The 70,927-nt window shown below is 43.3% G+C and overlaps 5 protein-coding genes and 2 non-coding genes across 9 annotated transcripts; 2 read left to right on the top strand and 5 right to left on the bottom strand.

The window, feature by feature from the left end:
- Positions 1 to 624: 624 nt before the first annotated feature.
- Positions 625 to 9,636, top strand: LOC106561061 (chromosome ssa10 C11orf16 homolog). Its single transcript, XM_014124670.3, has 8 exons — positions 625 to 800; positions 1,107 to 1,320; positions 3,604 to 3,978; positions 6,885 to 7,006; positions 7,407 to 7,566; positions 7,815 to 8,067; positions 8,271 to 8,864; positions 9,026 to 9,636. The coding sequence occupies exons 2-8, from the start codon at positions 1,108 to 1,110 to the stop codon at positions 9,241 to 9,243; spliced, it is 1,935 nt and encodes a 644-aa protein (XP_013980145.1). The 5' UTR covers positions 625 to 800; position 1,107; the 3' UTR covers positions 9,244 to 9,636.
- Positions 9,637 to 10,254: 618 nt separating this feature from the next.
- On the bottom strand, positions 10,255 to 11,825 carry bca3 (Proline-rich protein BCA3). 3 transcript variants are annotated; one of them, XM_082956563.1, is made up of 5 exons: positions 11,741 to 11,825; positions 11,270 to 11,490; positions 11,062 to 11,148; positions 10,864 to 10,974; positions 10,255 to 10,688 (listed from the first exon to the last, which is right to left on the bottom strand). In XM_082956563.1, exons 2-5 carry the CDS (start codon positions 11,435 to 11,437, stop codon positions 10,545 to 10,547), a joined length of 510 nt encoding a protein of 169 aa, XP_082812689.1. In that variant the 5' UTR covers positions 11,438 to 11,490; positions 11,741 to 11,825; the 3' UTR covers positions 10,255 to 10,544.
- A 1,205-nt stretch (positions 11,826 to 13,030) lies between these two features.
- On the bottom strand, positions 13,031 to 15,832 carry rpl27a (ribosomal protein L27a). Its single transcript, NM_001141835.1, is given in 5 exon segments — positions 13,031 to 13,201; positions 14,196 to 14,370; positions 15,012 to 15,087; positions 15,175 to 15,238; positions 15,808 to 15,832. Coding segments are annotated over 5 exon segments (447 nt in total). The 5' UTR covers positions 15,811 to 15,832; the 3' UTR covers positions 13,031 to 13,072.
- LOC123724988 (small nucleolar RNA SNORA3/SNORA45 family) lies at positions 13,774 to 13,904 on the bottom strand. The gene has a single exon (XR_006757465.1). It is a non-coding gene; the product is annotated as a small nucleolar RNA SNORA3/SNORA45 family (small nucleolar RNA).
- On the bottom strand, positions 14,715 to 14,844 carry LOC123724989 (small nucleolar RNA SNORA3/SNORA45 family). The gene has a single exon (XR_006757466.1). It is a non-coding gene; the product is annotated as a small nucleolar RNA SNORA3/SNORA45 family (small nucleolar RNA).
- A 26,912-nt stretch (positions 15,833 to 42,744) lies between the features above and the next one.
- Positions 42,745 to 51,338, top strand: LOC106561067 (protein RIC-3). Its single transcript, XM_014124682.3, has 6 exons — positions 42,745 to 43,000; positions 44,537 to 44,760; positions 45,140 to 45,221; positions 46,996 to 47,089; positions 49,774 to 49,904; positions 50,182 to 51,338. The coding sequence occupies exons 1-6, from the start codon at positions 42,886 to 42,888 to the stop codon at positions 50,460 to 50,462; spliced, it is 927 nt and encodes a 308-aa protein (XP_013980157.3). The 5' UTR covers positions 42,745 to 42,885; the 3' UTR covers positions 50,463 to 51,338.
- A 190-nt stretch (positions 51,339 to 51,528) lies between these two features.
- Positions 51,529 to 63,970, bottom strand: LOC106561070 (proteasome subunit alpha type-1). Its single transcript, XM_014124690.3, has 10 exons — positions 63,862 to 63,970; positions 61,812 to 61,856; positions 61,547 to 61,648; positions 61,242 to 61,345; positions 60,819 to 60,907; positions 60,491 to 60,561; positions 60,250 to 60,379; positions 58,389 to 58,468; positions 58,092 to 58,196; positions 51,529 to 51,811 (listed from the first exon to the last, which is right to left on the bottom strand). Exons 1-10 carry the CDS (start codon positions 63,862 to 63,864, stop codon positions 51,752 to 51,754), a joined length of 789 nt encoding a protein of 262 aa, XP_013980165.1. The 5' UTR covers positions 63,865 to 63,970; the 3' UTR covers positions 51,529 to 51,751.
- Between the last annotated feature and the right edge of the window lie 6,957 nt (positions 63,971 to 70,927).

The raw sequence follows: 70,927 nt of genomic DNA, 5'->3' as shown, positions 1-70,927 counted from the left end.
AAATGTGAAGAAATCCAAGTGGAAGTTATTTATTCTGTCATTACGTTACAGTTACTGTACACTGTCTCTTATCACTTGTATGTAGCAATAAGGCAGCACTTAGAAATAAAAGCTGATGAACTCATGTTTTTTCTATTTTTGTAATATTTTTATTTGACACAAGGTCTCATTTTCTAAAATGGATGCGACGTCGTTAGAGTGCTACATCTAACACATCAAACACACTCAACATTGGCAGCCATGCTCATGAAATGTCAATCTAAGTGAGTTAAGAAAGTAATTAAAGGTCATTTCACGTAATTGAAGTGCCCAAGAAGAGTCGGTGGGGGACCAAGAAGTATCCAGGGGCTCCTAACATGAAGCCAATAAAGGCTGTATTTTACTTTGATAGCACAATCCTCAAAGACAAACACAGGCCAGTCAAATCTCTCAGGGCTTCCTTTTCACAGAGACACAACATATTTGCCATATGTTGAATTTAAGACTAAGCAACCAAGTTGTAACGTCTGTGTTATATAACGCTATCATCTCATCGCTTTTAGCCTGATCCTAGATCTGTTTGTGCTGTATAGGCAACTCGTATGTTTGTTCGTGTGACAAAGACCCTAGGAGTTGGCTATGCAGCACTAGATCTGAGACCAGACTACTCAGCTTTCACTAGTTGATTGACACTTATGCAGCCCAAAGAGGCCACGATAACATTCACCCAGACCTCTCCATGGTAACTCAAGTAAACAATGGAGTTTAGAGGCTATCTGCAGACTAGAGACAGGCAGGAACACTCTCGGGGATTCACAGAGGTACAGTAGCCTATCATTTGATACTATTAAACACCTAAACGTATAACAATGAAAGTATAATTAATTTCTGCCTCAATTAAATATATATATTTTAAATCATATATGGAAAACATCCCTGTCACTGCAGAATTGTTTTAGGTGGGAGCTCTTCATTTATTCCTTTCGTTGTTAGTTTACAGATCTTGGTTTACAGGTCTCTTATACACTGAGGATACAGTATACACAACATGTAGGCCTAATATGAGACATTTCAATAGGTATTTTGTTTTTCCTCTACTTCACTAATACTTTGACATCTTGGGCAAGGATGGTGTCTGTCTCGCAGTCAACTGGTGAGCCTCACAGCAGGCTCCTTCCATTGTTCCTGGGCCTGAGGTACAGGAATGTGTCCTTTGTATTGGACACCTCAGAGGACATGAGCACTGCTCTGGGGTCAGTGAAGCGCCTGCTCATCCAGACCCTGCTGAACAAGGCGTCCCTCAGAGACTCGCTCTTCAATATCATAGGCTTCTCATACAAGGTACTGTACAACTCACAATGTTAATGCTGTAAGCAATATCATCAAATCAAATGTTATTGGTCGCGTACACATATTTTGAAGATGTTATTGCAGGTGCAGCAAAATACTTATGTTTCTAGCTCCAACAGTGCAATAATACTAAACAATACACACAAATCTCAAAAATAAAGAAACTAAGGAATATCAGAATGAGCAATGTCAGAGTCCGGAATATAAATATGTATATGATGGTGTGTGTAGACAGTACATGAATAGAAAAGGTGTGTACAGCAGTAGTTCTATGACTAGAACACAGTATATACATATAAAGTTGGTAAAACAGTATGTAAACATTATTAAAGTGACCAGTGTTCAATGACTATGTACAGTTGAAGTCGGAAGGTTACATACACCTTAGCCAAATACATTTAAACTCAGTTTTTCACAATTCCTGACATTTAATCCAAGTAAAAATTGTCTTAGGTCAGTTAGGATCACCACTTTATTTTAAGAATGTGAAATGTCAGAATAATAGTAGAGAGAATGATTTATTTCAGCTTTTATTTCTTTCATCACATTCCCAGTGTGTCAGAAGTTTACATACACTCAATTAGTATTTGGTACCATTGCCTTTAAATTGTTTTGGGTAGCCTTCCACAAGCTTCCCGCAATAAGTTGGGTGAATTTTGGCCCATTCCTCCTGACAGAGCTAGTGTAACTGAGTCAGGTTTGTAGGCCTCCTTGCTCGCACACGCTTTTTCAGTTCTGCCCACAAATTTTCTATAGGATTGAGATCAGGGCTTTGTGATAGCCACTGCAATACCTTGACTTTGTTGTCCTTAAGCAATTTTGCCACAACTTTGGAAGTATGCTTGGGGTCATTGTCCATTTGGAAGACCCATTTGCGACCAAGCTTTAACTTCCTGACTGATGTCTTGAGATGTTGCTGCAATATATGCACATAATTTTCCTGCCTCATGATGCCATCTATTTTGTGAAGTGCACCAGTGCCTCATGCAGCAAAGCACCCCCACAACATGATGCTGCCACCTCCGTGCTTCACGGTTGGGATGGTGATTCTTTGGCTTGCAAGCCTCCCCCTTTTTCCTCCAAACATAATGATGGTCATTATGACCAAACAGTTATATTTTTGTTTCATCAGACCAGAGGACATTTCTCCAAAAAGTACAATCTTTGTCCCCATGTGCAGTTGCAAACCGTAGTCTGGATTTTTTTATGGCGGTTTTGGAGCAGTGGCTCCTTCCTTTCTGAGCGGCCTTTCAGGTTATGTCGATATAGGACTCATTCTACTGTGGATATAGATACTTTTGTACCCATTTCCTCCAGTATCTTCACAAGGTCCTATGCTGTTGTTCTGGGATTGATTTGCACTTTTCGCACTAAAGTACGTTAATCTCTAGGAGACAGAATGCATCTCCTTCCTGAGCGGTATTGTACTTGCGTACTATTGTTTGTACAGATGAACGTGGTACCTTCAGGCATTTGGAAATTGCTCCCAAGGATGAACCAGACTTGGAGGTCGACAATTTTTTCCTGAGGTCTTGGCTGATTTCTTTTGATTTTCCCATGATGTCAAGCAAAGAGGCACTGAGCTTGAGTTTGAAGGTAGGCCTTGAAATACATCCACAGGTAGACCTCCAATTGACTCAAACGATGTCAATTAGCCTATCAGACGCTTCTAAAGCCATGACATCATTTTCTGGAATTTTCCAATCTGTTTAAAGGCACAGTCAACTTAGTGTATGTAAACTTCTGACCTACTGGAATTGTGATACAGTTAATTATAAGTGAAATAATCTGTCTGTAAACGATTGTTGAAAAAATTACTTGTGTAATGCACAAAGTAGATGTCCAAACCGACTTGCCAAAACTATAGTTTGTTAACAAGAAATTTGTGGAGTGGTTGAAAAAAAAGTTTTAGTGACTCCAACCTAAGTGTATGTAAACTTCCGACTTCAAATGTACATAGGGCAGCAGTCTCTAAGATGCAGTGTAGAGTACCAGGTGGTTGCCGGCTAGTGACAGTGACTAAGTTCAGGGCAGGGTACTGGGCGGAGGCCGGCTAGTGGTGACTAGTATGCCTATGTGAGTGTTTTACATGTGAGGAGTGTTTAGGGAAGATAATGCAGTGGTTCAGTACCTAGTTGTAGTAAAATACCTTTTTCCCAACCCTGGCGTATGGCTAATGGTTTGTCACATTTTGCTCAGCATTTTGACGCATTATGAACACCTTACATTCCTTCCTGGGTTTTACCATTGTTGTCCCATGTTGCCCAACCCTAGGTAACCCGTTGGTCTGAGCACATGGTGCCCTGTGCTCCAGACACTGTCTACGAGGCTCTATCCTGGATTCACTCCCTCAGCTCCAGTCCAGGTAGGGACCTCCTGGCTGCCCTGAGTACAGCCTTCAGCGACCCAGCCTGCCATACCGTCCACCTTGTCACCACCGGTCTCCCTGACCACCCAGAGGAACTCCTCCGGGCCCTGTCAACCATGGCAGGGGAGAGGCCAGTCCATGTGTTCCACCTGTCGCTATATAACCCCAGCAGCAGCAACTCTCTGGACGGCAGGACTCAGGACTTCATGCAGTGTCTGACTCACGCCACAAGAGGGAGCTGTTATGTTCTCCCAGTCGGGATGGATGGGGCATTAGAGCAGGTGGGGGACCATGAGAGTTGGTGATTCATTTACAGTGATTGAGTCTTAATGAATTTGAGTGTCCACTGCTCATCATTGAGCACTTACTTGATTAATTAGTCATTGTCGGGGTTAGTAGAAGGAAGGTCACCTCCACCAGATTTCATTGTGTCAGTGTGATTTCAGACAGTAGCCAAGTTCGTTATTATTACACTCATATAGCAGTCAATACACATTTGAATCCATGAGCATACAAAATATTAATCGATAAGAGCAAATAAATAAATAAAATACTAGTTAAAAAATGTTTATTATAAATGTCCTGCGGTCTTAAAGAGACTCATTCATTAATGAGCAGAAATATGGGTTTGGTGACCTCATGTAGTGTTCAGTTCTAGACTCTGGTATAGTCAGTTGGTTTTGGCTGCGGGTGTTCCTGCCTGTCACTGTGTTTCAGTCAGGGGGTAGCCAGTCTCTGAATTGAGATTTTAGGAGGCTGACAGCGAAGTCGGTGTCCTTCTTTAATTAAGCCGGAGTAGTGCAGGATACTGTAGTGGCATGCGCTCTTCTGAATATGCTCCAGGTTATCAGACTGGGCCTGGGTCAGTGAGCTGTGCCAAGCGGGAGCGGCACACTCCAGGGTGGGGCATAAGTACTGTAGCCAGTGTAAATGCTCACAAGGTCTTCCTGTAACACATGGAACCTTTATGAGGCGGAAGGATACTTTTTTTTTATTGCTCTTGATGACCGTAGTAGCAACCTGCTCGCCCCATTATAAGTCCTTTTGTACTATTACCCATAAAGTCTTAACAGCACTTTGAGATTCTGGCCCTCAATCCGGAAAGGGCACGGGACTGGGTGGATTTCTTGTGAAGGTTATTGATAGGACCTTGCACTTGACAGGGTTCAGTGACATTCTGCTTGCTTGAACCCATGTGTCGAAGTTGTTAAGAGCCTGCTGTGGTGTGCTGATGTTTCCTGTTGTACATGGAGTGGCTCAGATTTAGATCATCAACATACAATACATGACCAAAGGTATGTGGACACCTGCTTGTCGAACATTTCATTCCAAAATCATGGGCATTAGTACGGAGTTGGTCCCCCCTTTGCTGCAATAACAGCCTCCACTCTTCTGGGTAGGCTTTCCACTAGATGTTGGAACATTGCTGCGGGGGACTTGCTTCCATTCAGCCACAAGAGCATTACTGAGGTCTGGCACTGATGTTGGGCGATTAGGTGTGGCTCGCAGTCGGCGTGGCTCGCAGATGGGGTTGAGGTCAGGGCTCTGGGCTCTGTGCAGGCCGATCTCGACAAAACATTTCTGTATGGACCTCGCTTTGTGCGAGGTCCATACAGAACGGGCATTGTCATGCTGAAACAGAAAAGGGCCTTCCCCAAACTGTTGCCATGAAGTTGGAAGCACAGAATCGTCTAGAATGTCATTGTATGCTGTAGCATTAATTAAGATGGCACTATGCAATCGGGCAGGTAGCGTTCGCCTGGCATCCTCCAAACCCAGATTCTTCCATAGGACTGCCAGATAGTGAAGCGTGATTCAACACTCCAGAGAACGCGTGTCCTCTGCTCTAGAGTCCAATGGCGGCGAGCTTTACACCACTCCAGCCAATGCTTGGCATTGTGCATGGTGATCTTAGGCTTGTGTGCGGCTGCTTGCCCATGGAAACCTTTTTTTAAAATACTTTTACCTCTTTTTCTCCCCAATTTCGTGGTATCCAATTGGTAGTTAGTCTTGTCTCATCGCTGCAACTCCGGTACGGACTTGGGAGAGGCGAAGGTCGAGAGCCATGCGTCCTCCGAAACACGACTCAACCAAGCCAAGCCACACTGCTTCTTGACACAATGCCCGCTTAACCCGGACGCCAGCCACACCAATGTGTCGGAGGAAACACTGTACACCTGGCGACCGTATCAGCGTGCATGCGCCCGGCCCGCCACAGGAGTCGCTAGAGTGCAATGGGACAAGGACATCCCTGCCGGAAAAACCCTCCCCTAACCCGGACGACGCTGGGCCAATTGTGTGCCGCCCCATGGTTCTCCCGGTCGCAGCCTGCTGGGACAGAGCCTGGACTTGAACCAGGATCTCTAGTGGCACAGCTAGCAACTGCGATGCAGTGCCTTATACCACTGCACCACTCAGGAGGCCCGGAAACCCATTTCATGAAGCTTCCGACGAACAGTTATTGTGCTGAGGTTGCTTCCAGAGGCAGTTTGGAACTCGATAGTGTGTTGCAACTGAGGACAGACTATTTTTATGCGCTTCAGCACTCGGCAGTCCCGTTCTGAGCTCGTGTGACTTCGCAGCTGATCCGCTGTTGCTCCTAGACGTTTCCACTTCACAATAACAGCACTTACAGTTGACCGGGGCATCTCGAGCAGGGCAGAAATTTGATGAACTGACTTGTTGGAAAGGTGGCATCCTATGACGGTGCCATGTTGAAAATCACTGAGCTCTACTGGCAGTGTTTGTCTATGGAGATTGCATGGCTGTGTGCTCGATTTTATACACCTGTCAGTTTGAAGGGGTGTCCACATACTTTTTGGCCAAATAGTGTGTTTCCACATACTGCTGACATCTGTGCTGTGCTGTCAATGACTGATAGGAAGATGAGAGGGCCCAGAAGAGTTCCTTGAGCACACACCTCCCACCAGCTCCTGCCAGTCTTAGAGGCTGTCTTGGTAGCGTACCTGTTGTTTGTGGCCGGTCATGAATCTGTAGAGCCAGATTATTATTATTTTTTAACACATTAGCAACTGTTACATCTATAACAAACACTGGTGAGCTGGTTCAGAAAAAGGCTTGAATTTAACAAGGAATGTGAATTCCCAAATCTCTAAATTTAAGTCACAAAAAGAAAAAAGATTGAATAGGGAGAGTTATGATGAAAGTCTTGGGTGTGTGCTTCCAGGTGATCCCATTGTACACTGCAGAGAGCCAGTCCTCAGTGCCGACCTGTTCTCCAGTGAAGTCCTGCAGTCAGTCCACCTCTGTTGTTCCACTGCAGCCTTTACTGCCCTTATCTCCTCTCAGGTTGGTCTCCTGGATTACCAAATTTCAAACAGCTACATACGGAATGCACTGTATACACTGGGATTGTAAACCACTAGCCTGGATACCAGTCTGTTTAGCTAACATTCCACTCATCATGCTCAACACACTTTGGCACATCACACAGAGTACAAGGAGTTGAATATTAGCTAAACAGACTGGTACCCAGGCTAGTAAACCACTGCTATAACCACAAAATAATCAACCCTTTCTGGACAATTTGTCTATTGTGTGTACAGTATCTAAGCATTTACGGACAGGATTTATGTACAGTATCTAAGCATTTACGTACAGGATGTGGATAGACATGTTATTGGCTACATCTATGCAGTCTGGTTCCCACTGAGGCAAAATACATATATTTATTGTGGTTGTGCTGCAGGTGTATGCTTGGTAATCCCTTCTGTCCAGTTAGTAGCTGTGTGTTGTCAGGGAGGGCCCTGTCCCTATGCAGCACAGAGTTTCTCCCAGGCTGCCGTGTGTTGGCCAGGAGGGAGCTGGATGGCCTTTACTACTTGGGCACTGTAACGCAGCTAGTCCAGGTAACAAGCAGATATCCCTTCATGCATGTCATCTTTTAAAGGATTTTGAATATATTATCATATCACCTAAGCACAATATCATTCAAAAATGAAAGCACCAAACACCATGAGAGGCTTATGTAAGATGTTGGGTTTCTATCTTTAGCCTACCAGTGAATATACTGTATGTGTCAATGCTTCATTGAGCTTGGTTCCTTGCCTCCCGATGCCATGCCGTGAGCAAAAATGTATTTTCTTCTGTCCCCCAGGGTCGAAGAGGAGTGTACGTGGTTGAGTTTGACAGGCCGGGGACGAGGAGACCCGAAGGGGGAGACGGTCACGCTATGAGGATGTCCCAGCAACAGCAGCTAGTCTGCTCTCCAGACATGCTGAACCACACTCAGGCCCACACACACTGTCTGGTCCCTGGGGATGCAGTGTTGTCCCCGTGGGAACCTGACCTGAGGAGATACGGTCCGGGGAGAGTGGTCTCCGGAATGGAGACACGAGATTCAGTGACAGGTAAGGTGCGGTTTGATCAGAAGGGTTGACTATTACATTGTCTCCCGCTGTGAAAGAGTCATGACTCTGGATATGAGAACTATGACAGATGTTTCACCCCTTTCAGATCAGTAATGCTCAAAGTAGAGGCTGCATAGAAGACCAGTGTGTGGCACTATATTATACGTTGCACTCTAAGCTGAGGTCTGTATTTGCCCTTGCAGTAGAGAGTGGGAAGGGGCTCCAGGTGCTGCTGTGGAATGGTAGGCTGATGCAGGTGCCTGGGGATCTAGCTGTGTGGATCCCTGCATCTCACCATGAGCGGATCGTCAGGGAGCTCCAGCAAATTCCTCTGCCGCCATGCTGCAATGACAATTTGCTCCACGTCCAAAGCACCATGTGGGCTCCCTATCTGTACTGCACTGGAACACAGTGCTGTCCATCAGCAGGTGGACCATGCCATTGTCCAATCATGCAGCCATGGTGGCCACTGAGAGTTCCGCCTACTCATGTGCATGGCCTGAGAGAGAGGGAGGGGCTAGAGAGGAAAAAGCGGCAAGACAGGGCAGAGCTAGAGAAGAAGGTGGACCTCCAGTTGGGAGAGCTCAAGGAAACTAAAGAGGTCAAACATGAGACATCATCTTCATCCTCTTCATCCCTGTCGGGTGATGAGGAAGCAGGGGCCATAGGGGAAAGGTCTGTCAGCCCATTGGCCAGCACAGGGCCCTCTCCCCTGGACAAGCTGGGGCCAGAACACGGCCGACCTGCCTGGAGGTACTGGAGGAGAAGCCATCCAGAGCCACAGCACAGGCAACCAGGTATTGAGTATACTCAGCTAAAAATGTGTGTTTCTTTATGCACATCTTGCTTCTGGGCTTGTTGAAAATAACTGTATATTGGAAAAGCAGAATAACGCAAAACTGATGATTAAACAAACCAAAAGAAAAACATGCATGTTTACACCATACATATTTTTCAGAGAAAGTACCAAGGGGAAAATTCCAGTCTATGAAAATCAGCTACCCTGACGTCGAGATCAGTGGCTCACCCAATCACAGCTCCATGTTTCAGCCACTTCCTGGCTGTGAGAAGAGGGTGACCATCAGGGATGTGTTTGGCCTGACAGACTCCAAACCTCGTCCCAAAACGAAACTGCAGTTAACCGCTGGCAACACAATCCCAGGTGTTTATACATGATGGTTTTGACTATTGAAGATGAATCTTGTTGGGTCTTAAAAACACCCACACAAGTAGAAATACACATTTGAGCTGAAAGACTATGGCCAGAGCTTACCCATGATGTTGCACAACGGTGTAAGTCAATAAGTCATAGTTTTAGTCAGTGTGTGATATATTTGGCCTTGAAGTGCCAGAACCAAATGTGCGACTTCAGATGTTTCCGTGAGTCTTAGGTGTCTTTTCCTATGGAGATGACATGCAAATTACTTCCAGCCTACGTTTCATTTCAGGGCTGGGTTTTAATTAAACATTACCTACCTAATATTCCTATTTGCGAGTTGTCTGAGGGCCAAACAGCTTTTCTTTGTAGCCTAAACTTGGGTTTCCACTAAATAAAAAAGTCCAAATTGGGCTACGTTGTACAAATTCATGAAAACAAAAAGAAAATGAACCTTTTGGTCTTTAAGGTTATGGTTAGGCTAAGGTTAGCAGTGTGGTTAAGGTTAATATGAGAATTCAGTTTAAAATCTGATTTTAAAGAAAATAAAATGTAGAAATAGACAGGGTTTATGGCTGTGTTAACTAGTGACGACCCTACACTTGGCCACCTTGCCATGGAGCAAATTAAAAATGTGAAAAACGAATGTTTTTGCACCTCCCCATTTAACAGCAAATTACCATAATTGATACATTTCACTTATTGAGCTAGTCTGCCTGTCACAACTGAAATGGTGCTCACATAACTTTCATGAGCTGGCTAAGGTTAGCATGCTAGCTGGTAACACTGACAGCGGTCAGTCAGTGCCCCCATTTGTTGATATTTCTCTGCTACACGTGGAAATCACCACAATCCCATCCCCAATTCCTGAATGCGTATTAGCAGCCTGCGTCAGTCTTCTAGGTGGAACCTAAACAAGCATGTACGCTTTAGGACAGGAATTACTCGAAATAGGTGCAACAACTTTCCCTGAGGTGGGCTTTTAAACATCTGCTTGAGTTGACAAGAAAAACTGTGCCAAAAACAAATGATCATTGATATAAAATATACTTTATTATACTGATATGGTAAAAAACATAATTAGTGCTTTACGTGATGCATTTAGGCAGACATTTGACATAAATAATTGAATATAAAAAAATGTAATCCTGATCAGATCATCAAAATATGGCTTCTCATTTAGCAGCAAATTAAGAAATGTATTACTGTCGCTCTAAAGTGAAAAATTCATCCAGAAGACAAGACTCACTTGAAAATACATATGTAAACGTTCCGATTGGACAGTTTTGTTATTTGTAGCAGAACGGTCAAAGGGGATTGGTTAGAGGTGAAAGGTGAGGTTCATACTCTCTCCTGCATTAATGCGTACTAGCCGGGTCTGTTGCTGCGAGTCCTGCGTTCCCGCGGTAATCGCATAGGTACCTGGTGACACCTCAATGTGGAAATCCTCAGGTGATGACCGTGCCTGGAAAAACACAAGCATACCTTAGTATCTCAAACACATGACTATGACAAGTAAAGCCATTTCAAATGGAATGTTTTTGTTGACTTTCTCCATTTGAATGTATGGGATCTGTCCTAAACTTCTAAATGTACAATATGACAGGTTGCTGCACTTAAAGGCTGTAACGTTGCCTTACATGTTTCCTGATCTGCAGTGAGGTCCCTGGGCATTGGTGAGATTGAGAATGGTATCTGCACACATGGGTTCTCTCATTTTCCATAGGCTCAGTCTCCGACATGTAAAAGTTCTGTAAAACAAACAAAAATTCACCCAGCATTCACAAATGCGTGCACCAAATAAGGGCAATAGGACTGGGTTGGAACACATACAATACCTTGCATTGATATGTTGTCTGAGCCATGAATTCTGCTATGGTCTCAAAAGCATCATCCAGGCTTGTGTGGGCTGAGTTTCCCAGAACCTAAAATATGGACAGTTTGGGATATGATAAAGACACATAGAAGTTTCCAAAACTACTCATTAGTCAATATAGTTAAAAGAAATCAGAGAAATGACGATAGCGAAGACATAAAAACAATTACACGTAGGTCTACCTCACTCCTGGCGTTGCCATCCGTTGGTGTTGTATTGGGAGACGGACTCACACTCGTCCAGTCTACGCTCCTTCTCGACGCTCGCTCCAGTACTTCCAGGCCTATTCTGGCGGAGCGACGCAGGGATGACTCCAGCTGCCAGGCTTGAGTTGCCATGTGAAACAATGGGAGTCAAATCTCTGCCGTACCCGAGACACCGACAAACGACCCTTTTATGACAAGGAGTAACATTGTAGAATACCGTTAACGTGACACAACGCCGACGTCACAACCTCCCTTGGTTTGTAGTGCGCTCTAGTTATGTGGGTGCATACCATACATATGACAGAGAACGTGCAGTGAGCACTCGATTAGATCCCTAGGAATTCGAGAATATAATGTTGAACATGAATTAATTCCATCCTATCGTATGAATTTGTGTGGACGAGACAAACAATTTATTCACGTAAAGTTACTTACCCAAACACTTGCGCCTGTTTTGGTTACTTTTGCGCGCACTAAACTTGCCGTAAAGATTACGTCGTCACATTTCCGGTCTAGGGCACCTCCCTTATCTGGATTGGTTCAAACAAGCTCATTCTCTCAGCAAAGTAGTTCTGTATTATGGCAAGTGTCACAATATTTCATATAAATTGTCAAATACAGAACATTATTTAAAAATGGGCATTGTTCATGCTCTGAATCGTCAATTGATGTGCTGTAAAATGGTTAGAATGCTGGATGTAATAATGTCTAGGTTCAAAATAGTGTCACGAATGTTCTCCCTTTTAGGTTGTTTTGATATAATGTAACAGACCACTTTCACAAAGATATCAAATACCCAAACTACATAGGCATGTCAACTTAAAGCAAACAATTCTAGAGATCAAAATATCTGCCAAATGAGTGGCACAGCAGTATAAGGCACGGCATCTCAGTGCAAGAGGTGCCACTAGACACCCTGGTTCAAATCCAGGCTGTATCACAACCGGTCATGATTGGGAGTCCCATAGGGCGGCGCACAATTGGCCCAGCGTCATCTGAGTTTGGCCATCATTGTAAATGAGAAATTGTTCTTCACCGTCTTGCCTAGATAAATGAAGGTAAAATAGAAAATACATATTTGCTTCGCCAGTAATCAAACCCTGGTCCTGCAAAACCATTTGGGTACAGGTTGACCCAGCCAACCACTGACACTTCATTCATCCAATTAGCTAGAGTTAATGTATTCAAGGCAATTTGTAGATGAGTGAATCTGTCCAGGCAGCAATGTCTTGAACACAGCAATTCTCAACTGGTGTGTTACAGTGCGAGTATAAATGTAATGAAAAAAAAATACATCTGATCTTAAAACCAAGACTATGTATAACTTAACTCAATCTCTGAACAATTTCATTGCATTTCAATAGAGCTATTAGCACTATTTAGCAAATTGTGTAGTCCTAAACCAGTGAGTTCAACATTCAATACAGGCAAAATAAAATGGTATGTAACTGCTAGTTACTATCAATATTGGGTCCCGAGGCAAAACGAATTGAGAACCACTGCTCTAACACCTTAATTAGCCTAGTCAGATGTGTACATGTTGGGTTGGAACAAGTCCCCACACCCTGTAGCTACCAGGAACAGGGTTAGTGACCAATGGCAAAGGCATTCTATGCAGTAAATCAATACATTCTCAGTTCCTTGCGCAACAACTTTTACCTAACAATGTGTGAGAACCTTCAGACAACATTTACATCTTCAACAGACCACAAGACAAAGCCAATCCAATTTATACAGTTTATTCTCGCAAAAAACATTGACAGGAGCTTATGCCATCAGCACGCAGGCTCCTCCCACTGCCTTGATCTTCTCCTCTGCCCGTCGACTGAAGAACTTTGCCTTGACGATCACAGGCTGCTTGGGCAGCTTGCCTTTGCCAAGCACTTTGAAGTAGCCCTGTGGAGACAGAACCAACATTGCTTAACACATCTACACAAAAAGTTTGACATCTCATTGAGTCGCCCACCTTCCCACAAAGTCAGTCCTATTAAGTACATGGCCCTACATGCTGCATCTGCTAAATGAATGATTCCAAAACAATAGGCAGCAGATCCAGTTACACAAGTATACAGACTTCAGACCTTAAAGACATGCATGGCCATCTCAAACTACTTGCTACCATCTATATCCACTTGATAAACCCTCACAGCAGCTCCTTTCACACCAATGCCAGTCTAAGATTCAGTGCCAGAGGTCAGCATGGCTACAACAAACTTGATTTAAGTCTAAACCATTGACACCCTGGAGCTACTGGTCAAGAAGCCCATGTTATTCAACAACCGCAGCAGGCTGTCATTTGTGCAAGCCTCTAATTAGGGATTTCATTACAGCCGTTTAGTTTGAATGGCCAGCTAGTACACAAGCAAGTTCTCCACAGCCCAAAGTTAAATAATTCTGCATGAGAGTGTAAAGGCCAAGAGCTCCTGCTCAAACATGGCTCTAGAACAGTCCTGGCAACAACGTATAACATTTGTAACTGTCCATGTGGCCGATTGACCTATTACAGGGCCAGCCGGTGAATAGGAACAGTCTTCACTCTTAGAGAACTCTAGCACACCAAAACAACAGTGTTTGTCAAGATGTGACTCTGAGTCTCTGACAGCATCACTCCGTGTGGCATACTGAACACAAAGCTATTTATAAGCCACTAACCAGGGGAATGATTACCTGAATAAGGTGTTAGCACTGTGCTAAATAAAAGGCCTGTTGAGTAGACTGGTCATATTCCTTTTTTTTTTTTTTACATTGCCATAACTGGAGGCAAGTCAAATTGTTCCTCAAATAAAGCCGAATCTACCTTCAAAAACCATTACAGTTAAGGGAGAATATATGTAGAACCAGCACCGTCGCCTGGGGACCAGACATATGGTTCTCTGGGGAAGATACTTACAGCGCGCACGGCATCAATGACGGGTGCAGGGCCATCGGGCTTCTTGGCGTAGTTGAGCCTGGTCTGCTCGCTCACGAGCGTCCACAGTTTGTCCAGGTTGACAGTTGGGCAGTGCACGGTGTTCCTCTTGAGATGGTAGTGTCTCATGCCCACCTTACCAAAGTACCCAGGATGGCTGTGGAAGCACAGAGACCAGACACGACACGTCAAGCATATTGTATTACACCAAATTCTTACCGGAGATGAAGTTGAAGCACAGTCTTAACACTGTCATGACAATGTAATCAATAGATGACATCAGAAGTGGTGGGATTGAAAAGCCACCAGAAAGCAAAACCCATCAACAAAAAATAAATACAGGACTTTGTATGTGTTGTCAAAAGTAACTTCACCGCATGACAAGCCAACCTGTTGCACAAAATGAATGCGACAAGGAATGATTTAATCCTACAGCCTTCAGTAAAGTGAGCAAAAAACATTTTATAGGACTAATATAGAGGTGTTGGCAAAAATATCAACACTTGTAACTGCCCATGTGGGTGACAAGCCTATGAGGGGCCAGTCGGTGAATAGGACCAGTCTTCACTCTTAGAGAACTCTAGCACACCAAGACAATGGTGTTTGTCAAGATGAGACTCTGAGTCTCTGATAGCATCACACACTATGCTGAGGATCACTCCCTCTAAAAAAAACGACATTGATAATGTTCTTACTACTCAAGCCACCAAACAATGCAGTGTACACCTACAGTAACGGTTCACAATGAATGTTAAATAGTTTCTTACTAAAACAGAAACGGTAAAGTACTTCACTCACTATTTGTCGAAGTTAATTCTGTGGTGATGCATGCCACCGGCATTACCACGACCTCCAGGATGCTTCCTGTGCTTGCCTAGGACGAGAGAAACAGTTCTCACGTTTTGCAATAGCTACCATTACTATCCACAAGTATCACCAATGTCGACCATGCGCAACTCACCGATACGACCATGTCCGTGGCTGACGTGCCCTCGGAGCTTCCTGGTCTTGGTCTTCTTGGTAGGCTGCAATACATAATTTACTTTAGGATAACAAAATAAATATGATTGGACAACATGTAGGAGACATTTAACCATGTCAACAACCAAACAGAATACTTCATGACGGGCGCAATAACGAGATAAATAGAACACATACGCTCGAGCTTCGCTTTCATGCTGCCCTACTTATGGCAGGTAACGTGAACGACTAATGGATTAGCTAGTAAACTAAACTACCACAACATAGATGTGGTCATAATGACTAATGTTGCAAGTATTTCGACATAACATATTTTACAAGGACAGATCACTTGAGTTTCGTGACAGAAATAAGATTTACGAAATTGTAACATTGTCAGTAAACGGTAAAAGTGGGTCGCTACCAAGCAAAGGCCTGTATCCAACATTCGGGAGAGCTCGCCGGTTTACAACGTTTTTCTACCGTATTCTCCTTAATAATGACAATGGATAGGGACAATGTCTATAACATATAAGACAACTAAACAAATTTGTAATTTTTCTACTCGTACAACACAGGATGGACATAGATTTAAACCTAATTTTACAGCAGAAGTATACACGACAGCACTTACCATCTTGGAGGAGAGTTGAAAGAGGAACGCGAATCTGAAATCTCACGGTTTTGTACGAGATTTACGGCCCGACAACTTTCATAGAAACCAACAGCGACATCAGACGGACACCAAGAGGAATACAGAATAAACATACCATTTGACCTCGTTAATGAAACAGTAATATTCATTCCTGAATTAGATTGAATGCGAATTCGTTTTTTTCCCCCAACTAAAGCCAAATGATTAACTGTTGTAGGCCTGTATCAAACTGAAGCGAAGCAAAAGTCAATAGGCAGTCTAATTTCTAATTAATCTGAAATATTTAATGGGGTATTTCCTCTATGATCTGTTTATGTCACACATGGTGCAGAGAGAGAGAGACTGTAGCAAAGATTTCAATTGGAGTAACACCAAGTTCATTTATTTTCCTGGTAGTACATAATTGGGCAGCCCATGGTTTATCGTATTTTCCAGCATAGTAGTTGGCGGCATGCACTTAAACGGTTGTTTGCGGACCGCCATGATATCATAGAAGAAGACGAACACCAAATTCAACCCAAGTTATTTTTGCATTGAAACACATGGCAACACAGCATGGTAGCAACACAACATGGCAGCAGCACAAAACATGGTAGAAACATTACTAACCACAGACAACAGCACAAAGGGTAAGACAACAATACATCACGTGAAGCAGCCACAACTGTCAGTAAGTGTCCATGATTGAGTCAAATTCTATCTGGCAGAATTATATCATGATTATTTGCATCAATCCAGTGGCCATTTGTTTTGCAAACGCCATCTCATGTGCACTACAGAAAGACAGCTAACCAAACAACAGTGTTGGTGCTTACAGACTTAGATTTTTCTTAGACCTCAAAAGTGGTCACCTGATGTGGTTTAAACATTGTTGTGGACTTGTAATAAAGTGCGACTTTAAGAGCAAAAACCTGAATAAATTTTTTTTCTCAGAAAACTGTGAATTTCTGACTCCGTTGACAACCTCATTTATCTATTTCAATAATAGGCCTACTATTAGCCTGCACAGTACATCTTGGGTTGGCCTGACTGAAAGACCAATATAGGATTTATCATTTTAGGTCCTTCAGAATACGTGTCACTGTTTCTTATAGTATTTTTTTACAGAGTGCACCTTCCTTTGCCAGGTGGGCTGTCAAGGACATTATTGGCAAAATTAGAGTATGTCTACTTCTCCAGGCACCACTGAACCCACTGGTTCTATTTATCTTTGATGGAACACGTGAGTGATTTTCTCTGTAATGCATTTTTAAAGAGGTTGCTTTTTGGACATGTTACTAATATGTTTTGATGAGGGGACTATAGGACTAGTAGCCCCTCTCAGATGATGGCTTCATATTAAGGCTCCGTTATGTGATGCTGTAGCCTACTTCCCTGTATTGTTTAAGATTAACATACAGTATAGCATATTTATCTTATTGTGATGTTGTTCTCAGTCGTATTACATCACAAGCAGTTCAACAGTGTAAGCCACACAGAGATCCTATTAAAATGTAAGTTGTAATATGTCATTCTACGGTAAGCCACATGCAGCCTACTACATTTCCATCTACAGGAGGTGCCTGTGAGTTATTGATTTCACAATAATCAATTTTACACTGAGTGAATTTACTATTATTTTGGCGTGCTGTGCAGACTGTCATGTCAAGTCCAGAGTGTGTGCCCTCTGCAAGAAGAGGTGGTTGGGCAAAAAGTGCACCAACAAACACCATTCCCATCATACAACTAACAATCCTACCTGCAGGTTTGTGGCCCCTGTGAAAATGCACCAGCATTATCACCAACCCCACCAAAGAGTAGTACCATCACTCACAGACCAATCCCACTTAAATAGTCACATGATGGCTTGGACCATTGTAGGCATACAGCAGGCACATCTTATAGACAATGCACAAATTAACACATATCAGTCTTACCAAATGGCCGGGGTCCCAAACAACGTACAGCTGCAGTCATACCACGACAATGCCACTGCCAACATACACATGAGTGATGCCCCTCAGGAGCAGCGAAGGCTTCTGGAGAACCTAAGAGCCAAGGTGGAAGTGAAAATGTCTGCTGTGGAGAAATCTGTCAATCAGACATAGCTGGAGTGAGTGTAGAGAAGAGATGCCAGCAGAGGTCAAATGGGTAGCTGAAGCTTAGCTGCCTCATATGGAAATGCTACGTTGTGGTTTGTGTCGCCTGTACATGAAACTGTCTTGATTTATATACTTTACCTGTCTTATTCTCTCTTTTCACCTTCATTTTATATTTTTGTTTGGTTAGCAATGGTTAATTCCCTTATTAAAAAACAAAACTTTAGTAAATCTCAGGGGCTTAGCGTGTAGTACAGTGATTTATGTAGGTTAGAAAGCATCAAGACGATGAGAGAAAGGCAGAGGACCAGATCAAAATGGCGGCCGGTCCTGACAATAAGACCTCAGAAACCTACCCACATCCTGGTTAACTCTCTCCACCTGCCCGTTACTCTCAGGGGGAAAACCCGAGGTAAGGCTGACCGAGACCCCCAGACGCTCCATGAACGCCTTCCAGACCCTTGACGTGAACAGGGGGCCCCGATCAGACACTATATCCTTAGGCACCCCGTAGTGCCGAAAGACGTGTGTAAACAGAGCCTCTGCAGTTTGTAGGGCCGTAGGGAGACCGGGCAAAGGGAGGAGACGACAGGACTTAGAAAAATGATCCACAACGACCAGGATCGTGGTGTTACCTTGTGAAGGTGGAAGATTGGTTATGAAATCCACCGACAAGTGCAACCACGGCCGTTGTGGAACGGGTAAGGGTTGTAACTTACCCCTGGGTAGGTGTCTAGGAGCCTTGCACTGGGCACACACAGAGCAGGAGGAAACATAAACCCTCACGTCCTTAGCTAAGGTGGGCCACCAGTACCTCCCACTAAGACAGCGCATCGTCCGACCAATCCCAGGATGACCAGAGGAGGGTAAGGTGTGAGCCCAGTAGATCAATCAATCGCGGACAGCAGACGGAACGTACAGACGCCCAGCAGGACACTGAGGGGGAACGGGCTCTGTACGTGACGCCCGCTCAATGTCCGCGTCCAGCTCCCACACTACCGGTGCCACCAAACAAGAGGCTGGGATTATGGGAGTGGGATCCATGGACCGCTCCTCTGTGTCATACGGCCGGGACAGTGCGTCTGCCTTAACGTTCTGGGAACCTGGTCTGTAAGAGAGGGTAAACACAAAACGGGTGAAAAACATGGCCCACCTTGCCTGGTGAGGATTCAGTCTCCTCGCCTCCCGGATGTATTCCAGATTGCGATGGTCAGTCCAGATGAGAAAAGGGTGTTTAGCCCCCTCAAGCCAATGTATCCACACCTTCAAAGCTTTGACGACAGCCAACAGCTCCCGGTCCCCCACATCATAGTTTCGCTCCGCCGGGCTGAGCTTAGGTGGCGCACCCGAGCGCTGAGAGAGCACAGCTCCTATCCCAGCCTCAGACGCGTCCACCTCTACTATGAATTGCAAAGACGGATCCAGATGAGCCAACACCAGAACCGAGGTAAACAGAGCCTTCAGTTTCCTAAAAGCCCTGTCCGCCCCAGTCGACCACTGCAAGCGCACCGGACCCCCCTTCAACAGTGAGGTAATCAGAGCAGCTACCTGACCAAAACCCCGGATAAACCTCCGGTAGTAATTGGCAAACCCTAAAAATCGCTGCACCTCCTTAACCGTGGTGGGAGTCGGCGAATTACGCAAGGCTGCAACGCGGTCACTCTCCATTTCCACCACTGACGTGGATAGGCGATACCCTAAGAAAGAGACGGACTGTTGAAAGAACAGGCATTTCTCAGCCTTGACATACAGGTCATTCTCCAACAGGCGACCATGCACTCTGCGCACCAGGGACACATGCTCAGCGTGTGTAGCGGAGTAAATCAGAATGTCATCGATATACACCACTACATCCTGCCCGTGCAGGTCCCTGAAAATCTCGTCTACAAACGATTGGAATACTGATGGAGCATTCTTCAAACCGTCGGCATGACAAGGTACTCATAATGCCCTGAGGTGGTACTAAATGCTGTCTTCCACTCATCTCCATCTCGGATACGCACCAGGTTGTACGCACTCCTGAGATCCAGTTTAGTGAAGAAGCGCGCCCCGTGCATTAACTCAATCGCTGTGGCGATCAGAGGTAGCGGGTAACTGTACCCCACTGTAATTCTATTGAGACCTCGATAATCAATGCACGGGCGCAGACCCCCATCCTTCTTCTTCACAAAAAAGAAACTTGAGGAGACGGGTGAAATGGAGGGCCGAATGTACCCCTGACGCAGGGATTCGGAGACATGTGTCTCCATAGCCACCGTCTCCGCTTGTGACAGGGGATACATGTGACTCCTGGGAAGTGCAGCGTCTACCATGAGATTTAGCGCACAATCCCCGTTGATGGGGTGGTAATTGAGTCGCCTTCTTCTTACAGAAGGCGAGAGCCAAATCGGCATATTCGGGGGGAATGCGCATGGTGGAGACCTGGTCTGGACTTTCCACCGTAGTAGCACCAATGGAAACCCCTACACACCTACCTGAGCATTCTCACGACCACCCTGTGAGAGCCCTCTGTGGCCAAGAAAAAGTGGGGTTATGACTAGTTAACCAAGGTAGGCCCAGCACCACGTGATACGCAGGAGTGTCCATGAGGAAAATACAAATGTTTTCCTTGTGACCCCCCTGCATCACCATACTCAAAGGAGCTGTGGCCTCCCTGATTAACCCTGACCCTAATGGTCAACTATCTAAGGTGTGAACGGGGAAAGGCACATCTATGGGTACAATGGGGATCCCTAAACTATGAGCAAAAGCTTGATCAATGAAATTCCCAGCCGCGCCTGAATCTACTAGGGCCTTATGCTGGGAACGCGGGGGGAAAAAAAATAAAAAATCAGGAAAAGTAACAGACACAAACATAAGTGCAACAGAGGGCTCTGGATGAGAATGGTGCCTACTCACCTGGAGTGGCGCCAGAGCACCTTGCTGGTTACCTCGATTCCCAGAGGAACCTACCCGGCACCGACCGGCAGTGTGACCTCTGCGGCCACAGATGGTGCGCTTTCGGGAACCCCCTCCGGTCTCCCTGTGCACCCTCTCTCCCAGTTCCCTGGGTATAGGAGAGGGAGTGTGGGAGGATGGAACCACCAGACCCCGATCTGGACATCCGCGAGCAGCCAGCAGGTTGTCCAGCCGGATGAACAGATCCACCAGCTGGTCGAAGGTGAGGGTGGTGTCTCTGCAGGCCAGCTCCCGACGGACGTCCTCACGCAGACTACAACGGTACTGGTCGATCAGGGCCCTGTGATTCCATCCCGCACCGGCTGCCAGGGTCCTAAACTCCAGGGCAAAATCCTGGACGCTCCTCGTCTCTTGCCTCATATGGTAGAGGCGCTCACCCACCGCTCTGCCCTCGGGTGGATGGTCAAAGACTGCCCAAAAACGGCGGGTGAACTCCTCATAATGGTCCAACGCCGCATCACCTCCTCCACACACAGCGCTGGCCCACTCCAGGGCTCTCCCGGTGAGTCACGAGACGAGGGCAAAACTCTTCTCACGGTCAGATGGAACTGGGTGGACCGTGGCCAGGAAAAGGTCTAATTGGAGTAGGAAACCCCGGCAGGTAGCAGCACTTCCGTTGTACCCCTGAGGCATGGATAGACGGATGCCACCGAGTTCAGGTTGAGAAGGGGCGCTCAGGATAGACCCCGGTTGGGCTGGTGGAGGCGCTGGAAAAACTCCCTGTCTCTCCCAGCGGTCCATATTCTGGACAACGCGATCCATGGCGGCGCAAAGGTGAACTTCTCCGCATTCTCCTGGACGCACTCCACCTCCATGTCCGGGGTACCCTCTCCTGCTGACTTCATATTAGTGGTCCGAGATTCTGTCATTGTCGTGGGTGTAGGTGGCAGGGAAGTCAGGCGCAGGAGAAACCAACTTGATGTAATTGGAGTAGTTTAATAAGAAAACAACAAACTACAAAAACCAACATACATAAAATAACATGGGTAAACATAACCCGTCGCACACCTATACAAAATACACGAAACACAATAACACCAAACAATCTCGGACAAGGACATGAGGGAAAACAGAGGGTTAAATACACAACATGTAATGAATGGGATTGGAACCAGGTGTGTAGGACAACAAGACAAAACCAATGGAACATGACAAATGGATCAGTGATGGCTAGAAGACCGGTGACATCGACCGCCAAGCACCACCTGAACAAGGAGGGGCATCGACTTCGGCAGAAGTCATGACAGTTATTGATGTTATGTTTAAAGTTAAGGGAGATTCCTAGTCGGTTGTACAACTGAAATATATCTTACCAATTTAACCCAACCACTCTGAATCAGAGAGCTACGGAGGGCTAATCACCATCTACGTCTTTGGCACCCAGGGAACAATGGGTTAACTGCCTTGCTCAGGGGCAGAACAACAGATGTTTTACCTTGTCAGCTCAGGGATTCAATCCAGCAACCTTTCGGTGACTGGCCCTATGCACCTACCCGTCAGGCTACCTGCCGCCCCAAGTGATTTGTGGCTTGTTTTTATTGTTATTGTTTTTGTGTCTGAAAAACAAGACCTGTTTGGGTTTTTGCTCTGTCCATGACAGAAGCTTTTGCAGCAATTACAGGCAACACCTGTATATGCAACTGCAACGGGATATAGCCCTTTGCCACTAAGTGGACCATGTACAGAACCTCATCACAGCCAGAGCTCACCACAGTTTAGCTATTACACTACCGGTAAAAAGTTTGGACACACCTACTCATTTAAGGGTTTTTCTTTATTTTCAAAATGTTCTACATTGTAGAATAATAGTGAAGACATCAAAACTATGAAATAACATAAGGAATCATGTTGTAACCAAAAAAGTGTTAAACAAATCAAAATATATTTTATATTTGAGATTCTTCAAATAGCCACCCTTTGCCTTGATTCTCTCAACCAGCTTCATGAGGTAGTCACCTGGAATGCATTTCAATTAACAGGTGAACCTTCTTAAAAGTTAATTTGTGGAATTTCTTTCCTTCTTAATGCGTTTGAGCCAATCAGTTGTGTTGTGACAAGGTAGAGGGGGTATACAGAAGATAGCCCTATTTGGTAAAAGACCAAGTCCATATTATGGCAAGGACAGCTCAAATAAGCAAAGAGAAACAACAATCCATCATTACTTCAAGAACTTTGAATTTTTTTTCAAGTGCAGTCGCAAAAACCATCAAGCGTTACCTCTGCTACAGAGGATGGGTTCATTAGAGTTAACCGCCTCAGAAATTGCAGCACAAATAAATGCTTCACAGAGTTTAAGTAACAGACACATCTCAACATCAACTGTTCAGAGGAGACTGTGTGAATCAGGCCTTCATGGTCGAATTGCTACAAAGAAACCACTACTAAAGGACACCAATAAAAAGAAGAGACTTGCTTGGGCCAAGAAACACAAGCAATGGACATTAGACAGGTGGAAATATGTTCTTTGGTCTAGAGTCCAAATTTGAGATTTTTGGTTCCAAACGTTGTGTCTTTGTGAGACGCGGTGTGGGTGAACGGATGATCTCCGCATGTGTATTTCCCAACGTAAAGCATGGAGGAGGAGGTGTTTATGGTGTGCGGGTGCTTTGCTGGTGACACTGTCAGTGATTTATTTAGAATTGAAGGCACACTTAACCAGCATGGCTACCACAGCATTCTGCAACGATACGCCATCTAGTTTGGGCTTAGTGGGACTATCATTTGTTTTTCAACAGGACAATGACCCAACACACCTCCAGGCTGTGTAAGAGTTATTTTACCAAGAAGGAGAGTGATGGAGTGCTGCATCAGATGACCTGGCCTCCACAATCCCCACGACGTCAACGAAATTGAGATGGTTTGGGATAAGTCGGACCGCAGAGTGAAGGAAAAACAGCCAACAAGTGCTCAGCATTTGTGGGAACTCCTTCAAGACTGTTGGAAAAGCATTCCGGGTGAAGCTAGTTGAGAGAAGGCCAAGAGTGTGCAAAGCTGTCATCAAGGCACATTCAAATGTTTCCCCTTTACCACCCAGTTTGAGCCTTTTTCATTGGGGTTGAAATTCCAGTACAATTCCAGAGCATTGAGTGTGTTCTTTGGAGATTGTTTAAATGTTAGGGCTAGGGGGCAGTATTGACACGGCCGGATAAAAAACGTCCCCGATTTAATCTGGTTACTACTCCTGCCCAGTAACTAGAATATGCATATAATTATTGGCTTTGGATAGAAAACACCCTAAAGTTTCTAAAACCGTTTGAATGGTGTCTGTGAGTATAACAGAACTCATATGGCAGGCAAAAACCTGAGAAGATTCCAAACAGGAAGCGCCCTCTCTGACAAGTTGTTGTTCATCTTGGCTCTTTTTATTGAAGACTGAGGATCTTTGCCGTAACGTGACATTTCCTATGGCTCCCATAGGCTCTCAGAACCCGGGAAAAAGCTGAATGATATCGAGGCAGCCTCTGGCTGAAACACATTATCGCGTTTGGATAGTGGCTGGTCAGAGTACTCTGAGACTCACGCTCGTGCACGAGGGCACGAGATGTATTTATTTTCTCTCTCTTTGTACGTATACAGGCTTTCCCGGTCGGAATAGTATCGCTTTTTTACGAGAAAAATTGCATAAAAATTGATTTTAAACAGCGGTTGACATGCTTCGAAGTACGGTAATGGAATATTTAGATTTTTTTTGTCACGAAATGCGCCATGCTCGCCACCCTTATTTACCCTTTCTGATAGTGTCTTGAACGCACGAACAAAACGCCGCTGTTTGGATATAACAATGGATTATTTGGGACCAAACCAACATTTGTTATTGAAGTAGCAGTCCTGGGAGTGCATTCTGACGAAGAACACCAAAGGTAATCAAACCTTTCTAATAGTAAATCGGAGTTTGGTGAAGGCTAAACTTGCTGGGTGTCTAAATAGCTAGCCCTGTGATGCCGGGCTATCTACTGAGAATATTGCAAAATGTGCTTTCACCGAAAAGCTATTTTAAAATCGGACATATCGAGTGCATAGAGGAGTTCTGTATCTATAATTCTTAAAATAATTGTTATGTTTTTTGTGAACGTTTATCGTGAGTAATTTAGTAAATTCACCGGCAGTGTTCGGTGGGAATGCTAGTCACATGCTAGTCACATGCTAATGTAAAAAGCTGTTTTTTGATATAAATATGAACTTGATTGAACAAAACATGCATGTATTGTATAACATAATGTCCTAGGGTTGTCATTTGATGAAGATCATCAAAGGTTAGTGCTGCATTTAGCTGTGGTTTGGGTTTATGTGACATTATATGCTAGCTTGAAAAATGGGTGTCTGATTATTTCTGGCTGGGTACTCTGCTGACATAATCTAATGTTTTGCTTTCGTTGTAAAGCCTTTTTGAAATCGGACAGTGTGGTTAGATTAACGAGAGTCTTGTCTTTAAAATGGTGTAAAATAGTCATATGTTTGAAAAATTGAAGTTTTTGCATTTTTGAGGTATTTGAATAACGCGCCACGGGATTACACTGGCTGTTGAGTAGGTGGGACAGCCCATAGAGGTTAAAGAATATATTTTGATTTGTTTAACACTTTTTTGGTTACTACAAGATTCCATATGTGTTATTTCATAGTTATTCTACAATGTAGAAAATAGTAAAAATAAAGAAAAACCCTTGAATGAGTAGGTGTTCTAAAACGTTTGACCGGTAGTGTAGCTGGTGAGCACGTCACCATTTACTTGTTCACTTGAACAATGTTCTTAAGCCAGTTTATCGGCAGATGTTCTTAGTGTGTTCGAAATGACACCCTATAGCCATTAGTTGTAGAAACAGAATGCCATGACACGTGGTTTCTTTGTGTAGTATGAAGATCATTTGTCGAAACTGCACACTCAATAAATGCAGGACCATCACTGCTGCTCAGTAGGCCTGTGTGTAATCGGAATACAGTTTTACTGTTCTCCCAGCTAACAACAACCGTTCCCACAACTTTAGAGAACATTCCCTTAAGAGTCTCATTAGGTCATTAACTAACGTTTTCATAGGAACGTTCCCATGATGTGCAAGGAATGTTTCCTTAATGGCAAATAGAACTACCCAGAACGTGGTTACCATAGAACTTAAGATATTACTGTTCTAGATACGTTCCATTGTTGCAAGAACATTCATGTGTCCAGTTTTCTGAGGGTTAGGAGAACATTTCTGTGTATCAGTTGTCAGGACGTCACCTGAAGGTCCCATATAAACATTCTCCACTGTTGCCAAGCCAATAAAGCCCCTAATTGGTGAACCACTGATCCATTAGATTTTTGTCTGTTGGAAAGTTTAGGGACGCTCACACAGTGCTTTCAAAATACATATTTCACACAGTGCTGTACAGTGCCTTCGGAAAGTATTCAGACCCCTTGACTTTTTCGACATTTTGTTGCGTTACAGCCTTATTCTAAAATTGATTTTTAAAAAAAAATCCCTCGTCAATCTACACACAATACCCCATAATGGCAAAGCAAAAACAGGTTTTCAGAAATGTTGCGTATGTATTAAAAATAAAAAAACGTAAATACATTTACATAAGTATTCAGACCCTTTACTCAGTACTTTGTTGAAGCACCTTTGGCAGCGATTCCAGAATCGAGTCTTCTTGGGTATGATGCTACAAGCTTGGCACACCCGTATTTGGGGAGTTTCTCCCATTCTTCTCTGCACATCCTCTCAAGCTCTGTCAGTTTGGATGGGGAGCTTTGCTGCACAGCTATTTTCAGGACTCTCCAGAAATGTTCAATCGGGTTCAAGCTGGGCCACTCAAGGACATTCAGAGACTTGTCCCGAAGCCACTCCTGCATTATCTTGGCTGTGTGCTTAGGTCATTGTGCTGTTGGAAGGTGAACCTTCACCCCAGTCTGAGGTCCTGAGTGCTCTGGAGCAGATTTTCATCAAGGATATCTCTGTACTTTGCTCCGTTCATCTTTCCCTCGATCCTGACTAGTCTCCCAGCCCCTGCCGCTGGAAAACATCCCCGTAGCATGATGTTGCCACCACCATGCTTCACTGTAGGGCTGGTGCTAGGTTTCCTCCAGACGTGACGCTTGGCATTCAGGCCAAAGAGTTAAATCTTGGTTTCTTCAGCCCAGAGAATGTTCTTTCTCATGGTCTGAGAGTCTTTAGGTGTCTTTGGCAAACTCCAAGCGGGCTCTCATGTGCCTTTTACTGAGGAGTGGCTTCCGTCTGGCCACTCTACCATAAAGGCTTGATTGGTAGAATGCTGCAGAGATGGTTGTCGTTCTGGAAGGTTCTCCCATCTCCACAGAGGAAATCTGCAGCTCTGTCAGAGTGACCATCGGGTTCTTGGTCACCTCCCTAACCAATGCCCTTCTCCCCCGATTGCTCAGTTTGGTCCGGCCAGCTCTAGGAAGAGTCTTGGTGGTTCCAAACTTTTTCCATTTAAGAATGATGGAGGCCACTGTGTTCTTGGGGACTTTCTATGCTGCAAAAATGTTTTGGTACCCTTCCCCAGATCTATGTCTCCAGACAATCCTGTCTCGGAGCTCTACGGACAATTCCGTCGACCTCATGGCTTGGTTTTTGTTCTGACATGCACTGTCAACTGTGGGACCTTATATAGACGGGTGTGTGCCTTTCCAAATCAAGTCCAATCAATTGAATTGACCACAGGTGGACTCCAATCAAGTTGTAGAAACATCTCAAGGATGATCAATAGAAACAGGATGCACCTGAGCTCAATTTCGAGTCTCATAGCGAAGGGTCTGAATACTTACGTAAATAAAGGATTTCTGTTTTTTATTTTTTATAAACCTGTTTTCGCTTTGTCATTATGGGGTATTGCGTGTAAATTTGAGGCTTTGTTTTATTTAATCCATTTTAGAATCAGGCTGTAATTTAACAAAATGTGGAACTAGTCAAGGGGTCTGAATACTTTCCGAATGCACTGTAGATAATTACATTGTGCGTGTTCATTTAAAATTCATCATGTCCTCAGCTGGGATTTGAACTCTGAACTCTGCTAGGCAGAGTTCCTCTGTCCAGTGTCTGTGTTCTTTTGCCCATCTAAATCTTTTATTTTTATTGGCCAGTCTGAGATATGGCTTTTTCTTTGCAACTCTGCCTAGAAGGCCAGCATCCCGGAGTCGCCTGTTCACTGTTGATGTTTGTGTTTTGTGGGTACTAATAAATGAAGCTGCCAGTTGAGCACTTATGAGGCGTCTGTTTCTCAAACTAGACACTCTAATGTACTTGTCCTCTTGCTCAGTTGTGCACCGGGGCCTCCCAATCCTCTTTCTATTCTGGTTAGAGACATTTTGCACTGTTCTGTGAAGGGAGTAGTACACAGTGTTGTTCCAGATCTTCAGTTTCTTGGCAATTCACTATCAACCACCCTCCATTTTGGCAATTTTTTTGAGTGTCAGTTTGGCTACAACAAATACTGTTCAGCCTTTCTTTCCGACACAAAGGAAGTCATAGCGGACACCTACGAAGAAGGACTGTGTGATGATGGCATCTCAGGTAAGCAGCACTGGGTGTTCTTCCGTCCAACTTTTACATGGCTAGTAGTTAGCTCCTACGATTCAGTGTCAGTTCATAACATTCTACTATATTACATACATACCGTAGAATAATAAATCATGCAATTATTATTCTCAAGCTAACCAAAAACATTTAGCTACGAACGCCTGTTCTCACCATTTTCAGTTGAATTCATCTAACTTTCTTTCATGGCAACTCATAAGCAGGCCATGTCCTATTTGTTTCATAGTCGATATATAATCACATTTCATGACAGTGTAACGGTTATCTTTTTTTTACAGAAGGATGAAAGAACACAATTTGTCTGTCAGGGAATGCTATTCTGATATGTCAGATGAAGAGTTAGACCAGAAAGTCAGGGCCATTAAGGTAAGGATGCCCCATGCGGGTTTTAGAATGGTCAAAGGAAGTCTCAGAGCAATGGGCCATCGTGTACAATGGCGAAAAGTTAGGGAGTCTTTGCAGAGTGTAAATGGTGCAGGTATCATTGTCAGAATGATCCAGCTTCGTTGCATTGCTCGGCAAAAATACTCTGTTCCTCCTCCCCTGTCTCTCGTCCACATTGATACAAATCATACATTTATAAGGTACTAAGATGTATAATGTCTCCATCAAATCTAAGAAGTTATTAACTGTTTTATTCTTACATCATTGAAAATTTGTCTACGAATAAGTATGAAATTGGAGTTGTTCTTCATCAACTGGTAATAGATAAATAATGAAGCAGGTTAATAGGTTAAACATTTCACTTTTAATTCCAATGCTTTTTTTCAAGATACAACATTGTCATCTTTGGCAGTATTTTCAAGGGAGGTAAGTATATTATTTTGTATGCATATTGCATATTTCCCATCACCTAATGAACAACCACAATACCAGTCTGGTGTTAACCTTTCTGTGCCGTATTGACGTAACCTGAAAATGACATCTGCTGCTTATGATTGAACGGTCATATCTCAGTTATTGTTTTCACATCTACAAAAAATCATCTGTTTTCTATACTTTCAGAGTGCGAGCTGATCAAGGGGTCAAAAATGTAGATATTGCCAGATGTATGTTCACTGTCCGAGGGACAGGCCGTGGTAGGTTTATTTCTGGAAAAAGTCTCCAGTGTTCTTTTTCTCTCCTCCTTTCTGCCTGTCTTGTTGTACATGGAACCTGTCTCACATGCATTAATTAAAAAAAAACTTAAGATGTCAGCTGCTAATTTTCAGATTTACACCACATAAACACTCAGCCATTTTCACTGGACTATCAAACCCCTGTTCCTACCAAGTCATGATTTCCCTGGGGGTTAGCCTTGCAATAAGAAACGCTTATGGAGAGATGTTTGGAGTGCTGTGACATGTCAGTACTTCAACTTGCTGCACAGTTTGGAGGAAGAAGGCTACCTTGACCTGTCAAATTCTATCCCCCTCTTCTGTGTGGGATATGTGTTCCTACCTCGTCTGCAGGCAGATCTGCAGCATTTCACAGACAGTTGGTATAATCACCCTTTAAGTACAGAGGCGAACCTGACACCTCCCCAGCTGTCACCTTAGCACTACACAACTGATTAAAATGATCAAGTCATCATCAAGCTTCAAGTGGTATTTATGTATTCATTTGTGATCTGGTAATGTAAAAGTCTAGTAATGACAAGGTAATTCTATTGTTTGTCCTCATGTGTCTGTTTTTCAGCATAAAGTACTCTGTAGCCACTTAGTGTGGACACCAGGTGACACTACAATCACACAGATTCCTGTTGAACACAGTCTCGTTAACTACCTTATTTTCTCAATAACAGTCTCTCTCCTTCACTTCATCCCTCCGCCCCTTCTTAACTAAATCCTCTAGGTTATATCAGCTGTGTTGGTGAACCCCCTACCGCATCTGAACTGGCTGACACAGAGGGCACAGCATGATCATAGGTGAGAGGTCACTTGGTCGGGTCAACAGGAAGTGTTATTAAAAAGATGCTTTACATTGAAATACAGATAGAGCAGAGTTAATGATCCAAGGTCAGTTTTGCATTTCACCTCCTGATGATTATGATGACTGACCGTGTTGGGAAAAAAAAGCTTAATCATGCTCTCTCTCTATCCATCTGTCTCTCATCTGCAGGTATGTTTTGATGTGAGAGAGGAAGCCAGTCCCGTCATCGCCACCTCACCCGCTCTTAAGATAACCTTCGGGCCGACTGGGAGCCCAAGGCTGGTTATAAGACACCACTAGAGACACTATGTAATTGTGATGAACTGAAAGAATATTAGGGTAGCACTGTAATTCATTAATCATATGCTGTCTTCCCTGCTCCTCCGTTTTACCTCTCCTTTTCTGTCTTCTACACCTCTCTCCCCACCTCCTCTTTCAAACTCTTTTTTTTATAATGCACACCATATGTGCATTGAAGTACAGATTGAACTTGTATTTATAATATAATATTACAATTATAATATTTATAATGCATGTATTATGCATTTATAACACCTGGATAATGAACTTTTAATAAAGCTTTTCATATTTCCAACAGGCACAGACCAGGCCAAAGCCTGCTTTACCATGGGCAGCGCCATTGAGGATTTTCACAATTTTGAAGCATTTTGGGACTTCCAATGGGTTAACAAACATTCCATCACTGCATGTGGTAGTAAATCACCAACCTTGATTTTATGCCTGTTCTGACAGCACACTCCAGATGTCAGTATTCACCCTTTCAGTTTGTTTACCGACTGCCAATAAACTCATAGAAGTTGAAAAATAAGGACTACTTAAAAATGTAGATAGCCCTCAATGGCACTACCATGCTGTCACAGAAGTCATTATAGCAAAGAAGGGCCGTCTATCTACCTCTATGGTACAGATCCACCTGGTTCCCCACATATTTTCTTAGGTTTCGATAGTGTAACACATTCATCTTTAAAACAAATACATTAGTGCTTTTGATATCAATGAAAGAGTTGCATGAATTTTTTGTTAAATTAATGGATGTTTCTCAAGTTACGATTCGGCCACCTCAAATCAAATTGGGATAGAGAGGATACACATTACCCTGTTAATTGCCTGGGATTTAGTTTGAAATGGCTTACCTCCATGCCCATCAACAAAGATGATCGGTCCCAGTTCTGTATAGAGTAATGCATTTATTTTCCAATTCTATACATTACTTTATACAGTATCTAGTACTGGACTTGTCTGAATCTGAAACTGATTCAGAGTTAGTCTGAGTCTGTATGGGGTCCAGGTCTGAAATCTGGATCTGATTCAGATTCACTGGAAATATAATCAGACCTGGAGCCAGAACCAAAGTCAGAACTGAATCCATCAATAGAGTTGGATCCAAAGTCAGAATCAGAAACAAAATTGGAATTTGATTGAGAACCTGAAGATGGGGAGGACATTGAGGGGTGCTATGGGGTGTCCAATGAGCAGCCTGAGAAGGAGTATGGAGCAACAGGGATGGAGAGTGAGGATTTCTGCGCGGTGTATTTGAATGGGGGTGAATTGCTGTGCTGTGTTGGCTGCCCTAAGGTCTACCACCTCTCCTGCCATGTACCACCCCTCCTAAGCTTCCCACTGTACGTATTGAGATCCTATTTTCTGGTGTTTATAAACGTATTATAATGATATCTTTCAAAAATATTCAATTAGAGCTTTACATCCCGCAAATGTTACATGTGTGGATACAATTTAATGAATGTCTAGAATACTGTTGTGCAAAACAGAAACTGTCTTGGGTTGGCATTGTTGACAATGTTCACAGAGCTACAATATTAACCAATAACCATACCGACAGTTTATGCAATACTGAAAGCCCCTGGATAGGATGAGAAAGTTTGACAAATGGGACAATGACCCTCTCTCGCTGTCCTACAGGGGTGACTGGGTGTGCATATTGTTCCGGAGTGACCCAGACCCTGGGGTGGAGTATGTAGGACCATACACCCCTAGACAGACCACCAGGTGGCAGCCACACCCTACACACTGTCCAGCCTGGACCAAAGAGTGGGTTATGTTGATGAAGACTTGATTGTATTAATTCGGAAATTATTTCCATGTCATACAACACGCAAGCATACACATGTAAACATAGAAATATTTACAGCACATCACAATACACATATATTAAAGGAGTCCACATAAGAGCTCGCTTGCTGCTTAGGACTGGGGACTATCGGGGGTAAAATTACAAATCATTTCTTCCTGGTACCGGACCTCCTATATATGTGCTTACACGTGCACCCCCAAAAAATTATGGGCCTAATCGTAGATTTACATATAGAATCCCTATTAATTCAATATGGGCCTAGTCGTAAAGACTTGTCATTTAACTTTTAAAACGTATGACCTTCTATTGTGCCATTTATTGTGCCATCAGATTGTCAAACAATCACTTCAGAAGGCTCCTTTACTAGGCTGCCCATGCATGTTCATCCATTCAAAACATATTTCCAGCCTCCAAACAGTGGTGAAAGGAAAGAGACATCTATTACACAAAACACCACAAAGTGTAAAGACATTTGGCGATTGTCATAAGGCCAGAATGAATGCCTCTGCTGTCCACGTGCATCTCGGTTTCAGCCACTCATCTCTGCCTTGGCAACATTTCACTGTTCTGGTCGAACCACAATGCATTTAGAAAAGTAGGCTATACCAGTGGCTCCCAAACATATATACATACAGTTGAAGTCGGAAGTTTACATACACTTAGGTTGGAGTCATTAAAACTCGTTTTTCAACCACTCCACAAATTTCTTATTAACAAACTATAGTTTTGTCAAGTCGGTTAGGACATCTACTTTGTGCATGACAAGTAATTTTTCCAACAAATGTTTACAGACAGATTATTTCACTTATAATTCACTGTATCACAATTCCAGTGGGTCAGAAGTTTACATACACTAAGTTGACTGTGCCTTTAAACAGCTTGGAAAATTCCAGAAAATGATGTCATGACTTTAGAAGCTTCTGATAGGCTAACTGAGTCATTTGGAGGTGTACCTGTGGATGTATTTCAAGGCCTACTTTCAAGCTCAGTGCCTCTTTGCTTGACATCATAGGAAAATCAAAAGAAATCAGCCAAGACCTCAGAAGAAAAAGAACTCCACAAGTCTGGTTTATACTTGGGAGCAATTTCCAAACGCCTGAAGGTACCACATTCATCTGTACAAACAATAGTACGCAAGTATAAACACCATGACACCACGCAGCCGTCATACCGCTCAGGAAGGAGACGTGTTCTGTCTCCTAGAGATGAACATACTTTGGTGCGAAAAGTGCAAATCAATCCCAGAACAACAGCAAAGGACCTTGTGAAGATGCTGGAGGAAACGGGTACAAAAGTATCTTTATCCACAGTAAAAGGAGTCCTATATCGACATAACCTGAAAGGCCGCTCAGCAAGGAAGAAGCCACTGTTCCAAAACCGGCATAAAAAAGCCAGACTACGGTTTGCAACTGCACATGGGGACAAAGATCGTACTTTTTGGAAAATGTCCTCTGGTCTGATGAAACAAAAATAGAACTGTTTGGCCATAATGACCATCGTTATGTTTGGAGGAAAAAGGGGAAGGCTTGCAAGTCAAAGAACACCATCCCAACCATGAAGCACGGGGGTGGCAGTATCATGTTGTGGGGGTGCTTTGCTGCAGGAGGGACTGGTGCACTTCACAAAATAGATGGCATCATGAGGCAGGAAATTATGTGGATATATTGAAGCAACATCTCAAGACATCAGTCAGGAAGTTAAAGCTTGGTCGCAAATGAGTCTTCCAAATGGACAATGACCCCAAGCATACTTCCAAAGTTGTGACAAAATGGCTTAAGGACAACAAAGTCAAGGTATTGGAGTGGCCATCACAAAGCCCTGACCTCAATCCTATAGAAAATTTGTGGGCAGAACTGAAAAAGCATGTGTGAGCAAGGAGGCCTACAAACTTGACTCAGTTACACCAGCTCTGTCAGGAGGAATGGGCCAAAATTCACCCAAATTATTGTGGGTGTCACAACTTCTGCCGAAGTCGATGCCCTTCCTTGTTCGGGTGGTGGTCAGCGATCAACCTCACCGGTCTTTTAGCCATCACTGATCCATTTTTCATTTTCCATTGGTTTTGTCTTTTCCTACACACCTGTTTCCAATCCCGCACCCGTGTATTTAACCCTCTGTTTTCCCTCATGTCCTTGTCCAAAATTGTTTTGTTTGTTATTGATTTTCGTGTATTTTTGTATTTGGTGTGCTAAGGGTATTTTTACCCATGTTATTTTTATGGATGTTGGTTTTGGAGTTTGTGTTTGTTTATTGTTTATTAAACAATTCGAGTTCTACCAAGTTGGTTTCTCCTGCGCCTGACTTCCGTGCCACCTACACACACGTCTGTCACGTCCTGACCAGCAGAGGGAGTAATTGTATTAGTATTTGGTCAGGACGTGGCAGATGGGTTTGTGTTGTATGGTTTATCTAGTTGTTCTGTTTCTTTGTTAGTCTGTGTGGCTCCCGATCAGGAACAGCTGTATGTCGTTGTTCCTGATTGGGAGTCATATATTAGGAGTGTGTTTTTCACCTGCGGTTTGTGGGTTGTTGTATTTCGCACTGCTAGTATCCGTATAGCCTGTGAAACTGTCACCTTGTTTTTATTCATTTTCATGTTTTCAGTGTTCTCTTTATTCAAATCAATAATAAGATGAGCATTCATATCCCGGCTGCGTTTTGGTCATCCATTCCCAACGACAACCGTGACAACGTCGATGACAGTGGGAAGCTTGTGGAAGGCTACCCGAAATGTTTGACCCAAGTTAAACAATTTAAAGGCAATGCTACCAAATACTAATTGAGTGTATGTAAACTTCTGAACCTCTGGGAATGTGATGAAAGAAATAAAAGCTGAAATAAATCCTTCTCTCTACTATTATTCTGACATTTCACATTCTTAAAAATAAAACCCTAAGTGGGAATTTTTACTAGGATTAAATGTCAGGAATTGTGAAAAACTGAGTTTAAATGTATTTGGCTAAGGTGTATGTAAACTTCTGACTTCAACTGTATATATTTATTTAAGGTTGTCCAGCTTTCAATTTACTCTTGAAAGTTGTAATAGTAGAATGCAAAAGCTGCAATTTCGAAATTGGGTAGTGCATCATCAGTTGTCCTCTTGTCATGTTAGTCATCGCATACCTTAGAGAGCTGTTTATAACTTAGAAATATCCACATTATCTAGCCCATGTCAGCTAATGTTTTTTAGCTAGGTTTTTTGTTGTAATGTTTGAGTCACACATTAGCCATGGCAAAATCTATAGAATTGCAAGAAAATGTGCTTTAAAACTGCAAAATGTTCTCTGCATCCCATGACAAAATGTGTAGAATTGCAGGAAATAATCTTTAAATTGTTTCTCCGCCAACAAGAGGGATGTGAAGAGTTTGTCATGAACGGTGCTTGTGCCCATAGAAATAGATGTGGAGTGTTCAGGGAGGGGCGTGGAAGGTTCCCCAATGCTGGAAGGGGGGCCTGTGTTTTGGAACCACTCGGCTATACCATACATTTTCAAGTCCATTCTCTCATTTGTCATGTCTCTGACATGCGGTAATAATAAAAAGTGGTGTAATAGCCTACAGTTTTCTTGACATGTTTTAATGATTGTGATAGGCTCATGTTTTACAGGTACGGCGTCCCCCGCTATTTATTTTGCCGAGACGATGTATCAGACCGTACCGCCTTACTTTCACCCCTGAGTTCAGTATGATTTAGTTATGTGTATCTCTTTTGTCTGCAGAGGTGTGAGTAGCTGACTCTTCTGCTGTCCAGTCACATGCTCAGCGCTCCATTCCAGGAGCCTGTCAGCCCACTGGTAATAAGTCACCAATCATCTCCCTCCAAGTCTATTAACGTATCGTCCTTCATTCATGTCATTTGTACTGGATAATGCCAACAATACTCTGTGCTTCATCTCATACAAGTTTCAGCCACAAATTCTCCACGGTTACAGAATTGCATGCTGTAAATTAAAAGAGGGATTATCACATTCATTATGATATGATATGGGATGATATGGTATGTTCTAAAATAATATGGTATGTTATGAAATGATGTGTTATGATATGATAGCCTATGTTATTCAATTATATGTTATTATATGATATAACAACGGACAGAGTTGTCTTCAAAGGGGGGTGACACTCTAGACCCAAACTGCTATAGACCTATATCTATCCTGCACTGCCTCTCTAAAGTCTTCGAAAGCCAAGTTAATAAATAGATCACTGACCATTTCGAATCCCACCGTACCTTCTCCGCTGTGCAATCCGGTTTCCGAGCCGGGCACGGGTGCACCTCAGCCATGCTCAAGGTACTAAACGATATCATAACCGCCATCGATAAAAGACAGTACTGTGCAGCCGTCTTCATCGACCTGGCCAAGGCTTTCGACTCTGTCAATCACCGTATTCTTATCGGCAGACTCAATACCCTTGGTTTCTCTAATGACTGCCTCGCCTGGTTCACCAACTACTTTGCAGACAGAGTTCAGTGTGTCAAATCGGAGGGCATGTTGTCCGGACCTCTTGCAGTCTCTATGGGGGTACCACAGGGTTCAATACTCGGGCCGACTCGTTTCTCTGTATATATCAATGATGTCGCTCTTGCTGCGGGTGATTCCCTGATCCACCTCTACGCAGACGACACCATTCTGTATACTTCTGGCCCTTCCTTGGACAATGTGCTAACTAACCTCCAAACAAGCTTCAATGCCATACAACACTCCTTCCATGGCCTTCAACTGCTCTTAAACACTAGTAAAACCAAATGCATGCTTTTCAACCGTTCGCTGCCCGCACCTGCCCGCCCGACTAGCATCACCACCCTGGACGGTTCTGCCTAGAATATGTGGACAACTATAAATACCTAGGTGTCTGGGTAGACTGTAAACTCTCCTTCCAGACTCATATTAAACATCTCCAATCCAAAATCAAATCTAGAATCGGCTTTCTATTTCGCAACAAAGCCTCCTTCACTCACGCCGCCAAACTTACCCTAGTAAAACGGACTATCCTGCCGATCCTCGACTTCGGCGATGTCATCTACAAAATAGCTTCCAATACTCTACTCAGCAAACTGGATGCAGTCTATCACAGTGCCAATGCGTTTTGTCACCAAATCACCTTATACCACCCACCACTGCGACCTGTATGCTCTAGTCGGCTGGCCCTCGGTACATATTCGTCGCCAGACCCACTGGCTCCAGGTCATCTATAAGTCTATGCTAGGTAAAGCTCCGCCTTATCTCAGCTCACTGGTCACGATAACAACACCCACCCGTAGCACACGTTCCAGCAGGTATATCTCACTGATCATCGCCAAAACCAACACCTCATTTGGCCGCCTTTCCTTCCAGTTCTCTGCTGCCTGTGACTGGAACAAATTGCAAAAATCGCCGAAGCTGGAGACTTTTATTTCCCTCACCAACTTTAAACATCAGCTATCTGAGCAGCTAACCGATCGCTGCAGCTGTACATAGTCCATCTGTAAATAGCCCACCCAATCTACCTACCTCATCCCCATATTGTTTTATTTACTTTTCTGCTCTTTTGCACACCAGTATCTCTGCTTGCACATCATCACCTGCTCATTTATCACTCCAGTGTTAATCTGCTAAATTGTAATTCTTCGCTACTATGGCCTATTTATTGCCTACCTCCTCATGCATTTTGCACACACTGTATATAGACTTTTTTTCTACTGTGTCATGACTTGTTTATTGTGTTATTGGCTTGTTTATTGTTTATTCCATGTGTAACTCTGTGTTGTCTGTGTCACACTGCTTTGCTTTATCTTCGCCAGGTTGCAGTTGTAAATGAGAACTTGTTCTCAATTAGCCTACCTGGTTAAATAAAGGTGAAATAAAAAATAAAAAAGAAGATGTTTGAAAAATGTGTTATATTTGACACAATGCATGATTCATATAATTCAGCAATACATTTCTTGGTAGTCCCAAAGATATTGCTATCAGGCTGTAAATCACAGCTGGCCTGGTAAATTGTTTGCTGCCTCCATTCAGGATGCACTGTTTAATGACTCAATATTCTGGACAAAAATGAACAAATGTATCTAAGGCTGGGAATGTCATTACAATCAAACTAGCAAGGACAATGATCATAAGTCAGTCATAACGTGGCTAATAAGCTAACGTATCTATTTATGTAGCAAGCTAAAAACACAGAGCCTAACATTAGCTAGCTAGCTAGCTGGTAGGAGGATGTCATGTCATTGGAGGAGTGGGTGAGTGACTTTTTCCTCTCATATCATTTTTTGGTGGCTATACACAGCTAGAGATGCAAGTGTCATTTGGTCAACTAGCAAGAACTTGAACGACTGTTATCCTGTTAGCATATCTCTTGTGAGATATTTCAGAGCACTCTCGTCTGGCATACTCAGAGTGCAGAACAACTGACAAATTTACTAACATGCAACACCCGCTGAATATGACCCTGTCAGTAAATGTAGACAAAAAAAAGAAACAGTTAGTCAAGAATGCTAGAGATAACATGTAAACAGCCTAACCAGCTATGCTACGGCGAGTAAATTGGTCAGAATGAGGTGTTCTCTCATTTGTGTCTGGAAGTAGCTAGCTAGTAAACTAGCCAATTTTAGCCAGTTAGCTTGGGTGCTTGGTTGGGAAAAGCATGCATTGGCAGGCAAGTTGCAGAAGGACGAGGAGGCTACAATTCCCTATAATTTATTAGTGTAATTTTGACGGCCAACAAGCTAAAAAAGTTTGAGATGGTTTATCTAAATGTTCCTTCGTTAGATTTTAGCTCATCTTACTTTGGCTAGCATTAGTCGTTGATCTTGTTGATGTGCATAACTGAGGGAGAGAGAGCCTACATATTTGCAGAAATCCATTCAGGTGTATTTTGTGCCAGCTAGCTAGCTAGTCCGTGGGAAAACTACTGCTGGCTATAGTGCAGTGACCTGTTGGCCTTCAAGAAGGCAGAAGTTTCCATACGTTTTTGTGAAAACGGTCTCACCCATTAAGTTCAAATGTGATTGGTTGATTCCACTGTCACTCCAAAATGTTGCCCTGATACAGTTGAATGGCAGATTCCTTTATCTACAGTTGAAGTCGGAAGTTTACATACACCTTAGCCAAATACGTTTAAACTCAGTTTTTCACAATTCCTGACATTTAATCCTAGTAAAAATTCCCTGTCTTAGGTCAGTTATGATCACAACTTTATTTTAAGAATGTGAAATGTCAGAATAATAGTAGAGAGAATGATTTATTTCAGCTTTTATTTCTTTCATCACATTCCCAGTGGGTCAGAAGTTTACATACACTCAATTAGTATTTGGTAGCATTGCCTTTAAATTGTTTAACTTGGGTCAAACGTTTCTGGGAGCCTTCCACAAGCTTCCCACAATAAGTTGGATGAATTTTGGCCCATTCCTCCTGACAGAGCTGGTGTAACTGAGTCAGGTTTGTAGGCCTCCTTGCTCGCACAAGCTTTTTCAGTTCAGCCCACAAATGTTCTATGGGATTGCGGTCAGGGCTTTGTGATGGCTACTCCAATACTTTGACTTTGTTGTCCTTAAGCCATTTTGCCACAACTTTGGAAGTATGCTTGGGGTCATTGTCCATTTGGAAGACCCATTTGCGACCAAGCTTTAACTTCCTGACTGATGTCTTGAGATGTTGTTTCAATATATCCACATAATTTTCCTGCCTTGAGATGTTGCTTCAATATATCCACATCATTTTCCTGCCTCATGAAGCCATCTATTTTGTGAAGTGCACCAGTCCCTCCTGCAGCAAAGCACCCCCATAAAATGATGCTGCCACCCCCGTGCTTCATGGTTGGGATGGTGTTCTTCGGCTTGCAAGCCTCCCCCTTTTTCCTCTAAACACAACGATGGTCATTATGGCAAAACAGTTCTATTTTTGTTTCATCAGACCAGAGGACATTTTCCAAAAAGTACGATCTTTGTCCCCATGTGCAGTTGCAAACCGTAGTTTGGCTTTTTTTATGCCGGTTTTGGAACAGTGGCTTCTTCCTTACTGAGCGGCCTTTCAGGTTATGTCGATATAGGACTCGTTTTACTGTGGATATAGATACTTTTGTACTTGTTTCCTCCAGCAACCTCACAAGGTCCTTTGCTGTTGTTCTGGGATTGATTTGCACTTTTAGCACCAAAGTACGTTCATCTGTAGGAGACAGAATGCGTCTCCTTCCTGAGCAGTATGACGGCTACGTGGTCCCATGGTGTTTATACTTGCGTACTATTGTTTGTACAGATGAACGTGGTACCTTCAGGCATTAGGAAATTGCTCCCAAGGATGAACCAGACTTGTGGAGGTCTACAATTTTTTCTGAGGTCTTGGCTGATTCAATCAAAGAGGCACTGAGTTTGAAGGTACATCATTTTGTTTAAAGGTACAGCCAACTTTGTGTATGTAAACTTCTGACCCACTGGAATTGTGATACAGTGAATTATAAGTGAAGTCTGTAAACAATTATTGGAAAAATTAATTGTGTCATGCACAAAGTAGATGTCCTAACCGACTTGCCAAAACTATAGTTTGTTAACAACAAAATTGTGGAAATTTGTGGAGTGGTTGAAAAACAACATTTAATGACTCCAACCTAAGTGTATGTAAACTTCCGACTGTAGCTTCTGATGGCCTAGCCAATGGCTGACTTAGCTAGCTAGATGTATCTCCCCAGAGACGCTTTCCTTTCCAACAACTGAAGAGATTAAATCAGAACATCACTCAAAATAATAATATTATTATTATAAATATTATTTTATAAATCCTTAGCCCTTCTCTGAAGGTGTATAGGCCCATTGTTCCCCACTGTGTTTGGGTTAGTAATAATTTGTAGAGTGGCTCTATTTTCCCCAGCATGCGTTTTTTCACTATTCTGAATGTCTAAAGAATTCATATGTTGTTCTGATATATGAACACAGAAATACTGGACATTTTAAACTCTTATTATGGTGGTGATTTGACAAAATTACAATCATGGTCTTGAATTGGACTCACATTTTTCTGGTCTCGGTCTTAACTCGGTCTTGGACCCCTTGTCACCCTTCCGGTCTTGGTCTTGACTCAGACTCGATTCAAGGTCTTTGCCTTGAATCGGTCTCGCTTTAGGTGGTCTCGAACACAGCACTGTTGCTAACAGGAATGACTTTCAGCTCAAAATGCAGGTCTAAAACGCAGTTTATTTCTATATCTTGCATTTTGAAAATGTGTCACCATTTAATAACAGGCTACATTTGCACAGTGATTGTGCGCACGCTTTTAAAACACCTTTTTGTGGGTCGCGGGTCAAAAAGTTTGAGAACCACTGAGCTATCGAACAGATTTCTGATTTGCTGTACGGCTAGCTATAGGATCGGGTGCAGCACAAATGTCAAATTGTCGGGTCGAGGATTGTCATAAATAAATATGCATTGTTTGGTGCTCAAGAATATTAACTGTTAGCTTTGCAAGCTCACCAGCAATGGGGCATCAAGCAACAATTACTAGCATTGTCCTACTGATCTTTTGGTATGTCAAAATTGCTTGAAATGTATAATATACTTATGAAGCTTGCATTTTTAATTTGTTGTTCAAATGAATTATGACTTAATCAATCATGATGTAGGCAAAATAATGAAAAGGGCTGTCTGGTAGCCTCAATAAGTAGACACAGATTTGTAGCTGAACAAGTCATTGCATGTGTAGATTTTTTATTTTATTTTTACTTGAGACTTGACTTTAAAAAAACTTGTGACTCTACTGGACTTGTTCTTAAAATGCACGACTTGGACTTGACTCGAGACTCGACCCGTTCTACTTGGGAGTCGTATTGAGACTTGGACCTTGTGACTTGAATAACAGTGACTTGGTCCCACCTCTGCTAAACCAGTACAGCCTGTCTTGGCTCAAATTGTCTTGGCTCAGTGGTGTGAAAAGGGATGCTTAGTTCTGAGCTTCACAGATAGTGGTTTCTTTGTATCTACATGGTAGGAGTAATAACATGTATATCATATTTAATGTTATGGAGCAATGTATGCTGGTCTAATCTACAGACTATGTAGTAAGGGAGTGGCTGGCCTGAAAAATATGGGGGGACAGATATGAGATGAGGAGAGCTTCAGGGCCTTGTCCAATTAACCTGTATAGGCCTTTTCCCAGTTATTACCAATATCTAATCTATCACACAGACAGTAATTATAGCATGTATAGAGTTCAAAAAACTACTTTACCATATTTACAAAAAAGGGATGCAGTGCCATCACAGCCTTTCTATTTTCCATTTGGTCGAATTAAATAAAGGTTCTCTGGCGCCATCTACTGAAGAGGTGCATCCACTACAAAGGTTACACTTCCGTTTTTCAGCGAAGGACGTGTACACAAATGGATGATGCTGAGGAGCCCGACGCAGCATCCACTTCACCCTCTGTGTTGAATTGTTTGTGTAATTGCGTTGCCTTTTAAGTACATTTCCCTGCAAAAGCAACCGTGCGGCTGTAACAATGTCGATGTCAACATTTCAAAAGGTTACGCTAGTGTCTTGTCTCGTGCTCTGCGTTGCTCTTCTGCTTCCGAAAATGCTGCTAGGCGGAGGGAAGAAGGGTGCCCAGACCGAGGGTAAGGTTTCCGCTCTACATTTTTTTTTAAATATCTTTATTATTCTAGCTAAATATTATAGATTCGTATGTAGGCTTACCTTTCCTTGCAATTAACACATTTTCTTTTTACTTCACATCGTCGTTTATTTCTGGTCATCTTTGAATAATACCAGCTACATCCCTACAGAGGGCGCTGTCACCAGCGGGGAGGAGTGGTGGGTCAGCTGTTTGTTCACTCACAACAGCCTGACTTTATGTGAAAAAGTAAAAATCTGAGTCCCGCACCCGACCCTTGACACGAAAATATAGAAATTGAGCTACAGGCTACTGTCAAAGACGGGGGATTTTTTTAACTGGGTGCTGGATTTTCCGACATTTTGGTAGGCAATTTGTTAGTCAACTTGTCTATAAATTAGGTAGAAGAGAAGCTGCATGTAGGCTGTCATTATGTTGCCCTAAAAGACTAAATAAACCCTTGCTCACCAGAATAATGTCATAAATCGATAGAATGAATGCTTCAATCAAGTTGACATTGGTAGTGTCCTCTGTCATCTTTCACGGAGCAAAGACGTTTAGGGACCGGGGAGAAAATGCAATAACTCGGGAAAAGTTTTGTGAAAAATGTCCAAATTACATCAGTTTGACCAGTTGTAAGGAAATATAAACCTTTGGTTGAAATACTACCAGCTTTTATGATGCTGATAAAGATAGATACCATCTGTAGAGGTGCTAACTGAGCATTCACATTCTCTCAAGATGCTGAAATAAAGAAATCATATTTCTCCACTCCTGTTGCCAGGTAAACATTTTGTCTACATTTGGTGTACTATTTTACTGCAAGAAATGCTTAATTCTGCAGGAGTTAATATAAAAGTTTTGTGAGAGGTTATAGGTTTACAGTCAGTGTCCAGATTTCAATTTCCATTTAACCCATCTGAACAGTAGGCTTCCCTTGACGTGTCATTGGCCTATTTGAAGTCCCCATCTTGTGACTGTCGAATTTGTGTAGCGCCTCACAATCATCACACATAACAAAGCCGACACTGCTGTCGTCCTCTTCTTCCACTTCACAAAATTTTCTGGCCCTCCCTTCTCTTTATTTTCAACTCTCCATTTTGCAGCTTTTCTCTTATTGAATTAAACTCCGACATGGTTATTTTTGCCTCCGTGGATTGATGTTAACTTTTTCTGCCTGTTCCCAAAAGCATTAGGCGGTTGGCGTGTCGGCTATTTGACTCATGTACAGCTCAACCCTAAAGTTTAGGCTTATGCACTGATGCCAGATAGCATAAAATAACCTCAATGTAGCCCATAGATATAAATTGCACAAGAATAATACATATGGATTTATTAAGGTATTGTCTCTTTATTCAACCCGCCCGCCCTTCATCCAACACAATATTTAATTACCGTAAAGCCATCCACAGCAGGGTTACCTTATCACAACAGCATAAGTCCAAATCACTGTCGCAACAAAGTTGTTATTCCAGTGTAGCCAGTGTGTTAATTCCAGTATATCACAGTATCGGGTTCATCTACCTCATTTGCTTTGCAGGTTCAGGACGGTTTCCTCCCATGGTGCACCGGCAGATGGCTCCGGACAGTCAGGGCCAGAGGGCTGCTGGGTCCACCAGGGCACACAACACCGAGGCTATCGCCAGGGCTAAGGGGGGTGGGGGCACAGGGGTAGGGACCGGGGGCAAGTCCAACCTGGCAGGGCAGATCATCCCCATCTACGGCTTTGCGATCCTTCTTTACATCCTCTACATCCTGTTTAAGGTGCGATGTTCTGGGGTTGACATAGGATACATACACACACAGACAATAGGGATGAGCATTTTAAAGAATGTGTGTGTTCCAGTAATCTCATGAAAATTATTTAGAGTACAGGAATGTTAGCATTTTAAATGTGCAACGGGGCTGAAGGCAAAAAGTTTGCATGCGAAAATGTATCGAATACAAACCTTGAATCAAGTAGTCTGGCCCAGCCCTAACATGCGTACACATGCACATACTAGGAAGACACGCATGGAAACAGTCCATTGTATCCTATTCTCACAGAAAAGGTCCAAATCTAATGCCCATTTATAATCTGCGTGTTGTATGTTTAAATCCTTAAATCCTTTTGTTGAAGAATGTTTTTTTCTCTTCTCAAAAGATAACCTCAAAGGGGAAGTGCGCTGTACCTACTGAACCCAGATTTCCCTCAGTGAGAGCAGAGAACCGGAAGAGAAAGATCAGTGAGTTACAAACTGTAATCTCACGATTCTTAAATCATTCCTCTTTAAGAATCAGTTAGATTGATAATTCTATACAAAGAAACAGCATCAGTCATTTAAATAGTTTCTCTCGAAAACATACAGTCGTGGCCAAAAGTTTTGAGAATGACACAAATATTAATTTTCACAGTCTGCTGCCTCAGTTTGTATGATGGCAATTTGCATATACTCCAGAATGTTATGAAGAGTGATGAGATGAATTGCAATTAATTGCAAAGTCCCTCTTTGCCATGCAAATGAACTGAATCCCCAAAAAACATTTCCATTGCATTTCAGCCCTGCCACAAAAGGACCAGCTGACATCATGTCAGTGATTCTCTCGTTAACACAGGTGTGTGTTGACGAGGACAGGGCTGGAGATCACTCTGTCATGCTGATTGAGTTCGAATAACAGACTGGAAGCTTCAAAAGGAGGGTGGTGCTTGGAATCATTGTTCTTCCTCTGTCAACCATGGTTACCTGCAAGGAAACACGTGCTGTCATCATTACTTTGCACAAAAATCGCTTCACAGGCAAGGATATTGCTGCCAGTAAGATTGCACCTAAATCAACCATTTATCGGATCATCAAGAACTTCAAGGAGAGCAGTTCAATTGTTGTGAAGAAGGCTTCAGGGCACCCAAGAAAGTCCAGCAAGCGCCAGGACCGTCTCCTAAAGTTGATTCAGCTGTGGGATCGGGGCACCACCAGTACAGAGCTTGCTCAGGAATGTCAGCAGGCAGGTGTGAGTGCATCTGCATGCACAGTGAGGCAAAGACTTTTGGAGGATGGCCTGGTGTCAAGAAGGGCAGCAAAGAAGCCACTTCTCTCCAGGAAAAACATCAGGGACAGACTCATATTCTGCAAAAGGTACATGGATTGGACTGCTGAGGACTGGGGTAAAGTCATTTTCTCTGATGAATCCCCTTTCCGATTGTTTGGGGCATCCGGAAAAAAGCTTGTCCGGAGAAGACAAGGTGAGCGCTACCATCAGTCCTGTGTCATGCCAACAGTAAAGCATCCTGAGACCATTCATGTGTGGGGTTGCTTCTCAGCCAAGGGAGTGGGCTCACTCACAATTTTGCCTAAGAACACAGCCATGAATAAAGTAATGGTACCAACACATCCTCCGAGAGCAACTTCTCCCAACCATCCAGGAACAGTTTGGTGACGAACAATGTCTTTTCCAGCATGATGGAGCACCTTGCCATAAGGCAAAAGTGATAACTAAGTGGCTCAGGGAACAAAACATTGATATTTTGGGTCCATGGCCAGGAAACTCCCCAGACCTTAATCCCATTGAGAACTTGTGGTCAATCCTCAAGAGGCGGGTGGACAAACAAAAACCCACACATTCTGACAAACTCAAAGCATTGATTATGCAAGAATGGGCTGCCATCAGTCAGGATGTGTCCCAGAAGTTAATTGACAGCATGCCAGGGCGGATTGCAGAGGTCTTAAAAAAAAGGGTCAACACTGCAAATATTGACTCTTTGCATCAACTTCATGTAATTGTCAATAAAAGCCTTTGACACGTATGAAATGCTTGTAATTATACTTCAGTATTCCATAGTAACATCTGACAAAAAATATCTTAAGACACTGAAGCAGCAAACTTTGTGGAAATTAATATGTGTCATTCTCAAAACTTTTGGCCTCGGCTGTACAATCAAATAGTTTAGTTTCACTTCAGACAATGCCATCCTGAAAAGTATTAACCGACCCTCTCTCCTCCTCTCGCTCTCCTTCTCTCTAGCGGACTTTGAGCTGACTCAGCTGCAGGATAAGCTGAGGGAGACAGAGATGGTGATGGAGAGGATTGTGTCCAAAGCCAGCTACAGTCCTGAAAGGTTTGTTGTTTACCTGGCCAAAGTCTTGCTCCTCGAACATCTCTCATTTATTCTCGTTTCAGTCTCTCTTTGCATACCAAAACACATATATTCAACATGTAACTTAAAAAAATGATTCTTTCCTTTCCCACCTTACACCATTTTTGCTGACCAAAATATTGGATAAAAAAAAAATGATCAGGAATAAAATGTTATTGAATACAATCTGAATTGAACAATGTATTTACATTGCTATTAATGTGTGTACTTAACTGTTATTGCATGTCCCATTGATTGAATTAGCATACCTGTAATAAATTCTAATGGGTAGACCCTACGCCATGGATCCCCAAAATCTTTTGGTCCACGACCCCATTTTCATAACCACATTTAATTATTTTATTTTAATTAACAGCTAATGTTTACTTTTATTTGGGGCTATGGCAGTCAATTGAAAAACATTTGAACAGTATTTCTGATTGTCTTCTCAACTCACAAACACATATGTTTAATGTGGGGCTATGACAGTCAATTGCAAATGAGTCTGACAATGTCTCTTATCTCACCACCACTAATGAGATGGGTGTGCTTGATGCATGTCGCGGCAGAGCTTCTCAAAGTCAGGGGGCGTGGTCGACAGTGCGCACCTCATCTCTGCTGTCACATCCAACATGGATCGATATTTGGTTTTAATGCAGACAAGAGCACTGAACGCACCTTCACACAGATATGAGCTGGCGAACGGTAGTATAAGTTTTAATGCAGACAAGAGCACTGAACGCACCATCACACAGATATGAGCTGGCGAACGGTAGTATAAGTTTTAATGCAGACAAGAGCACTGAACGCACCATCACACAGATATGAGCTGGCGAACGGTAGTATAAGTTTTAATGCTCAGAGGGAGAGGGCAGGGTATTCCCTTTGAGTCAAAAAACAAAACTCCTCCGTAGTGACCTGTGAATGCATTGTCTACAGCATTCGATCACATGACAGCTCGATCAGCTGTTCGATTTCATTTACCTGCATGTCAACTGAGCCACGATCACAGTCAAACGGATTAGGAAGTAGGTCCCAAAGTGCTTTTCCCAGCATTGGTGAGCAGTCATCACTCGTGTGGGACACTTACTGATGCTGTTTTTTGTTGTTGTTAGAAACATGGCACCTCTGATGGAAGGGGGCATGGTTGGCTTTTGAAAGACTCTCTCCAATAAGAATTATTTCCTCTGAATCCACCGATTTGGTCACTCGTCTGTAGAATGTTTTTGTATTCTCTGCATGCTTGCGTTCAGTTTCCCAAATATGTCTGTTACATATAGGCAAGGAGACATGTTTTTTTCATTACGCAGAAAGTCAACCAGGTCCGTTTTTATTTTTTTTACATCTATTGTGAATGACAATAGTTCGTCTCTCTTGGCAAACTCCAAGTGGGCTGTCATGTGGATTTTACTGAGGAGTGGCTCCGTCTGGCCATAAAGGCCTGATTGGTGGAGGGCTGCAGAGATGGTTGTCCTTCGGGAAGGTTCTCCCATCTCCACAGAGGAACTCTGGAGCTCTGTCAGAGTGACCATCAGGTTCTTGGTCACCTCCCTGACCAAGGCACTTCTTCTCCGATTGCTCACTTTGGCCGGGTGGCCAGCTCTAGGAAGAGTCTTGGTGGTTCCAAACGTCTTACATTTAAGAATGATGGAGGCCACTGTGTTCTTGGGGACTTTCAATGGTGCAGAATTTTTTTGGTACCCTTCCCCAGATCTGTGCCTCGACACAATCCTGTCTCGGGGCTCTACGGACAATTCCTTCGACCTCATGGCTTGGTTTTTGCTCTGACATGCACTGTCAACTGTTGGACCTTGTATAGACAGGTATGTGCCTTTCCAAATCATGTCCAATCAATTGAATTTACCACAGGTGGACTCCAATCAAGTTGTAGAAACATAAAGGATGATCAATAGAAACGGGATGCACCTGAGCTCAATTTCTAGTCTCATAGCAAATGGTCTGAATACTTATGTAAATAAGGGATCTGTTTTGTTTTTAATGAATTAGCAACATTTTCTAAAAACATGTTTTCACTTTGTCATTATGGGGTATTGTGTGTAGATTGATGAGGAAAAACAATTAATTCATTTTAGAATAAGGCTTTAACGTAAAAAATGTGGGAAAAGTCAAAGGGTCTGAATACTTTCCGAATGCACTGTATCTGACAAAGGTATTGATGCGAGTTTCTGTGCCTCTGCCTCACCCTACATTGGTTTCACCTTATCAATTGCAGCCGGTAATATCAAAGTCTCTGCAATAGCGTGTGGTTTCATATCGTAACGGGCCTAGCCATTCACTGTGTGAATGATTCAAGTGCAACGGTCAAGTGCGGCCTTTTCCCATGATCTAAGGGCGCGCTCTGGTTGAATTTGATCTTTTAGATTAGAATAATTTTTATTTGGATGTATTTAAGGTTAACCACATTACAATGATTTTGAGATACAAAGACAATATTATAAGGTGTGTATATATATATATATATATATATATATATATATATATATATATATATATAAAATCAACAACAACAAAAATGTGTGAATCTTTTTTTTCCTCAGAATTTTGGAAATTCTCCCACGACCACATTTTCATATCAGGCGCGACCCCTAGTTTGGGAATCGCTGCCTTAAGCATACTTACCTATGCTTCTGCTGCTCTCTCTGCAGGGTGACAGGGGTGAGTGCCGACCAGGAGGAGAGACTGCTTCTCCAGCTGAGAGAGATCACGCGGGTGATGCAGGAGGGCCGCCTGGTGGAGGGGGTCGCCCCCGCAGAGATGGGGGCACAACACTGGGAAGGTAGACTGGGATTGAACCTCTTTCTAAGCCTTTTTCTGTACCACCCCACACCAGTGGGCATTCTTCTAAACAACATGTCATTTGTGCTTCTTTAATGGAAGTTAAACTTTGGCTCTTTTATGACATCATTCAAGACTTGTCTGAATACGTTATCCACATTCAACAATACGGAGATATACAAGATTTTGGTGTAACATACAGTAAGTAGGGTTTAGTGCCTCTCAGGGCTGTATGGAAACGTAATGATATACTGTTTATGTATTCATGGTTGAATTAGGTTTCCCAGAGGATCCCCATCCATGCTGGGAAGAGCCCTTCTGTGGCTATGACCATACCCAGGAGACCAGCACCGAAGAGCAGCCAGAGAGGACTGACGAGTGTGGGGCTTACCAGGAGGAGGGTGGGGCTTACCAGAAGGAGGGTGGGGACTACCAGGAGGCAGGTAGGGCTGACCAGGATAAGGGTGGGTCTGACCAGGAAGAGGGTGTGGCAAACGAGGAGGAGAGTGGGGTTGACCAGGAAGAGGGCAGGTCTGACCAGAAAGACGTTGGGCCTTGACCAGGAAGAGAGGCGTAGTTGACCAGGAGGTGGTTAGGGTTGACCAAGAAGAGGGCAGGGCTGACCAGGAGGAGGGTGCAGCTGAGGATGATGTAGGTGTAGCTGAGGCAGCGGCTGATTTGAATACTGATGAGGAGGGAGGTGCTGATTTGGCCACTGGGAATGAGGAATGTGGGGCTAAGTGTGATGTGGGTGGGACTGAGGTGGAGAAAGAAGGAATGGACAGGGAGGAGGGTGGGGCCAATGACAAGCTGGGTCTGGCTGATGAAGACAGGGGTGGTGCAGAGGAGGAGCAAGGGAAGGAGCTTGAGTTTACACTGAAGATGCCCACCATGTTGGAGCGAGAGGAAAAGGACAGTGTTGAGATGCCAACTAGCCGTTCTCGCGTTAGAAGGAAAAGGAACAAGAAGCAGAAGAAATGACCAAAAGGAAACAGAGTTGATTGACTTCCCCTAAATTCCTTCCTATAATTAGGAAAGTAGAGTGCGCCCCACAAACTTGAGTCTGGCTATGCCCGTCTAGCAACATTTCTTCCTAGCCTCCAATGCTTCCAAACAGGATGGGCCATAGCATGAAGGTTAGCAGTAGCCAGTCTATAAACACAGGATCAAAAAGCTCCACCTGAGAAAGATGGTATCCCTTCCTCTCTTGCTAAGTGACAGTCTGAAGCAGAAGTCATACCCACAGTATTGTACCAATGCCTTGTTCAGATGTCCACTACCGCATAATAGCTTTGGCACAATGTGCATTACAGTGAACTGAATGATTTGGAAGGCACTGTGCTCCTACTGTCTTGATTCACATCTGGGCTTGAGAGGATGCTTTTTGTCCTCTTAGTGCAATAAACCATAATTAGAATACATGGGAATGACCTTATTTCATGGGTATAAGTTATTGAAAAAGCATTCACTTTTATACACTATTTATTTATTCACTACTGATTACTATATACCTGTATGTCAGCGTTACAAAAAAAGTAACTACTGTGGAATCACACAAATAAAATATTCTGGTTTGACAACAACCTTGTCTCAAGTATGTGACAAACAAAAACAACAATGGCAGCTATTTGAGAAAAAAGGTGTATTACTTACAGAATGTAACATTCTACCAATAGAAAAGCAACATCCAATTTTATTAGCGGAAAGCGTACAATTAACTTATTTTCATTGAGTAGCACATTGTTGCTGCACAGAATTGACCCATGGCAGTTCAGCGAGGGGTGCTGAGCTGGATTTGGTTTCTGGCCACCACAGTGTGCAAAAGTGTGTCATTCTGCATCCTCAGTCTCAGATATCCATTGGCTCATCCGGTTTGTCTGCTGCAGGCTCATCTGCAGCCTCGATAACCTAGGACACACAGGGCGGGACACATCACATCTTGATTGGCTACCGTTCAGATAAAAATGGAAAACAAAAAATAAAAATAAAGTACTTATGTCAAACTACCAGGAAGTCTGAAAAGATATTGAGTGGGAGGGAAGCTCACCTTGACTTTAGGTTCTTTGAAAAACGCCTATGTCAAGCAACATGGACGCAGTGTTGCAGTGAGATTATCTCAAGCAAATTTGCTGATACACAAATCAACATCGAAATTGCATGCAACATCCAATCCTATCATACACCCCATAATGGTTTCACTACTGATTTGTTTATATCAAACTGTTTGGTTATTGTAACAGTATCAATAGACAAAATGTTGGCTGTATAGTTTAGCTAGCAAATTCAAATGGAATTGGCAGCACTGCTTATCAAGCTAGCTAGTTCATCTTGGACAGTTTCAGGTTGAGGTCTGGGTACTTTTCATTACACACTCACTCACTCACTCAGTGGCCAGTTCATTAGGTTCCCTCCTACAGACAGTGAGTCACATGGCAGTGGCTTGATCTATAAAGCAGGCATCGAGGCATTCAGTTACTGTTTGACTGAATGTTAGAATGGGCAAAACGAGTGACCTAAGCGACTGAGTGTGGTATGATCGTTGGTGCAGGTCGTGCCGGTTCAGTATCTCAGAAACGGCCGGCCTCCTGGGCTTTTCACGCATGACTGTGTCTCGGGTTTATCGTGAATGGTGCGACAAACCAAAAAACATCCAGTCAGCAGCAATCCTGTGGGCGAAAACAGCTTGATGATGAGAGGTCGAAGGAGAATGGCAAGAATCGTAAAGCGAACAGGCGGGCCACAAACAGGCAAATAACGGCACAGTAGAACTGGTGTACAGAACAGCATCTTGGAACGCAAAACTAGTCGGTCCTTGTCACGGATGGGCTATTGCAGCAGACAACCACACCAGGTTCCCCTCTCATCCTCAAACAAGAAGTGGCTCCAGTGGGCACGCGATCACCAACACTGGACAATTGAGCAGTGGAAAAGCATCGCCCGGTCCGACAAATCCTGGTTCATGTTGCGTCATGCTGATGGCAGTCTGGATTTGGCGTAAGCAGCATGAGTCCATGGAACCATCCTGCTTGGTGTCAACAGTACAGGCTGGTGGCGGTGGTGTAATGGTGTGGGGAATGTTTTCCTGGCAAACGTTAGGTTCCTTGATAGCAATTGATACCAGTTTGTATGCCACAGCGTATCTGAACATGCTGGCTGAAGACCTAGCTAGCCAGTTACTAGCTAACACCAGGAAAAAAATAAAAATAGCTAACACCAGACACAGATGAAAGCGGAAATATTAGAAGAATATATATATTTTTTAAATATTTACTGACACACTGCAGTCAAATTTCTGCACCAGTAGACTAGCTACCTAGCTATGTAAACCACACGCCTTCTGCGATGTTGGTTACATGGTGGTACTTATTTAAGTTAGGTAAGAGAATAAGATGTTACCATTGGTGTATTAAAATTATACTTTTTGTGATGTCATGAAAAGCCCTTAATAATCCTGCCTCCATCCCGCCTCAAAAGTGGGCGGGTATTTCTGACATAGCGAACCAGTGGCACCTCGAGCTGGCTACGAACTAGCAGGGGTTGACGACAGTTGTGTGTACTGAGAGGCACGAGCAAGAAGACAATGGCGGAAGCGGAGATGGAGCCAACATCGGTTGGTGGTGGAAATGAAAAATTGACTTTTGTCCAAAGAAATGGAAAGAAATAAGCTAAATTGATGTGAGATACTAGTGTTGATACTCCTACAAGATACAATGGGGAATTATGTTTTCTGAAATGATGTACACCTGACTTGGTGAACCCATTGAAGACATCCAAAGTTGTGGAGAATGCTTTGTGTAAAGTAAAAATCTGTGAAAATCACAAGAAGTGGGCTTCATCAAATTGTGTGTCTAAGGTGTTGGAACTCACACAATTTGGAGAATATGATGTGTCGTGCTTTGAGCTACAGAGCAGGGCACCTATTTAAAGAGTAATTTTGGGAGTGTCGGAAGAAGTTGACATTGATATACTAAAGAAAATTCCTGGAATGGTTGATGTATGCTGGATGATGTGGAGTCCCTCCCGACCCGAGTGCAGCTGACACAGATGAAAGCGGAAACCTATAAGCAGGGTTGGGGAGTGACGGATTACAAAACAAACTTAATCAGTAACCAGAAAAAATATTGTAACAAGATTACAGATACTTTTGAAAAACTAGATGATTACTTCTAGGATTACTTTTTAATTCAGAAAGGATGTTTGCAAAAAAATTTGACACCTTTCTGTTTTCTCAATGACATTCAAAATCAGCATTGAAAAAAGGAGCAAGTTTAGTTTGTTTTCCTCCTGAGCAAGTCTGACCACAAGTCAGAAACCACTATGATGACACCAAATACGTTTGATGGATTGCGGGAAAAGAGTAGGAATAGGCTTTTGTAGGACAGTCCAAGCTACTGTATATGTCTTCCAATGGTATGACTGCTGTCAGCATCCAAAGATTGTCGAACTTCAACAGTTGGAGGTAAGGACGACATCAGTGATGTAGCCTACGGGCGATACGGATATCACTAAGGCCTATTACAGGCTACATAGCGCATTGATGCGAATCACACTGCTGCCCTCAGCTATTTGCGCCTTACGGATTGTGGTTGTTGTGAATGGCTGTTCACAAATGTATATATATATGCTACAGTTGTCTGTCCACCACACATGTAAACTAGCTTGCTTGCTCTTACACTCTTAGAAAAAAAGGTTCCAAAAGAGTTCTTCGGCTGTCCCCATAGGATAACCCTTTTGGGTTCCAGGTAGGACCTTCTGTGGAAAGGGTTCTATATGGAACCGAAAAGGGTTCTTCAAAGGGTTTTCCTATGGGGACAGCCAAAGAACCCTAAGAGTGTATCCGCACTGACTGGTGAAGTAATTTAATGAGCTAACTGTAAAAAATGGTTGATTCCACAGGTAAAAAAAGGAACAGAAAGGAACGATATAAACCAGTACTTGTTTGGGCTTCGAACCGGATCAGAACATTATTTTGCTGATCGGAATAGTGGAGCGAAACTAAAAAAAAGTAGTGGTTCTCTTTCAATTGGAAAATAAATGTCAGTTGCAACACATTAGAAAGTAACCAGCCCAGTCTGAGGTCCTGAGCGCTCTGGAGCAATTTTCATCAAGGGTCTCTGTACTTTGCTCTGTTCATCTTCTCTCGATCCTGACTAGTCTCCCAGGTATTTTGGTTTTCTATAAATGTGAAAAATGTTGAAAAACCTGTTTTCGCTTTGTCATTATGGGGTACTGTGTGTAGATTTGAGGAAATTATTTTATTTAATCCATTTTAGAATAATGCTGTAACGTAACAAAATGTGTAAAAAGTCAAGGGGTCTGAACACTTTCCAAATGCACTATATCTTGAAACGTATCGAATCGTCTTGAAAGGCAAAGATCCACATCCCTACTATCTAGATATGTAAACCACGCCTCTCTGAATGCAACTTCTGCAATGTTGGTTACAAGGTACTTATTTCAATTAGGTAAAAGAATAAGACGTTAACATTGGTGTATTAAAATTAGGCTTCTTTTTTTCTTCTTCGTCTCTCAAAAACCCCTTAATAATCCCACTGCCTCCAAGTGTTTGGCATGGGGGAAAGGACCAATAACTTTATGATCAGCTTTACTTGAGGACCAAAACGTTGACCGTGGCGCCATACAGGTTGAAAAATAGTTGGGAAGAGATTGGATGTGCCGATTCCTTAGCACGTGGTTTATGAGCTGATATGCAAAACAACGCTTGATTCAAAACGGATTTTTTTCAATTTAAATAAAAAAAATGGCCATAAACAGAATTATGTATACTGAACTAAATTATAAAAACACATGTAAAGCCTTGGTCCCATATTTCATGAGCTGAAATAAAATATCCCAGAAATGTTCCATACGCACAAAAAGCTTGTTTCTCTGAAATTGTGCAGACATGTTTACATTCCTCTTAGTGAGCATTTCTCCTTTGCCAAGATAATCCATCTACATGACAGGTGTGGCATATCAAGAAGCTGATTTAACAGCATGATCATTACACTGTGCTGGGGACAATAAAAGGCCACTAAAATGTGCCGTTTTTTCACAAAACACGATGCCACAGATGTCTCAAGTTTTGAAGGAGCGTGCAATTGGCATGCTGACTGCAGGAATGTTCACCAAAGCTGTTGCCAGAGACTTCAATGTTCATTTAAACCTCCTCTGTCCTTTTAGATAATTTGGCAGTACGTCCAACCGGCCATCTCAATTGGTTTGGGAGGCCAGATCATCTGATGCAGCACTCCATCACTCTCCTTCTTGGTCAAATAGCCCTTACACAGCCTGGAAGTGTGTTGGGTCATTGTTGTGTTGAAAAACAAATGATAGTCTCACTAAGCACAAACCAGATGGGATGGCGTATCGCTGCAGAATGCTGTGGTAGCCATGTTGGTTAAGTGTGCCTTGAATTCTAAATAAAATCACTGACAGTGTCACCAGCAAAGCACCCCCACACAATCACACCTCCTCCTCCATGCTTCACGGTAGGAACCATACATGCAGAGATTCTTTCTCCTACTCTGCTTCTCACAAAGACACTGCAGTTTGAACCAAAAATCTCAAATTTGGACTCCTCAGATCAAAGGACAGATTTCTACTGGTGTAATGTCCATTGCTCATGTTTCTTGGCCCTAGCAAGTCTCTTGTTATTGGTCTCCTTTAGTAATCAAATCAAAACGTTTATTTGTCACATGCGCCGAATACAACAGGTGTAGATCGTAAAATGAGAGTGAAAATAACAGTAGCGAGGCTATATACAGATGGTACCGGTACAGAGTCAATGTGCCAGGGCACTGGTTAGTCAGGCTAATATGTACATCTAGGTATAGTTAAAGTGACTATGCATAGATGATAAACAGAGAGTAGCAGCAGCGTAAAAGAGGGGTTGGCGGGTGGGATGGTGGCGGGAAAAATGCAAATAGTCCAGGTAACCAATGTGCGGGGGCACCGGTTAGTCGGGCTAATTGAGGTAATATGTACATGAATGTATAGTTAAAGTGACTATGCATAGATGATAAACAGAGAGTAGCAGCAGTGCAAAAGTGGGGTTGGCGGTAGTGGTTTCTTTGCAGCAATTTGACCATGAAGGCCTGATTCACGCAGTCTCTTCTGAATAGTTGATGCATTTATTTGGGCTGCAATTTCTGAGGCTGGTAACTTTAATAAACTTTTCCTCTGCTCGAGAGGTTTCTCTGGGTCTTCCTTTCCTGTGGTGGTCCTCATGAGAGCCAGTTTAATAATAGCGCTTGATGGTTTTTGTGACTGCACTTGAAGAAACTTTAAAAGTTCTTGAAATTTTCCGGATTGACTGACCTTCATGTCTTAAAGTAATGATGGACTGTCGCTTCTCTTTGCTTATTTGAGATGTTCTTGCCATAATATGGACTTGGTCTTTTACCAAATAGGGCTATCTTCTGTATACCAATCCTACCTTGTCACAACAACTGATTGGCTCAAACGCATTAAGAAGGAAAGAAATTCCACAAATTAACAAGGCACACCTGTTAATTGAAATGCATTCCATGTGACCACCTCATGATGCTGGGTGAGAGAATGCCAAGTGTGTGCAAAGCTGTCATCAAGGCAAAAGGTGGCTACTTTGAAGAATCTCAAATATAACACTTTTCTACATGATTCCATGTGTTATTTCATAGTTTTGATGTCTTCACTATTATTCGACAATGTAGAAAATAGTACAAAATTAAGAAAACCCTTGAATGAGTAGGTGTCCAAACTTTTGACCGGTAATGTATATCAAATTACTTTATTCTTGCTATGTAACTACTGTAAAAGCCAAATAAATACACTTTATGGTCCAACTTTAGAGGCAGGTATTTTTCCTACTTTGATCTGAATTGCTTGCTCTCTGGGGTTTTAGGTTCGGTTTGATCTAATCTGCTGATCTAAAAAGGGCTTGATAAATACATCTGACTGATCTGGTTTCATCCAAATGTCATCCAATTTCATGAAAAACATGATTTTGACTGTTCGGGACCATCAAGTGAAATTTGTGATGTCATGTTTGTTAACCATTCTATAATATTATTATAATCTCATCTACAAATATCTTTGAGAGTGCATTATCCTAGCCTGGATACCAAGTTAATTGTTCTGTTTCAGTGTGGATCCAGGCTAGCATTAATCCAACCACTTTCCACAGTAACTCCAAGTCGACTCTTACCTTTCTCTGTGGCCTCTCCTCCAGACCCTCAAGGAAAGGACCCACGTCATCATCGTCGTAGATGGTGAACTCCATGTCTTTCCCCACAATGCCGATTGAGACATTCTGAAAGGCAAGGAGAGCTACTCAGTAAAGCCGAGGGTTGTGTTCAATAGGCACCAAACAGAGAGGGACTCCATTTTATTTTCATGTTGTAAAACGTTTTAAAACATTTCTGTTGGGTGACCTAATGAACACAGCCCTGTACTATGGGGAACATGAGGGCTATGACAGGTTGGTTGAGCCATATAAGCTTACCTTAGTGGTGAGGTCCTGTTCAGCTGGGAGTGTTTCTCTGAGCCCAAGCAGACCATGCCTGACCAGCTCATTCAGATTACCTGAGTATAGTCAATGCAATGGACAAAAGGATAAATGCACAGAACAGGTGCTGAGTTGTGTACAGTTGAAGTCAGAAGTTTACATACACCTTAGCCAAATACATTTAAACTCAGTTTTTCACAATAAACTCAGTTTTTCACAATTCCTGACATTTAATCCTGTGAAATGTCAGAATAATAGTAGAGAGAATGATTTAATTCAGATTTTATTTCTTTCATCACATTCCCAGTGGGTAATGAAGTTTACATTCACTCAATTAGTATTTGGTAGCATTGCTTTTAAATTGTTTAACTTGGGTCAAACGTTTCAGGTAGCCTTCCACAAGCTTCCCACAATAAGTTGGGTGAATTTTGGCCCATTTCTCCTGACAGAGCTGGTGTAACTGAGTCAGGTTTGTAGGCCTCCTTGCTCGCATACACTTTTTCAGTTCTGCCCACAAGTTTTCTGTAGGTTTGAGGTTAGGGCTTTGTGATGGCCACTCCAATACCTTGACTTTGTTGTCCTTAAGCCATTTTGCAACAACTTTGGAAGTATGCTTGGGGTCATTGTCCATTTAAAGACCCATTTGCGACCAAGCTTTAACTTCCTGACTGATGTCTTGAGATGTTGCTTCAATATATCCACATAATTTTCCTGCCTCATGATGAATCTATTTTATGAAGTGCACCAGTCCCTCCTGCAGTAAAGCACCCCCACAACATGATGCTGCCACCCCCGTGCTTCACGGTTGGGATGGTGTTCTTTGGCTTGCAAGCCTCCCCCCTTTTCCTCCAAACATAATGATGGTCATTATGGCCAAACAGCTCTATTTTTGTTTCATCAAACCAGAGGACATTTCTCAAAAAGTACAATCTTTGTCCCCATGTGCAGTTGCAAACTGTAGTCTGGCTTTTTTATGCAGGTTTTGAAGCAGTAGCTTCTTCCTTGCTGAGCGGCCTTTCAGGTTATGTCGATATTGGGCTCGTTTTACTGTGGATATAGATACTTTTGTACCTGTTTCCTCCAGCATCTTTACAAGGTCCTTTGCTGTTGTTCTGGGATTGATTTGCACTTTTTGCACCGAAGTATGTTCATCTCTAGGAGACAGAACGCATCTCCTTCCTGAGCGGTATGACGACTGCGTGGTCCCATGGTGTTTATACTTGTGTACTATTGTTTGTACAGATGAATGTGGTACCTTCAGGGGTTTGGAAATTGCTCCCAAGGATGAGCCAGACTTGTGGAGGTCTACAATTATTTTCTGAGGTCTTGGTTGTTCTTTTGATTTTCCCATGATGTCAAGCAAAGAGGCACTGAGTTTGAAAGTAGACCTTGAAATACATCCACAGGTACACCTCCAATTGACTCAATTAGCCTATCAGAAGCCTCTAAAGCCATGACATCATTTTCTGGAATTTTCCAAGCTGTTTAAAGGCACAGTCAACTTAGTGTATGTAAACTTTTGACCCACTGGAATTGTGATACAGTGAAATAATCTGTCTGTAAACAATTGTTGGAAAAATTACTTGTGTCATGCACAAAGTAGATGTCCTAACCGACTTGCCAAAACTATAGTATGTTAACAAGAAATTTGTGGAGTGGTTGAAAAATGTGTTTTAATGACTCCAACATAAGTGTATGTAAACTTCCGACTTCAACTGTAGGTGTGTGTGAGTGAGATATGCTACACCGAACAGTATAGTATGTGTAGTATGTGTAGTAGACATATGTGTGCCCTCAGGTATGCATTCGTGTTAGTAATTGTTAAAACCACAAATAGTGTGTGTGTGCATGCTCTCACAGTCCAGGAAGGTCTCCATGTGTCTCTCTAGGTATGTGCGGGCAGACTGGGAGCGAGCTCCAATGGACATGGCTTTGCAGTCAAAGTAGTTTGCAGAGGGGCAGGTCTGGAAGATATGAGGCCCCATGTCCTACAAGAAGATACCAAATTACTTTTTTGCTTCACATTACTAATGTACAGAGTTTTACACACCTTGATCAGCATACATAGTTTCCCTTAAAAGATGACAAAGAGAACTTACATCGTAGCCAGCGATAAGCAGTCCCACACCATAGGGTCTTCTTCCATACCTCTGTGTGGGAATTTGAGTTTCTGAGGGACTGGTCAAGGGTTACCTTGTCAACTGTCTACAGAGCACAGCGCACCATTTCCCAAACCTCACCGCTTAAATCACGAAAGTGTCATTTTTGACATTGATATCCAATAAAAATGTATGCCATGTGTCAAACTTTCAAACGTATTGTTTGGGGTCCCCTAGGACTGTCCTAAACTCAGCAAAATGTTAATGCAAGGCAAACTGGGAGCGGGCTTCTAGGGATCAATAATTGAAAGCATGACTGAAAGGATACTGCTTCCGATGAGAGTGACGAGGCGTGATGCTGGGAGAGGCCTGTCAAACACAAACCTGGAGTCCAGGCATTCCTGCCTCATGAAGTTACTGTTGAAGAAGATAGAAGGGGAAAGAAGTGGTTATCTTGACACAAATTACAGTGGATATACATTGCACACAGACACATGGTTTTTCATACATTTTATTTCTAAAATTGGATACCGAGGTGTGTGTGTGTGTTGTAGGTAGCCTAGTGTGCGGCAGGTAGCCTAGCGGTTAAGAGCGTTGGGCCAAAGGTTGCCCATTCGAAACCTCGAGCTGACTAGGTGAAAAATCTGTCAATGAGCAAGGTACTTAACCCTAACTGTTCCTGTAAGCCGCTCTGGATAACAGCGTCTGCTAAATGACTCAAAATGTAATTTTTTTTTTTTTTAAATGGTACCAGAGGAGCCTGGCATCTGCAGTCAGCCCGGCAATGGAGATGCCAATGTGTTCATCAACGTGGAGGATCTTCTTCTGGTGAGCAGCCAGCTCTGACTGGGCTCGCTGTGGAGAAACAAACACCAGTCTCACTCAACAGTCCATTGACAGTCACTGCGAGTGGCTCACGCCACACGTCCAATGCGGCAGGTAAAAGACATACCCTTTTCCTGATACCCCAGTGTAACCCCAGTGTAGCTCCTATGTAACTCTTGAAAAAACAAAACTGTCAGTGTAGAATAGAACTGGGATATTATTGGGGAATACCTTGAGAGCAACCAGGACTGCATGGGTTCTGGACTTAAGCCCCACTGTAGCCGAACCTTGTTTCACCGCCTCCATGGCGTATTCGATCTGGTGAATGCGCCCCTGAAACACAAGTGCATTGATAACTTTAACTTATTTGGGAGACACTGCAGGGAACCTCATTCCCTAAACATTTAGATTAATTTTAATGTTCACACTCTAGTGAGTACATGAGGAAGTTGCAAGCAATAACGACCCCAAAAAAAGGCTAAAAAAAGTCCCTTACCTGAGGACTCCATACTGTGACATCGTTGTCATACTGGTTACGGAACTACAGAGAGAGAGAGAGAGAGAGAGAGAAAAGGCAGTAGTGTCAATATTTTCAATGTACATTTGTCTAGAAATACACACAAAATGTTTTACTTACGTAGTTCTCTTGCATTGCAATGAGTTATCGACCAAAAAACTGTTGTGGACTGCACCTCAACACAGAATGTGCTTGCCACCCTAGACTCTTCCAGACAAAGGTATTGCATTGCTATAAATAAATTATAGAGCCAGCTAGAAAGCAACCTTGTGGCTTTGTTTACGCCACCTATCATGGGGGTGCATCTGAACCAGAATCTGCCCTTACAGGAAAGGTTGATATGGCGAATCTCCTTTAAGCCCAGGAAGCAGCCATTGACCTGCTTTTCAAGCGTAATAATCTCAAAATACGTTTATTACTCACCAAATTAAGTTTCAATTAGCAACAATCGTCATTTACTGCTATCACGGCTGGTATGTATTTCCAAAAAAGGTCTAAATAAAAAGTTTTATGTAATAGAAAAAAAGGCCTCTGCGGCACCTCCAACGTATTGAGCTGTTGTAGACTTACAACCTGTGCATGCAGTCAGGTTAGGGCTCTCGGGGTTCCTTGGGACGTGAGTGATTGAAGGTGTCGAATAGGATTTTTTTCTTCAGTTGCTTGCAATGGTGGAAAAGGTATCCAATTGTTCTACTTGAGTAAAAGTAAAGATACCTTAATAGAAAATTACTCAAGTAAAAGTCCCCCAGGAAAATACTACTTGAGTAAAAGTTTTAAAGTATTTGGTTTTAAATATACTTAAGTATCAAAAGTAAAAATCATTTCACATTCATTATATTAAGCAAACCTGACGGACCGATTTTCTTGGTTTTTTAAATTTACGGATAGCCAGGGACAACACTCAGACATCATTTACAAATGAAGCATTTGGGTTTAGTGAGTCGGCCAGATATGAGGCAGTAGGGATGACTAGGAATGTTCTCTTGATGTATGTGAATTTGACCTTTTTTCTGTCAAGCTAAGCATTCGAAATGTATAGAGTACTTTTGGGTGTCAGGGAAACTGTATGGAGTAAAAACAAAATTATTTTATTTAGGAATATATCGTAAGTGGAGTAAGCTGTCAAAAATATAAATTGTAAAGTAAAGTCAAAAATATAAATTGTAAAGTAAAGTACACATACCCCCAAAAACTACTTAAGTAGTACTTGAAAGTATTTTTACAGCAGTTTTCTTTTTTAAAACTCCATATTTGTTGAGTAACGAACGTATTTTAACGTTATTAATTATGAAAAGCTGGTGAATGGCAAGTTGAATAGCTGCTTCCTGGGTTTAAAGGAGATTCACCATACCGTTTCCTGTAAATCCAGATTCTGGTTCATGGGTGCACCCATAGAATTAGAATAGGACCTCTATGGGTGCACCTCTCATGACGTCGAACATGTTTGAAGTTTCAGAGGTACAATAGGCATGATAGCTTTGTTCAAGCAACAAAGTAGCTGGTCATAAACAGTTGGAAGAAAGCATCTAGTTAGCTAAAAGTTTAATTTGCCTTTGCCTCCATAGGTAAGGTTGACTGCAAAGAACACCGGCATTTGGTAAAAGTTGGGTAACGAAAGTGAAACACTCAACATTTACTAGGCTAGCTAGCTAATACAGCTATGTAGCTAGCCAGCCATCTAAATTAGCTACCGTTAACTATGTTAGCTCCTAGCTAGCTACATCAACTAGGTTGGCTACTTTATTTAATCTATTGTTACAACTAGCTAGTTTGCCAATAAGGCAGTAACTAGCTAACTCGTGCAAAATCATAAACTTCCATAGACGCTACTATAGTAGCTATGTTTTATGCTTACTCACAGTGCACTCGTTTCGTAACGTTAGTGTTAATAGACTAGCTAACGTTAACTATTTTAACGAGTGGTAGCTAGAATCCTTATCAAACACCTTTGTCATTCAATGTATGCAATCTGTATTATTTAAGCAAATATTAAAGCTTCAAACAAAACGCATGCTTTATACACTCTTACCATCTCTGCTGCTGAACTGTGACTTGGTTTGATTTATTTTCCTAAATGTGTGACGTAGGAAAAGCTGTAGATCTCAGAAGTCTGTCCAGTCGATGAAAAATCGAAATGTCATCAAAGATTGGAAACTTTACTCATTTTGACTTGACCAAAGACGGCTATCTACGTCAAATGTACTTTTTAATGCCATGATTCATGTCAATTCTGAAAGTAAATTTAGATTTTTGATGAATGTAAAAAAATATATATATTCCATTCATGTTTACTTCACATTCATGGTCCTCGGAGGTTGCAATAACTAGAATAAAATACTTTCAGTAATGCAAGCAAACAACATTTTGTTATAGCATTTTTTTTCTTCAATGACAGGCATAATTGCAGTGTGACTAGATGAGCACTTTGAATGTCAACAACAACAATACACAATATCCTTCAGTAACCTGTTTTTTTTCTTCAGAAAAAGTGTTATACACTTCCAGGACCTCTGCTAACAGAAATCTTAATGTCTCTGTACAAACCACTCATGGTGTTTCAGACTCATCATAAAAAGTTTTCAGCGTTTAATGTCTCTTTCTAGGGACATTTCTATGCATTTATAAAGTTCTCCTCGCTCTCAGCTTCTCCCACTCTTTTTTTCTATTTCTCTTTCTCCCCCTCTCTCTCCACCCACCCCCCTGTCCATTTTTTTTGGGTTGAAACGGCTGGACACTGAGAGCCTGGACCCTGTTAAAGATATCTGATGTACCCTTGATCCGGGGGGAGATGAATTAAAGGAGCTGTGCTGACGAGCCCTCCTCCCCTGCCAAGGCAGAGGCGGCAGCAGCAGCCATTACATCAGCGCGCCTCCTTTGTGATTGAGATTGTAGTAGCTGTGCTGAGCTCAGCATGTTTCGCCAGGGCTTAATTTAACTCTGCCAAACGGCCACCTTTTAATTTTTCAAATGGAAGAGTGTCCTGAGTCACTCTGTGACGGGTCCAAGCCACGCCGCTGGCCCTCATGCGGAGAAAGAGGAGGGCGGAGGTGTTTAAAGGTGTAGCGGTATGGGTTGGGAAGACAAAAGTAATGTCGCTTACCCAGACCATGTCTCGGAGAAGAAATACATCAGTGCGTTGTCAGCTGTGCTTAGCTATACCAATCAATGACACAACTAAATGTGTTAGCACAAATCCAGGCTATGCTTAGCTATCAATCAATGGCACAATAGTGTACGTGTTACCACAAACCCCAAAGGATTGTCGCAATTTTGGTGGGGCAATATATGTTTTTGAAGCCCTAATAGGGTTCAGGCCCTTTGACCCTTGTTATTCTCATCACAGACAAAATCAAGCATTTTTATATCTTCAAGTTGTAGTTGGATTTCAAAAGAGAGGCATCGGAGTTCTCCCAGCGACTCACTGGTGAGAGATGATGATGCATCAGCACCAGTGGTGTACCTGGATGTGCCTCCAGATATTGGATTACTTGAGTATTCGGAGTAATTAAATGTGTCTAAATATGCCCCCATCTCGCACCCATGTTGCTTAAAATAGACCGGCGATGTGTTTAGCCTGGAAATCAACTGGACTAATGGGAGCGACAGGCAGCCGGTCTGCATTAAGCTGGCAGGTAACATGAAGTGGGTCAAGGATCATCAGCCACACACGGAATGAGCGGAAGGCCCCCCTCAACAGGTTTTATGAGAAGATATACATCTTAATTGACTTTTACATTTTCCACCAAATGCCAGGACACGCAGCAGCAAGTGTGGGGCGGTGGGGGAGTTGAGAGTCATGCAGAATCTTGCCATCCGTTTCCGTGCATTTTCCCAAAGAGCTTACACAGCATTTTGACGATAAACGGCTGAAGAGGCTTTTTTGGTGTTAAATCAGAAAGAGCACATTGTGGAGCACTTACTAATATCCGAGCCATACAGATTACTGCTTCACTTAGCCATTGGATCTAATAATAGCTAGCCAATACATGGCAAATTTCATATGCTTTATACTGCACAACTGCCTCTTTGTGGTTCAGAGGTGATCTATAATTATTAATTTGAAGTAATGAATAGATTGTACTCATACAAAGCCTGATTTAGATTAATGTAGATAATAGATAAACAGCCATGTTACTTGGTTCTCCCCTAAATAGTCAGGCTTTAGAAGTTCTGACTGACAGCTGTGATGATTCTGTGTGTGGTGTTGTGTGGGACACTTGCATGCTGGAACATGATGTGTCTTTTGATGTGCTATCGTTTCATGCTGCTCTGACAGGTGTGATTGTCCGATGGGGAAGTTTGACTGGCAGTCTCTGGGCTCTGGGCCTTCTGTGTCCATCCAGCCTTTGGAGAGAGGAGGAGAAAATGAGACCATGTATGAGGAGAAAGCCCAAGTTATCCCTTTGTGGGTAGTCCCTAGCTAGTCCCCCTTTTGCCTGTCAACCATGTCATGTGAAATCAACAGGTGGTCTCAGAGGGGTTCATCTAGGAAGATTTCACTCAGGACCATTACCTCAAGGGAAGGGTGATCTAGAGATGTAATAGAGAATAACTCCAAATGTGTTTCAAACCCCCAGGTGCAGCAAGGATGTTGTTGCAACACACACATAGCTTATTGTGAAATAAACACAAATGACTTCTTCAAAATTCATGACAGGCACATGAATATGTCAACTATTTTGTGTGTATTGCACGATTTTCATCACAACGCATTTTGTGTGTATTACACAATTTTCTTTCTTCATAACGCATTTGTGTACATTACACAAATTCCAATTTGTTGTGGCTAAATGTTAGCCAGGCTAGTTGATGGCTAACATTAGGTAGGCTAGGGGTTAAGGTTAGATTTAGGGTTATGGTTTAGGGTTAGGTAAAATGCTAGCTAAGGAGTTAACGTAATTAAGGTTAGGAGTTAGGTTAAAGTGAAGGGTTAGCTAACATGCTAATTAAGTTGCAAAGTAGCTAAAAAGTAGCAAGTAGCTGCAAAGTTACTCATTAGCTGAAGTTGTCTGTGATAAGATTCAAACAAGCAACATTTGGGTTGCTAGATGATCGTGTTATACGTTCAACCAACCACCATCCTATTGTTTCTGTGTTAAGTTACGTACTGTCAGAAGCGGTGTTGGACCAATTCGAGGAGTTCACCCGCCGCTTCCGGGCAGTTTTCGACCACCCACCTGAGGGTAGAGCGGCAAGTGAACGGCTTTTTCTCCTTAGGCAGGGGACGAGGAGCGCACAGGAGTTTGCGTTGGACTTCTGGACCCTGGCCGCCAGCACGGGATGGAACAACAGGGCCCTGATCGATCACTACCGTTGTAGTTTGCGTGAGGACGTCCGTAGGGAGTTGGCCACGGCGATAGAGTCAATGCATGGGGCGCGCTTCTTCACTAAACTGGATCTCAGGAGCGCGTACAACCTGGTGCGTATCCGGGAGGGAGACGAGTGGAAGATGGCGTTTAGTACCACATCAGGCCATTATGAGTACCTCGTCATGCCGTATGGGTTGATGAATGCTCCATCAGTCTTCCAATCCTTTGTAGACGAGATTTTCAGGGACCTGCACGGGCAGGGTGTAGTGGTGTATGTTGATGACATTCTGATATACTCCGCTACACACGCCGAGCATGTGTCCTTGGTGCGCAGGGTACTTGGACGACTGTCGGAACATGAGCTGTACGTCAAGGCTGAGAAATGCCTGTTCTTCCAGCAGGTCGTCTCCTTCCTAGGGTATCGCATTTCCACATCAGGGGTGGAGATGGAGAGTGACCGCATTTTAGCTGTGCGTAATTGGCCAACTCCCTCCGCAGTAAAGGAAGTGCAGCGGTTTCTAGGGTTTGCCAACTACTACCAGAGGTTTATCCGGGGCTTTGGTCAGGTAGCGGCTCCTATTACCTCGCTGCTGAATGGGGGACCGGTGCGTTTGCAGTGGTCGGCTGAGGCGGACAGGGCTTTTGGTCACCTGAGGGCTCTGTTTACCTCGGCTCCCGTCCTGGCACATCCGGATCCCTCTTTGGCGTTCATAGTGGAGGTGGACGCGTCCGAGGCTGGGATAGGAGCCGTGCTCTCTCAGCGCTCGGGTACGCCACCAAAGCTCCGCCCCTGTGCCTTCTTTTCGAAGAAGCTCAGCCCGGCGGAGCGAAACTATGACGTGGGGGACCGGGAGTTGTTGGCTGTCATCAAGGCCTTGAAGGCATGGAGACATTGGCTTGAAGGGGCTAAACACCCTTTTCTCATCTGGACTGACCACCGCAATCTGGAGTACATCCGGGCGGCGAGGAGACTGAACCCTCGCCAGGCAAGGTGGGCCATGTTCTTTACCCGTTTTGTCTTCACCCTGTCCTACAGACCAGGTTCCTAGAACGCTAAGGCAGACGCACTGTCCCGGATGTATGACACAGAGGAGCGGTCCATGGATCACACTCCCATACTCCCGGCCTCTTGCCTGGTGGCACCGGTAGTGTGGGAGCTGGACGCGGACATCGAGCGGGCATTACGTGCAGAGCCCACTCCCCTCCAGTGTCCAGCTGGACGTCTACACATTCCGTCTGCTGTCCGCGACCATTTGATCTATTGAGCCCACACGTCACCCTCCTCTGGTCATCCGGGCATCGGTCGGACAGTGCGCTGTCTTAGTGGGAAGTACTGGTGGCCCACCTTGGCTAAGGACGTGAGGGTTTATGTTTCCTCCTGCTCGGTGTGCGCTCAGTGCAAAGCCCCTAGGCACCTGCCCAGAGGGAAGTTACAACCCTTACCCGTTCCACAACGTCCGTGGTCGCACCTGTCGGTGGACTTCCTAACGGATCTTCCTCCCTCACAGGGTAACACCACGATCCTGGTCGTTGTGGATCGGTTTTCTAAGTCCTGCCGTCTCCTCCCTTTGCCCGGTCACCCTACGGCCCTACAGACTGCGGAGGCTCTGTTCACACACGTCTTCTGGCACTACGGGCTGCCTGAGGACATAGTATCTGATCGGGGTCCCTAGTTCACGTCAAGGGTCTGGAGGGCGTTCATGGAATGTCTGGGGGTCATGGTCAGCCTTACCTCAGGTTTTCACCCCGAGAGTAACGGGCAGGTGGAGAGAGTGAACCAGGACATGGGTAGGTTTCTGCGGTCCTATTGCCAGGACCGGCCAGGGGAGTGGGCGGCCTTCATACCCTGGGCAGAGATGGCCCAAAACTTGCTCCTCCACTAACCTCTCCCCCTTCCAATGCGTACTGGGGTACCAGCCGGTTCTGGCGCCGTGGCATCAGAGCCAGATTGAGGCTCCTGCGGTGGACGACTGGTTTAGGCGCTCAGAGGAGACATGGGACGCCACTCATGTGCACCTTCAGCGGGCCGTGAGGCGTCAGACGGCTGGTGCAGAGCGCCACCGCAGTGAGGACCGGGTCTGGCTCTCGACCCAAAACCTGCCCCGCCGCCTGCCCTGCCGGAAGCTGGGTCCGCGGTTTATGGGGCCATTCAAAGTCCTGAGGAGAATAAACAAGGTGTGTTACAGGCTACAGCTTCCTCCCGATTACCGTATTAACCCCTCGTTTCATGTGTCTCTCCTCAGGCCAGTGGTGGCTGGTCTGCTCCAGGAATCTGAGGTGCGGGAGGTTCCTCCGCGTATGCAATTCGGTCCGTACTGGACTCGAGGTGTCGGGCGAGGGGCCTTCAGTACCTCGTGGAGTGGGAGGGGTACGGTCCGGAGGAGAGATGCTGGGTGCCGGTGGAGGACGTGTTGGACCCTTCGATGCTGCGGGAGTTCCACCGTCTCCATACGGATCGCCCTGCACCTTGTCCTCCGGGTCGTCCCCGAGGCCAGCGCGCGCTGCTGGAGCCGTGCGTCAAGGGGGGGGTACTGTCACGACTTCAGCCGAAGTCGGTTCCTCTCCTTGTTCGGGCGGCGCTCGGCAGTCGTCGTCGCCGGTCTACTAGCCATCGCCGATCCACTTTTCATTTTCCATTTGTTTTGTCTTTGTTTCTACACCTGTTTTTCATTCTCCTAATTGTTCTGTTTCCCCCATGGTGTTGTGCGGGATTGTTTTATGTCATGTTCGGTATGTTGGTGACTGGTTATTTCGACGGGTGCTGTTTCTTGCCCTTGCGTAAAAGTTGATGTTTGTGTTTGGGCAAGTGTATTGTTTTACCTTGCACCATTCATTATTCTGAGTAAAGTTATGTTGCTCCCAATTCTCTGCTCTCCTGCGCCTGACTGCATACACCAGCTACACCCACCATTCTGACACAAGGTTACTCATATCACTGGTGAGAGTGGAAGGTGGAGTGTTTTTCTCAGATAATAGAAGCTTTTGTCATTCTCATTTCAAAGCATCTAGCATATTCCCTGCCTAAAATAGTACATAAAGATTATTGGCTTTTTCAATAAAAAAATCATCACAGAACAAGCACTGACAGACAAAACGCAACTCAAATGATCCTTCTCTCCATACTGTATGACAAAGGTAATTCAAAAAGTGCCTCAGCACCATCTGTTTCTTCAACTTCCTCCTTTGTGGGTATTGATGGAGAAAACGGTCGATGCCAAGTCTGGGAAGCAAGAAGACGTCAAATCATTACCGAACTCAAAGTATTTCCCTGGCTCCACAGCAAATGCTCAAACATTAATTGCATTTGCTCATCCGATACTGTTCTTTTGGATTAGCTAATGTGAGAGGTCATTTTTTGAGATGGGAGAGATTCTTGGCTCCACTTCACCTGTTTTATGAGCAGTCTCTTTAATTTTGTCACATTTTCTTCTCTGGAGCCCCACAACAAATATGTGAGCTGTTCTTTCAGCCTTCATGGGTTGGGTACCCACTGGGCAAAAACTGGTTGAATCAACATTGTCTCCACGTTATTTCAACCCCAGAAATCTGTGTTGACATTGAATCAACGTGGAAAACAGATTGAATTTGGAAAAAGTCATCAACCTAAGGGAATTTCGTATTGTTTTCACCCAACTTTTAACCTAAATCCGATGATATGGTGACCTTTTTGATTGATTTCACGTTGAATTCACATTAGTTGAAAACAATCAAATGTAAATCAAAACTAGACGTTGAACTGACGTCTGTACCCATTGGGTATGAGATGATATTCCTCAGGAATGTGTC

The sequence above is a fragment of the Salmo salar genome, chromosome 10 (assembly GCF_965601325.2).
Source record: "Salmo salar chromosome 10, fSalSal1, whole genome shotgun sequence".
Lineage (NCBI taxonomy): Eukaryota > Metazoa > Chordata > Actinopteri > Salmoniformes > Salmonidae > Salmo > Salmo salar.
This window is presented reverse-complemented; position numbering and strand designations above follow the sequence as displayed.

Bases quoted from the DNA above. Each gene is read 5' to 3' on its own strand.
- LOC106561061 (XM_014124670.3), top strand. From the start codon at position 1,108: ATGGTGTCTGTCTCGCAGTCAACTGGTGAGCCTCACAGCAGGCTCCTT. The intron at 1,321-3,603 runs GTACTGTACAAC...GCCCAACCCTAG, and splicing joins TCATAGGCTTCTCATACAAG to GTAACCCGTTGGTCTGAGCA. The intron at 8,865-9,025 runs GTATTGAGTATA...CATATTTTTCAG, and splicing joins GCCACAGCACAGGCAACCAG to AGAAAGTACCAAGGGGAAAA.
- bca3 (XM_082956563.1), bottom strand. From the start codon at position 11,437: ATGGCAACTCAAGCCTGGCAGCTGGAGTCATCCCTGCGTCGCTCCGCC. The intron at 10,975-11,061 runs GTATTGTATGTG...TTTGTTTTACAG, and splicing joins AGACAACATATCAATGCAAG to AACTTTTACATGTCGGAGAC. The intron at 10,689-10,863 runs GTAAGGCAACGT...GTGTTTTTCCAG, and splicing joins CACTGCAGATCAGGAAACAT to GCACGGTCATCACCTGAGGA.
- LOC106561067 (XM_014124682.3), top strand. From the start codon at position 42,886: ATGTCGATGTCAACATTTCAAAAGGTTACGCTAGTGTCTTGTCTCGTG. The intron at 45,222-46,995 runs GTGAGTTACAAA...CCTTCTCTCTAG, and splicing joins GAACCGGAAGAGAAAGATCA to CGGACTTTGAGCTGACTCAG. The intron at 49,905-50,181 runs GTAGACTGGGAT...TGGTTGAATTAG, and splicing joins GGGGGCACAACACTGGGAAG to GTTTCCCAGAGGATCCCCAT.
- LOC106561070 (XM_014124690.3), bottom strand. The intron at 60,908-61,241 runs GTACCATTTAAA...CTTCTTCAACAG, and splicing joins GCAGATGCCAGGCTCCTCTG to TAACTTCATGAGGCAGGAAT. The intron at 51,812-58,091 runs GTAAGAGTCGAC...TGTGTGTCCTAG, and splicing joins AGGAGAGGCCACAGAGAAAG to GTTATCGAGGCTGCAGATGA.